Source organism: Raphanus sativus, chromosome 6 (assembly GCF_000801105.2).
Source record: "Raphanus sativus cultivar WK10039 chromosome 6, ASM80110v3, whole genome shotgun sequence".
Lineage (NCBI taxonomy): Eukaryota > Viridiplantae > Streptophyta > Magnoliopsida > Brassicales > Brassicaceae > Raphanus > Raphanus sativus.
The window spans coordinates 39,436,105-39,508,193 of record NC_079516.1 but is presented as its reverse complement, the minus strand read 5'-3'; the positions used below and the strand labels follow the sequence as shown (position 1 = coordinate 39,508,193).

The following is a 72,089-nucleotide window of genomic DNA, read 5'->3' as shown; positions in this document are numbered from 1 at the left end:
TAGGGTCCTTCATTATCCTATGAGGGCCTTTTATATCGAGGGCCTTAACCTCATGGCACACAATCTCTGTTCTGGAACGGACAGCATCTACAAGAAGCTGTACACATCGGTAATATCTGATATTATGTGATTTCAATTTATCTATGTTTTTTCTAACTTACTTTTTTTTTTTCAGATTCCCGGAAATGTAGAATATCACTCGAAACAAATTGTTTACAGTCGTAAAAGGCACCTCTTTCTGGTTGTCTATGAATTCAGTGGTGCTACAAATGAAGTTGTGCTTTACTGGGAAAATACAGGTTCTCAGCTGCCTAACAGTAAAGGAAGCACTGCTAAAGGTTCGTCTGATTATTGGATCCCCTTGCTATCTGTCTGTAGAGAACTAATTTTCCCGTCTCGGATTTTTATTTATTTTTTGAGAACATTAAATGGTATCATCTGCATCCGATCAGCTAACTATACCAGGTGTACAATGTATCCTATAGACCAGTTGGTGCTCATTCCGCTGGGAAATTGATGATAGCGTTTAATGCCATTTACCCTACGGAAATGATCTGTTAACTTGAAAAGAATGCTAGGTTACAATTAGGCGTTCATCCTTTTTTTCTTCCGATGTTTCTAAGGACTGTCTTAAAGCTATATTTTTTTCTCTGCAGGTTGTGATGCTGCCTTTGTCGGCCCAAATGATGATCAGTTTGTAATTCTCGACGAGGATAAGACAGGGCTGTCTATGTACATCCTCCCAAAACTTACCACAATCGAAGAGAATGAGAAGAATTTGTTATCTGAAGAGAACCAAACCAAGGAGGAGAATCCTTCTGCAATTCAGGGTCCTCAACAATTTTTGTTTGAGACAGAAGTTGATCGTGTTTTTTCCACACCGATAGGTGTTGCATCAGAAAATCTCACACTTGAAAATTACTTATCATTTGGAGTATGGCCGCGCTAACTGATGCCAGTTTTAATTACAGAGTCCACTCTGATGTTTGCTTGTAATGGAACCCAAATTGGGCTGGCAAAGCTGTTTCAAGGCTACCGTCTCTCAGCTTCAGATGGTCATTATATTTCAACACAAGGCGAAGGACGAAAATCAATCAGGTTGAAGAAACATGAAATTGCTCTTCAGGTATGGAATTCCCTACAAAACATGAATGACATGCTGATATCTGGTACAGGCGCTACTGCAACATCTTTTATAACTCAGTACTGTTTACCGATATTTTGGAGGAGAATTTCTGTTTCTGTGATCAGCTCAATTAGTGCAGTCGTTTTTCTCCTTTACCTCTTCATGTGGTTTGCAACTAGCCTGTTCTCTCTTGAAATGAAAATGAGTCGTGATGTTTGGTGTTAGCTGTTCGGTACTGTTATAAATTGATTTACTCTTCAACGATCAGTGATATACTTGTTTCTGAAATTATGGTCAATCAACTTTTGTATTTATGTAGAATTTTTTTTAAATTACAGGTTCAATGGCAAGAAACACCCAGAGGATATGTCGCAGGGGTATTAACAACCCAAAGGGTGCTGATGGTGTCTGCGGATTTTGATATATTGGCAAGCAGTTCGACAAAATATGATAGAGGCCTACCATCAATATCCTGATTAAACTAGTTACCTTTCTTTTATTTGAATGACGTGCATTATGTTTAACACTATTTGAATATGTGCTCATTGATTGTTGAGAAAAACCTTAACTTCAACGAACTTTAGATCTCTTCTATGGATCGGGCCTGCCCTACTCTTTTCGACAACAACTTCTGTGTGTATGCTTGGCTGGGATGGGAAAGTGAGGACCATTCTTTCTATAAGTACACCATACTCAGGTAAGCAGATCTTGTTTCATTAAAGGCTTACTGTAAACTTACTGTATTTCATTCTCGTACATTTATTCTCTTCACCGCAGCCCTGGTTGGTGCTCTGAATGACCGCCTTTTGCTCGCTAATCCCACTGATATAAGTCCGAAGCAGAAAAAAGGGATTGAAATCAAGAGCTGTCTTGTTGGGCTACTTGAACCACTTTTAATTGGATTTTCGACAATGCAACAGACGTTTCAGCAGAAACTGGACCTCTCTGAAATATTGTATCAAATAACAACAAGGTTTTCTTGCTGTCCTTTTTCTTTCTCTTACACGTTTGAATTTTTGTTATAGGTATGCAGGATGCATCCTCCTAACTATATTAGTTTTCTTATTTTGTTTGATATATTGATTGCAGATTTGATAGTTTGCGAATTACTCCAAGATCTCTTGATATTCTTGCTAGTAGCCCTCCAGTATGTGGAGATCTTGCTGTGTCACTAGCTCAAGCAGGCCCGCAGTTCAACCAGGTGAGTCGAATTTATTGAAAACTGTGACGGAATCCTCTTCTGGAAGTTATCTCGTTTACTAAATGGTTTCGAACAAAATTTAGGTATTACGTTGTACATATGCAATCAAGGCTCTTCGGTTCTCCACCGCTTTGTCAGTATTAAAGGACGAGTTCTTGCGTTCAAGAGACTATCCAAAATGTCCTCCAACATCTCTTTTATTCCAGAGATTCCGGCAGCTTGGATATGCCTGTATCAAGTAAGTAAACTTGGTTGCAGGGCATATATAACATCTGAGTCTCTGATTACATATATAGTTAGTTATTGTTGTACGGTTTGTTTATTTAATCCTATTTGTTTTAGAACTAATATGTGAGGAGGGAGTTTTCATGCATCTTGAACTGGACCTTGAAAAGTTGATCTCAGTAGTTACTATCTATAGTTAGTTGGAACTTGGATAAAATACTTCTTGATCCTAATCAGTAAATTACTACTCTGCTCTAGTTTCTTATAGAAATGTTTTTGGCAAGGTTCAAGCATCTAACTGCTTCCGACATTTTGTACTGTAGATATGGTCAGTTTGATTATGCAAAGGAAACTTTCGAAGTAATAGGTGACTACGAGAGCCTGCTAGATCTTTTCATATGCCACCTGAACCCCAGTGCTATGCGGCGTCTTGCCCAGAAATTGGAAGAAGAAAGCGGAGATCCTGAGCTGAGGCGATATTGTGAAAGGATTTTACGAGTACGGTCTACAGGATGGACCCAGGGGATTTTTGCTAATTTCGCAGCTGAGAGTATGGTTCCAAAAGGACCAGAATGGGGTGGTGGCAACTGGGATATAAAGACTCCAACCGACATGAAGAGCATACCTCAATGGGAGCTAGCTGGGGAAGTAATGCCATACATGAAGAGTGATGATGGAACCATACCCTCAATAGTAGCTGATCATATCGGTGTCTATTTGGGTTGCGTCAAAGGCAGAGTTAATGTGGTGGAGATTAAAGAAGACAGCTTAGTTTCTAAACCTGGAGGGCTTCTTAGTTCCTTGGGTAAACCTCTATCGGATAAACCGTTGGCACTTCCTGCTGGTGAGTCCAGTTCCTTAATGGGTCTGGAATCTCTCGGGAAACAAAATGTGGCTGATGAACAGGCAAAGGCTGCTGAGGAATTCAAGAAAACAATGTACGGGGCTGCTGGTGATGGCAGCAGCAGTGACGAGGAAGGTGTACCAAAAACTAAGAAGCTGCAAATTAGAATACGAGAAAAGCCAGCATCTACCACTGTGGACGTCAATAAGCTTAAAGAAGCTACTAGAACGTTTAAACTCGGAGATGGGCTAGGCCTACCAATGAATAGAACAAGATCAACTAGTGCTGGATCCCAAGATTTGGGTGAGATGTTAAGCCAGCCTTCTCCCTCAACAACTGCTCCGGTTTCTGCATCTGCTCCTGTTGATCCTTTCGCAATGAGCTCATGGACTCAGCCTCCTCAGCCAGTTTCCCAACCAGCTCCATCTGGTACTGGTATGGTAGCTGGACCCATACCTGAAGACTTTTTCCAAAACACAATCCCATCTGTTGAGGTTGCCAAGACATTGCTCCCTGCTGGCACTTATCTTTCGAAAATGGACCAAATCGCTCAAGCTGCAAAGAATGCTCCAAATCAAGCGAACAATACTACTCAGCCTGATATTGGTCTTCCCGGAGGTGGCGTTCCTCCGACAACTCAACAACCTGGTCCTCCGTACCAGAACGTTGGACTCCCTGACGGTGGTGTTCCTCCACAGTTTCCTGGTCAGACTCAGGGGACACCACAGCTTCCTGGGCAGACTCAGGGAGCACCACAGGTTCCAGCTTATTCGCAACCTCTTGATCTTAGCGTTCTTGGAGTTCCAAATACAGATTCTGGAAAGCCTCCTGGGCAGCCTACGTCTCCTCCTGCTTCAGTTCGTCCTGGACAGGTGAGTCTGCTATATTATTTCCTCCTATGTTTGCATGCCAATTGAACTTCCAATATAAAAGTGCATAAAATCTCACTTTTGCTTGTCCCCATCTATGATCATTACTCTCCTCAGGTTCCACGTGGAGCAGCAGCTCCGATTTGTTTCAAGACTGGTCTTGCTCATCTTGAACAAAACCAGCTTCCAGATGCACTGTCTTGCTTCGACGAAGCATTCTTGGCTCTTGCTAAGGATCAATCACGTGGGGCTGATATCAAAGCTCAAGCCACAATCTGTGCTCAGTACAAGATAGCCGTTACTCTCCTCCGGGTAACTAATTATTCGTATATATATATTCTCTCTTTGTTAGTTTTTTTAACCAAATATGACAATGCTTCTCTCCCACGTGCAGGAAATCTTGAGGCTACAAAGAGTCCAAGGCGCGAGTGCATTAAGCGCAAAGGACGAAATGGCAAGACTCTCAAGGCATCTAGCTTCACTGCCACTACTTGCAAAGCACCGCATAAACTGCATACGCACTGCAATCAAACGAAACATGGAAGTTCAAAACTATGGCTACTCCAAGCAGATGTTGGAACTGCTTCTCTCAAAGGCACCAGCGAGCAAGCAAGAAGAATTGAGAGGACTAGTTGATCTCTGTGTCCAAAGAGGCACATCGAACAAATCCATCGACCCGCTTGAAGATCCTTCTCAGTTATGCTCAGCTACCCTCAGCAGGTTGTCGACCATTGGGTACGATGTTTGCGATCTCTGTGGCGCAAAGTTCGCTGCTCTTTCGTCGCCGGGTTGTATCATTTGCGGTATGGGAAGTATTAAACGTTCTGATGCACTCGCTGGACCTGCACCTGTATCCACACCGTTTGGCTAAATGTTATGGACGTGAATGATTTATGGTTGGTTTTAATTAACATTGTTTAAGTTTCAAACTGGTTATTATGCAACAACATTCGATTTTGTGGATTTAATTTCGTTTTGTTTGTCTGTATATTGATTCGATTTGTATCACTTCTTTTTTCTTGTACACTTTTTAACGTTACTATTAATTTGTCCACCAGGCATTTTTATTACCTTTTGTTTTTGGTTGAGCAAGTTAACTTCCTTTGGGTGTTCAAACTAGTGACTTTAGTGCACTTTTCTTTTGGTGGTCAACTAATACACCGGCTAAGCTACATGTAGCCGAGGATTAGAACGGCGATCAATCTTACTATCCAAAAATCAAGATATTGTCTCGTCCGACAAGATCAATGTCCGAGCATGTGTTGACGAGTAGTATTATGGACTTTGGAGATACAAGCAAAAACAAAGGCTGCATACAGAAAATTTTCGAACACAAATCTAATGTCGTTACCTAAAATGCAACTCATTGTTGACACTTCATTACATAAGTAAAACGGGAACAAATAGAGGATGTACAAAACTTTAACGCCAGTTGAGCAAAATGATGAAAAATGTTTAAAAGAATATTTTCTTGTTTAAGATACTCTAGTAGTTTTTTGAGAAACTGGTTTAGCACATGTCTTTTGTCTTTTTTTTTTTTTTTTGAAAAAGTCTTTTGTCTTTTTCTTGAGAAAGAGTAACTACAATATTCAACTTCATGTTTATTTTGATGTGATATGTAAAACTATATGCCTGAATTATTATTAACCAAAACCGAAATGAATTCGTATCTAGAATAGGTCTTAAAAAGTTATAAAAACTATCCATGGTTTAGCACATGTCACTCATCTATTGATTAATATTATAAAAAACATTCACAAATTGGTTGAAATTTTTAATAGAGCTGTCCTCTTTATCAAGATGGTTTTAATTTGTCAGATATTCATTCGAGTATCCGGAAATGATAGCCAAGTACGTATTTATTCAGAAAAAAAAGAGAAGAGAAATAACAACTAGGGCTGGGCATTTTATCCGTTAAATTTGATTCGATTCGTTATCCGTTGCTATTCGATTCGAAAATTCCGAATATCCGTAAGCTTTCGAAGCAAAGCAAATACTAAAATTCAATATCCGTCAAAATCGAAGCAAATCACAAATATTAAAATTTTGGGAAGCGAATATCCGATCCGATCCGTCAATATATAAATACATGTATATTTTGATTATATTTAAAGTTTTAAATGTATAAAATTATATAATTATTATTCTAATATATTATTTGATAGATTCTATTCATATTATTACTTATATAAAAGTATTACATAAAAGGAAGAGAAAATATTTACGATAATTATAATTTTTTTTTAAGTTTTGTGTTATTATAATTTTAACTAAGTTTAAAAATTTACAAAATATGAAGATTCATTGCTTTTTTTAATTTTTATCTTTTATATCATGCAAAAAAATATATTTTACAAAACAAATTTGTATCAAATTTTTAAGATTATTTGTATTAATCAAAATAAATGAGAGATCCGTAAGTATCCGCGAATATCCGCAAATATCTATTTATTTTCCGGATATCCGTTTTTCCGAATATCCGTATTTTTCCGAAGCAAAGCAAATCGAAAAATCAGATATCCGTAACATTCGAAGCAAATCACAAATACCTTCAAAAACCCGAATATCCGATCCGTGCCCAGGCCTAATAACAACAAACCATTTTTCAAGAAAAAAAAGAAGAGAAATAGAGAAAAGAAAAGAAAGTAGGTTAATTTGTTTATAGCATTCACTTGCCAAACGTCCATATGACAAAACACACGGCGTCATTATGTTTTTGTTGTTGTTACTCTTTGTCTTTAGCGACCAAATTAACAACAGCCGTCAAAATAAGAAGAATATTCGTATATGTGTACGAATCCTAATTAGGCTTCTTGGTGCACTACACGAACATGGTTTACAATAATGATATGCTACTTTAAATTTTTTGTTTTACATTATTATACTTATAGCCTTATAATTATGATACTTTTTCAAGATGTCTTTTATCAGATCTCCATAGTGAGGTTCCTGTACAAACACTTTAATAGACCACCAACTTGTTAAATAATGATTAAGCAAAAAAAAACTTGTTAAATAATGATTAATTTAAGAGTAAAATAAAACCCTGTGAGGTTGCATGGGGTCATTACTGATTAATCGTCTGATAATTTATTGACTCTAGTAAAAAAGTTCTTTTGTTGACACATTCACTCTTTGGCTAATGAAAAAAACTGATTATTTTCATAATTTCATTGTTTAGAAGATCACTAAATAAAAACAAAAATGTTTTATATGTACAAGTATTGATAGGATGCACCAACTTCTGAGCCACAGCAAACAAATTAACAAAACAACTGAAAGTTGTAGAAATTAGTTAGGCCTCAGCAGGGGCGGAGCTGTGTTATAGATAAGGAGGTCATGTGACATTTTTTATTTATTTAGCTGAATCTATCTTATTAAAACAGAAACATTCTGTTGGATCTAACATTTGTTTTGTAAGTTTTTAAATTAAATACACATTTATACTTTATAGTTAAACATACATTAAAGCACTAATGTTCTTTTCTTTATACTACTATTCATGTTTCCAAACAATATACTTATTTCTTTATACTACTATCAACGTTTCCAAATAATATACTTATTTCTTTATACTACTATTAGTGTTTCCAAACAATATATTTTTTATACTACTATCAATGTTTCCAAATAATACAATAATTAATCTTAATTATTTTATATCTATCATTTTTTCTTTAAATTTTTGTAGAAACGTCATAATTTCATAAATTGCAAAATAGTGAACTTTAAAATTTTGATTATAAGATTACAAATTATGAAACTATTACAATTTAAATCCAATTAGATTACATATCGGTCATCCATCAGTTCAATCGGTTAGTCTCGGGTTTTAGTGATTTTTTAATATGAATATTTTAGAAACATAAATTGAATTGTCAGATCTCCGGATTAACCGGTATAATCACAATCGGGTTGAATTTAAAAATACTGATTTAAATGCAAAAATATTTTAAATACACACTCTTTAAAAATTACCAAAATATTTGTTAAATTATTAGTGAAATTTTTCATCGTAAAATATCCTGCGCTTCAAAAGCGCGGGTCAGAATCTAGTGTTTAATTAAAATCTAATAATTTGGTTATATATTTTCATCATGTCCCCACTGGTTTTAGAGATAAAATTATATTTGCTCCCACTACAAAATTATATCCTGGCTCCGCCACTGGGCCTCAGTGTGTTGTTTTCTTAAAACCAAAAATGTTTAAATAATGATAGCTGCCTCACTGTATCAATATTATTAATTTTTCAATATATCCAATTGATATGTGGTTATGTCCAACAATTATTTTTTCCACAATAAAAAAATCATATATTCTATAACTGAATCTAAATAAATATTTTGTAACCACCTTTTAACTCCATAATGGTCGGGGCTTACTAAAAAAAACCAAATATTTTATAATTATTTTCCTTTAATTCCTATATTCTAGGATCCATAACTGCAACATTTATGAAAATGTACAAATAAATTATTGATATATGTTGATTTAAATATGTATAATGATTACAGCACTTTTTTTTGAAAATATATGCACATTTTGTTACCGAAAATATATGTTATTAATCAACAATAATACATTAATTAATCCAAATTAATAACCACCTTTATTCTTACTATTATGACTACTAATATTTAAAATCTAATTTTATGCTTTATATTTACTAACCCTGACCTTTTAATAAAATAAATAATTAATATAATATTATTTACCATTGAAAAAGTTAATATAAAATAAAAATAATTAGATTTTTATTTCAATTCATGAAATACAAATTTATTTAACTAATATATCTACAAAATTAGGATTTTTCCGATAAATAATAATTATCATGAAATTAAATAATTAAAAGATAATTAAATTTATCTCAATTTTTCGGGTCCACCATTACAAAATCACGGATAAATGAAAATTTGATGGATTTTTAATCGTATGAGATTTCTAAATAGAAATTTCATAATTTAATTCAAAATCTAAGCTGAATTCAATGTAGATCACTAGATTTACCACTGGTGCCGTGGATTCATATCATATATGAAAATATACTAAAACTATATCATAAATTAAATTTAGCAAAATTTGGATAAATATAATAAATTAATATTTTAATATATAGGTCCAATTTAATCAGATTCGAGGCCTAGACTTATGGGATAGATTCTATATTGGTTTTTCGAGTACGAATATTTAATTGCGTGAATAATTCAAAATGCTAATAAATACCACAATATTCTGATTTTATTTAAACCTGATTATATATTTCATCATCAAAATTATTTTTATTAAAACGTTAAACCTATTATAATATTCACATATATAATGCTTTCTTTGTAACATTTAAATGTAAATAAATAGTCAGAAATATAAATTTATATTCAATAAATTTAATTTGTTTCGGCAAATAAATTTGCACTTTGAAAACGTGGATCAAAAATAATATTACTTTGTTATTTAAGAAAAATAAAAATTTATAGCTGTTACAAATAAAGTACAATTAATATATGAAATGACTATGATAGAAGTATTTATAGTTATGAAAAATCACAAATTCAATATAACTATCAAAATTTTTTACTGAATTTTTTAAAAAGTAATATTTACACAAATATGATCACAGAAAACACAAATATGATTTACAAAGAATACACAAACATGAAATTAAAATTTCTATAAAAAATGTAAAACAAAAATATACCCACCCTTTGAAGGGAGGATCAAAATCTAGTTGTTTTCTTAAAACCAAAAATGTTTTAAATAATGAAAAGCGCCAAATAGCTCATAGCTGTTTGTTTCCCCAATTTGGAAATCTGTAGACCTTCCATTTATTCTAACTTTGTTTAACCCTATTGAAACAAATACGGACATACTAAATATCTTCTACAATTTAAATACTTCAGAATATCTTTGCAATCAGCAGTACTCGTTCTTACGTATTTCGGATTATATAAATACATGATCGGTATCTGATATGATATGTAAAAGTATCTTAACGGATCATCTAAAGAGGTATTTTAGGTTATGAGTTTTACTCAAATCTGAATTGAAGCGGCGGATACCCAAAAACCTGAAAAAAAATACAAACTCGGGAATATCCGAGCAGTAGCCAGAATAGTATCATAACGTCAATAAGTAACTACAATATTCAACTTCATGTTTCTTTTGATGTGATATGTTAAAATATATGACTGAACTATTATTAACCAAAACCAAATGAATTCGGATCTAGAATAGGTCTTAAAAATTTATAAAAACTATTCGAACCTGAATTATTATTAATCAAATTCGACCCAAACATATGTGTTCAAATGGAACCTACCAAAACTAAACCCAAAATGTGAACTCAAATTGGTCGAACGCCCAGCCCTAATGACAAATATTATTCCTTACCACCATTAAGATATAACAAGCACGATTAAACAGTCATACCAAATAATAATATCAACACCCAAACTCATACAACATCAAGAGCTTCAGATGTTACAAAACATTTTTTATTATTTATAAGTCGAAATAAAAATATCCCTAGTTTATTCATGATTTGGAATTATGAATCCATCATTAAATATTACAAATGTGTATATATTATAAAATAATTTCAAAAATGCATATTGTAGTGTAATGTATTAAATGAAACTAGCAGCTATTAAATTTTAGGCTCATCGTTCTTGACGGCATGACCAACTCCGGGGCTATGTCCTGGTGTCGTAGGCTTGAAGTCATCTCCTTTCTTATGACCCATGCCTGGACTGTTCCCCGGAGTAGTAGGTGCGAAGTCGTCCGTAGTTCCAGTTTTGAAATAATATTGACCGTCCGTTTTGGGCATTTCTCTTTCTTCCGTGGGCGCGAAGTTATCTTTGAGCCCTTTAACATTCGCATTCATTTTCTTGTGGCCCATCCCAGGACTGTGTCCGGGAGAAGTAGGTGCAAAATCGTCAGTCAATCCGGTTTTAAAATGATACTGACCTTTTGTTTTCTGCAGCATTCTTCCTTGCGTGGACTTGAAGTTATCTTTAACATTTGCATGTCCTTTCTTATGCCCTATCCCGGGACTGTTTCCTGGAGTGGTAGGTGCGAAATCGTCCGTAACTCCGGTTTTGAAATGATCTTGACCTATGGTTTTGTGAACTTTTCTTCCTTCCTTGGGCTTGAAGTCATCTTGGAGCCCTTCAACATTTGCATTACCTTTTTTATGTCCCATGCCAGGACTGTTTCCTGGAGAAGTAGGCACAAACTCATCTGTAGATCCAGCTTTGAAATGATCTTGGCCGGTTGTTTTCCTCAACTTTCTTGCTTCAGTGGTGATCGGTGCTTGATCAAATATTATCGAGATGATAATAGTTCTCAGAATGAGACCGAATAGCTTCATGTTTCCTTCTTTTTTTCAAAGGAATGTAGAGCTCAGGTTTATGAGTTTGTATATATGAGTAATACTTGTGTTTGAATCTGGAGTAAGACTGCCCCAAAGGTGCTGTATTTATAAGGCCACGAGATTGTTTATGTTGCCATTCGTTGAATTTAAAATGTGTGTTGATTGATTTTAGACCGTCTATTTATTAATTTAAGAATAGTGATTTACACTACAAAGTGTTCATATAATTATACCTAAATTTTTTGAAGGTTGCTGTTATAAAATTAAAAAACGTTCAAATATATTCAGTCACATGCAAATGTGGCTAGCTGTTATTAAAATAGTACTATTGGACAGTTTGAATGTTACAATCGAATCCTATCTCAAATTGTGAAAATGATATCACACTACCTATTCACCTCCATGATTCTTTTTCTACAAAAATGTAGTCAGTGCAGTCTCTAAAGAGAGGACAATAAGACAATAGATGCAATCGTTATGATGGTCAAATTAGAACTGTTCTGAGATTTTCAAAACTTTATTCAAAACAAAAGTATTTACGGATTATTTAATATTTTATAATTATTAATACAAAAAAAATATTTTTAAAATGATATATAATATTTTTATAATTATTAATACAAAAACTTTATTTTTAAAATGATATATTTTATTATATAAAATTATATTCATATTCAAGTCATAATAGTATAGAATCCATCTAATATTTTACCATCAATTCTATAAATAAAATTCTTTAATCATTTTTTATTTTACACAATATTTTTTCTATATAATCATATCAAAACATATATATGTATATATATAATTATTTAATATTTTTATAATTATTAATACAAAAACTTTATTTTTAAAATGAAATATTTATTATATAAAATTATATTCATATTCAAGTCATAATAGTATAGAATCCATCTAATATTTTACCATCAATTCTATAAATAAAATTCTTTAATCATTTTTTTATTTTACACAATATTTTGTACATCGTTTGAAAATACATAATTATATTTTGATATTTTCTTTGAACATATATTAAAAAGTTAATATTTTAATTTTGAAGTCTTTATTTTTTTGAATGATTATAAATTATTGAAACCACTAAACATCCTACTTTAAAAACAATTTGTTAGTGTAAAGTTTTGTTACACAAATATGCAATAATCATAAAATCATATGAGTAAATTATACTATATAATTAGGTTAATATCATTTAAATTTAATTATACATCATATACATAGATAAAATTGATTGTTTTGATATATTTACCGTAAAATGATTGCCAACAAACAAGAGTGATCTTTTAATTTATATGTGCATGCCAATTTATAACATAATAGTAATTAATTTCTTAGTTATTTAATATATAATTATTATTTTAATATGCAGAAAACATAAAATAAATAATAAATATAAAATATTTATTCTGTACAAGCCGCATATCTTAATCTAAGTATGTATCTCTTTAATAATTTTAAATCCTAAATATTTCTAAATATATTGAGCAATAACCAAATTTAAAATAATTACACGTGAACGTAAACTTCTTATAGCCATAACTAACTTTTAAATTGCTAAATCACGATATAAAACCGAGCTGACATAGTGTCATTGTAACCAAATAGTAAGTTTTAGATTGTTCGGCCTAAATGTTAGGTTCTTATGCGATACATGATTTTTTTATCTAAAATATTTTTAAAAATAGGATTAGCTCATCAGTAAATAAATCATGTAATTAACAAATAAAATTAAAAATTATTTAAGGGTCAAAATATTAATTCAATCAAGAACATAAATTTTATTTTTTATACATTATTTTTTAAATAATTTTCATATAAACCCACACTGCGCAAAGCGCATGTCTTATCCTAGTACTATATAATATAACATTTTCTAGTAATTTAATTTTGGACTAACAAAATTCCTAATTGATTTTCAAATCGCCAAGGTAAACAAAATTAATATTTCAATTACGTGACAACTCTGTAGAAAAATTAGTATAAACTGCAAGTTATAACCTTTTAAATGTTTTTCTATATATATATATATTAATAGGGGTTAGTAAAAATAACTGTTACGTTGAAACTTCATGACATCATCGGTTTACAAGGAATCACAGGTCACTATCTTAAATTTGTAACACCCCCCACAGGCTGTTTTCATCGACTTTTCAATCTTAAAGTTAGTCTGTCTCAGAATTTTAGCGGTTCAAAGGCATTCACTCTTGCTTTTCACCTTTCTTTTTGCTCTTTGCTATAAGCACTTTTTTATTTAATTATACCATTTCGAAGCTTCTTTTGTTTCTTCCTCTCCCAAAGTGCATCTTTCGAATGAAAGTAAAGATATTATTCTCTCTGATTGATTAATAGGCACAATCTTGATTAGTTTTCTTTTGAAGATATCTTTTTCACAAAAAATAAAGAAGACAACCATAATTACAGAATAAAGATCCTATTTTTATTATATGGTTATAATTACTATCGTCACCACCTCCCATGTGGGCGTTAAACAAGTTGTTAATAGATCATTAGGCTAAAATGGCAAAGAAAATGAAATGTAAGCATCTCCACCAATTGCTATTTTTATTTTTAAATGATATTATAGAGGATACTATACCAATTCATATATGTTTCTTTCTCGACAATAAAATTATTCTATACCATTAAGACATATTTTTATTTTTAAATTGATTCATTAACTTTTAAATTTTTTATTATAACTAAATAACTATTTTTAGAAGTGTAGTTTTATAAGAAAACAGCATGCAACATTTATTTACATTATAATACTTTAAGTACAATTTTTAGTTTAAATAACATCCTAATTAAGTAAATCTTGTAAAAAATTAAAATATATCAAGCTAATTTTTATCTTTCGTAAATTTAAAATGTATTAGTTGTAAATTAAAACAAAAATATATTAATAATTTTATAGAAAATAATAAAATATTTTGGTACACATTTTTATTATAGAATTTTTCTGTTTTAAGAAAACTAGAAAATTTATTTGGTATTTTAAACGGAACAGTTATGTTGGGGGGGGGGAGGTGTCACAAATACATTATGATAGTGACATGCAGAGCCGTACCTGATATTTGTCAAACTAGAAGCAAAAAAAAAAAATTGGCCATTAACTTAAGTATTACTCAGTGCTCGTTCCCTGGACGGCCCATGGTATATGTCTTCTTTGAACAATTTCTTCTAACTGATCATTTGGTAAACTGGCCCCAAAAATAGTTTTATAGTGATCGGCCCTCATGCCAATGCTTGATGGGCTTTTATAGTTTTATACAATTGCAACTTGACCATTTCTTCTAACTAGAAAATGTTTTCATGCCATTAATTATAAATGTTTTCATGCCATTAGACAATATGAATAATACCAGATGTATTTTCTAGTTTTCTTAAAATAAGAGAATAATATAATAAAAATGTGTACCACAAAAGAATAAAATATTTGTGGCACACTTTTTTATTATAGAATTCTCCTGTTTTAAGAAAACTAGAAATAAATGTCTCCAACATAATCTTTTTGTCGACGAGAAGAGGCCCAATATGAATAATATAAAGGCCACAAAATTAGCATCATAGAAAACAGGCCTATTTTCATGGCCCATTTCACCCATGAAAAGAACATTTTAAGAATAAGTTTTCACAGAGCAACTTAGTTGATGATCTCTAAAAGGGAGCAACTAACTCTAAAAGTAAACAACCCCTTCCAGTCCCCTATACAGCCAGTTGATAATAATATTGAAGTTTCAAAACAAGAAAGACCCAATTTTGCACTATGCAAAACCTTTAATTAAACGTAGAAGAAAGAGTCTTGGGATCGTTAAAAAAAAAGAAAAAAAAAACTAGTAATCTGCTCGTAGAAACTTCTCATACTCAGTCCCACTCAACGTCTTGTTTATATCTTCCCAGTTCTTGATGTGAACTGACAAATCTCCCCTGTGTATCTTCACCTGTCTGCTTGACAAATTCTTCACAGGAATGTTCAAAAACTCTTGAACTTGTTCCAGTCTCTGCATCAAACCCCCCAAAGAACTTAAGCAAAACATATATCAGTTTTAAATCTATGATTGTTATGAAAACCTCACCGTTGTATTCGTTATAAGATCTTCATAGAAGACAACCATATGACGAGTGGTATTAAAACATTCCAAAGCCTTTGCAGCTAAACTCTCTGTTTCTTGCAAATCATGGATCAACGATGTTGAGTTGATCACAGGCTTGTACCTAGAAAGTGCATCTGCCTGCAGTAAGTATCAAGAAACTATTCAAAAAATTCAAGAATCCAAAACAATTAGTATTATTAATACATTATTATTAATAATATATAAACCTCTTCAGGAGAATGAACATGAGACTTATGAGTTCCATTCAAAAGCTTAGCGTAACGATCATAAGCATTAGCCAGCAGAGAAACCATTCTCCTCAGAGGATTCCTTCTGAACAAGAATATAGCAGAGACGCCTCTCCGGTTAAAGTAATCAACAATCTCCTCGTGGTTATCCAACAATCCCTGGTTAAGCATCCATTTGAATCCAATCGCAGCAGAGCATTCGTTCTTCGAAGCGCTCGTAAACCAATCAAGATTATAGACTCTGTCAAGCGTCTCAACGATGCAAGAAACGTTCCTTCTCCTGTCCAAAACCGAGAAGATCTCTCCGTTGGAGCTCACATTGTCGTGGCTGTTCAACAGCGTTTCGAACCAGCCGCTCCCTGATCTCTGCATCGAGAGTATCGCAAAGAACCTCACCGGATTGTGCCCGCATTCAGATCTGTTGAAAGTCTGTGGCTTTGGGTAATGAATCCGAGTAGTGATAGGGCTTGGAACGAGTTGTGAGGTTTGGAAACTAAACTGTTTTAAGCAGACGGAGCAAATGTAGAGACCACAGACCATTGCAAACACCAAAACTATCATTCTTGAGAACAGAGGCGATCTCTTCGGTTGTTTTATTACAATCGATGCACTGTCCTGTTTTTTACATCAAACATCAAAACTCTAATCAAACAGTTTCATAAAAAAAAAACATAACTTTAAATGTTTTGAAGGTTGATTCCATTGAAAAAACAAAACATGCAGAGAAACCCAGAAGCTAAAATGACAAAAGATGTAAGAGAGGTGGTAGAAAGAGAGGACCTTTCCGTATAAACAGATGAACTCCGCCATTGAAGCTTCTGAAACAGAGTAAACGATAGAAGAGAAGAAGAGGGAGCTTATTAGATAGGGGGAGGAGATGGAGTCATTGATTTTCTACAGAGAATCTGAGAAGAGAGAAGCGGAAAGAGATTAGCATTTTAGGGGTCTGAGCAGAGATTTTGTATAAAAATTATAAAGTTTTCTTTTCTTCCCCTCGTGGAAAGTCGAGCCACTGACATTAAAACATGGGGACTGTCTTTTTCTACTTCGCTAATTAATCTTAGAACTAGTATTAATTAACTTTTTTTTTTGTTGTTCTAATCAAGTTTTAGAAGAGATATTGGAAGATTCATTTGTATAGAGTTTGTAGATTTTCGCTTTCTCCGCATATTCAATATTAGCCAAGCTTTTGGATCAGGAAATTATTGTTATACTTTTACTATTTCGTTGTTAAAATATATATATGGGGTCATTTTAATCATGTGTTTTTATACTGGATTAATCTTTTTATAAAAAGTAATTTTGAGATGAATGTTAAAAACTTAATCCTACTGAACTATAGTTTAGTAAAAGGATTAGCAAAAGGAAATAGAGAAATATATTAAGTCCATAGCACTATAAGAAAACATATTTTTTTACAGGGCCGATTTCGTTGTAAATTCGTCGTAAACCGGGTTTTACGACGAATTAACTTCAAAACACATTTCGTTATTAAGAGTTTGTCGTAAAGTAAAATTTGTCGTAAACGCCATGTAATATTTACGAGTAAACAATTTCGTCGTAAAGCAGAAGAAAAGGATTCGTCGTAAACGTCACGTAAACACTCGTTGTAAAAACCTCGTAAATATTCAAAGTAAAGATGTTGTAAATACTTCGATGTAAAATACTCGTAAAGATTCGATGTAAATACGTTGTAACATCTACGAGGACTTTACATGTCTTTCGTTGTAAACTCGATGTAAATGTTTACAACGTATTTACGACTACTTCGATATAAAGTCTATGTAACATTTACAATGTATTTACATCTTTTATCATTATTTAAATATTATTTTTATTTATTATTTTATTATTATTTATAATTAATAAATTGGAATTTTTTTATAAAAAAAATCAAATATTAAACAAAAAAATGTTTAGAAAACTATATAAATATGTCATAAAAATATTTAAATTTTAAAATACAAAACAAAAATTATAAATTAAAAAAAGCTACGGGAGCGCCACATCGTCAAAGTAGTTGGTGGGGCTGCTCGATCCCGCAGAGCCTACTGGATCGGTAGATTTGGGATCCCGTTGTTGCATCCCGAGAGCTTCTCGTCTGGCCGCCAATGCTTTCTGCATATTTAGGTTTCCCACCGTCATAACATCTAACAGATCCTCAAAAGAGTCCAAACGGACCTGCTGGGTATTCAATCGAGCCTGCATCCGAAAAGTCTCTGGTCCCGTCTCGAAGAGTATGACGAAATTGCCCTTGCGACTTCGTTACATAACCTATTCTCACTGTCTGTCTCTTCTTTCTTGGAGCCACCTACAAAAGTTAATATTAATATAGTTAATTATGTTGAAATAGTCAAATTAATTTAAACAAACTTTTAAATTTTACCTTTTCGAAGATCCTAACGACTTCTTATGTCATCAATTTGACGGGTAATCCATCCGGAGACTGCTGGGTTAGTTGTGTCTCTCGCTCTTCAACCCGAGCAGCCACACTATTGAAGAGTTTCTTGGATGCATGATCGGCAAAAATTCTGTCTGGAGTGGCGTGAGTCATCTTGAAGAAATCAGACAGAGACGACAAAACTCCGGTCTTCTCAAACTACAAAACATGAATAATAAAAAATTAAATATTGAAATTAAAATTTATTAATAAAATAAAACTTACAACTTCTAGACGGATCCCGACATGAGGTTTTTGCCTGGTTCTATGAACCAGAGGCAAATGACCATCTTTATTCTTGGTCCTATGGGAAATGGAGCAGGAGTTGGCCTTCCAGGTCGAGTTGGGTAGCTTCCAATAGGCGATGAGGCCATCCCATACCTTCTTTGTGTCCTCAGTGGGCTTCCCATCATAACCGTAGATCTCCCAATTGTCCTTTCAATCTGAGACCATGTTGGTAAGGCGGGTCTTCGCTTTTGCCTGGAATTCCTTCTTCACCCTTTCGGTGATTCCTAAGGACCAGTGCCACCTTTGCTGAAATAAACAAAATTTTGAAAATATTAATAATTAATAACTAATAAAATTAAATATTAAAAAATAAAATATTGAAAAATTACCGCAAAACATTTAAATCAAGTGGTTTTGACGTGATCTGGAGTCACGCTCCAGTTCGAATAAGCCCCGTCGAAGTATCCCTTCATCGACTATAAACGTTCTTGAAAACACGGTTGTTGGCCCCAAATCTGCAAATTGAACCAATTTGTTAATTAAAAATATAAAACGGATTTGAATTTTAAGTTAAATTATAAATGTACTTACCAATAAGTATGCGGCAGTCTATCGGGGTCCAAAACGTCCAAACCCTCCCGTTCAAGCTGGACAAGCATTCTTCACCATATATCTTGCGTATGGTGCAGAAGGAGGCACCAGCAAGTCTGGATGAACAGCTCCCTCTGGAACTGGCTGATGTGGAGCTGCTGGTGGAGGAAGTGAAGGCATCTGTGAGGACATCTGAGGTGCGGAAGGAGGAGGGCTCCAAACTCTCTGAGATGTTTGAGAGTCTTGAACTGCATCGGAAGATGATGGGCTGTGGAAGAAGATGTCCCGACACCATCTGCAGATTTTCGCGTAGAAACCATCTAATTTTTTTTAAAAAATAATTTAATTAAAAATCACAACAGAATTAAATATTATTATGCTTCCTAAACTAACCGTCTAAACTAATTCCATAAACTAATTCCCTACACTAATTAACCACCTAAACTAATTATTTAAAAAAAACTAACTAAAGAGAGGAGAGAAGTTACCTTAGACGGATATGAATTTATACTTTAGAAGGATGTATTCAACTTAGAGTTTTAGGTGATCTATCTTATTAAAACAGAAGTACATATATAAAATATCCCTTAGTTTTCAGTGTTATTTACAATTGCATGCCACTGAAAATTAAATTGAATTTTCTATTTTAATGCTTGTCTTTTCAGTTATATTAATGTGTTTTTTTCTTTCCTATTTTAATGCTTGTCTTTTTCAGTTAGGTTAATGTGTTTTTTTCTTTCCTATTTTAATGTTTTTCTTTTTAGTTAGATTAATGTATTTTTTTTATTCTTCAACAATTAATGATATTTTAAAGTTGCTTTTTTATCAACTTAAAGTTGTCTAAATCATTTGAAAATATAAAAATAGTCAAAAGTAAACATATAAAGTAGATAAACAATAATCAAACACCAAAAATATTTAAAATATATATTTATTCTCCATCTAAATATTGAAGTTCAACCTGTTTTTTAATTTTTAATTTAGATATTTTGGTTTACATTACTGAAATTTATATGTTTTGAGAAATTTAAAGTATATATTAATTTTGAAAATTTTAAAATAATTTAAACGGGTTATCCGTATTCGAACCGAACCTGGAAATACCCGAATCAAACCGAAACCAAAATTTATAAATATTTGAATGTTGCTGAAATCTTTAAACTCGGGAATCTCAAACCCAAATAAATTTTAACCAAATCAGTGGGTATCCAAATACACATCCCTAACGTAGTCAATGCAAAACGATCAAGTATTACAAGTACATCACTGAATATAAATAAATAAAAACTAAAACAGAAAATTAAAATATGTGCGGTCGCACGGATCAAGATATAGTTTATATTAAAGTAAAAAATCTACTGTTATTCAAACATGAAATTTAAAAATTCATTTAAAATTCACTGTTATTGAACTTGACATTTCGTAAAGTACTCTGAAATCCGTTGTTATTGAAAATATTTTAAATTGTGGAATTTTAAAATTTTCAGACGATTTTAGAGTGTTTGGGTGGAGTTTCTTAGTTAAAAAAATTAAAACCAAAATCTCATTGTTTTAAGTGATATTCTAGAGTAATTTAACAAATATCACATAAATATCTGCAACTTATTGAAATTATTAAAAATATTATTAAAAATCAAATGACATTAAATGTTAAATTGAATACACCCTCCTTAGAGTTCATTTGAAAGCCTTAGAAAAAAGGTCATTCGCGGGTGATTTTCTTGTATTCAATTTGATTAAAACAAAAAAAAAAATCGAAAGAAAAACAATACAAACATGTTAAAATTCGAGCTACCGACACCGTACGTTGGAACTGATCGGCTTATAAAACAGAGTCAATTGTATATATTTGGTCTTTGCTAAATTTTATGTTACTCCTAATCACACGAAACAATGCTTCACCTTAGGGGGATGTATTGAACTTTAGATTTTAAAGGGTTTTAGGATTTTCTTAAAACTCCACGTTATTCAACTGGTGATTTTAAAAACAAAATCCAAATCATGTGTTATTGAACATATAACTTATCTGAAATCATCTCAAATCATTTGTAATCTCATGTTATTCAACTAATAATTTATAAAAGTGAAATCAAATCCAGTGTTATTCAAAGTTAAATAATATTCTGGAAGAAAAATTGTGAATGGGATTTTAGAATACTTTACATCCATTTTTAGTTATAATTTGTCGGTACAGAAAACTCACCTTTGCATATGTTATTTGAAGAGACTTCATAAGAAACAGTCAGGGAAACAAAATTGCAGAACTATTTTAGATCCATTTTTCTTACGCTGAAATCTGGATCAAACTCTTCTTCTCTGTATAATCAGTCATTCTCCATTATTTTCTCTCTCGATCTCTCTTATGGATCAGTGGCTTGCCTAAACTCTATCGCTGGTGAGCCATGAATCATGATTAATTGACACGGAAACTCTATCGCTGGTGAACCATGAATCATGATTAATTGACACGGAGAATCTGAAACTGGGTTTCTGTCAATGATAGTGTGAGAGCATTCAGAAAAGAAACTTGCAGTGATTCGAAGGTTAACGTTCGTCAACATTTAGCTTTAATGATGATGAACTCTAGACTATATTCGCATAACAGAGGCAAAATATTGGGGATTTCACTGTCTTGCATTGCAAACTCTGGGAAGTTTGGATTGTCTTGTTGCCACACCAGGAGGGCGTCTCATTATTCTGGTGTGAATTGTTGATCTATTAGAAATCATGTTTATGGTTTTGGATGAACTGCATGCACCAGATTCGAAAATAATATGATCCATCTGCTGCTGATTTGGGTGCCATAATTCCTTGATTGACATTCCAAAACTCTGTCTCTTTAAATCTATCTAATACCTCCAGCAGAGATTGAAGGAGAAAGATGAGGCCTTTTCCACTCAAAATTACCTTAAGAGGAGCTAGAGGGGGGTCACAGGTTCTTAGGAGAAGCATGTTATCCAGTTTCCTGAGAGCTGGGATTTTAAAATAAAGATCTTGATATTGGTCTGCAAGTCATTTATCTGCAACAATGGCACTAAAGAGCTGAGCCACTAATGCAAAGAATGTAGTGTTTTCTTCCTCAAACAGAGAACTAGAGAGAACAAGCGATCAACCTAACATATCCAACTCCACAATAAGCTATGTGTCATCTGTACCTCAAGTTTGGTTCCATATGAAAATGTTTAGTCATCTTTACAATTTGATCACTCACACAGAGAAGCTATTCCATTTCTGTTTTTTTTCTCGGTAGGCAGAGGTTCTAACTTCCATAGTTGCCCGAATAAGGTAGCTTTTTCAAGTAAAGACAAGCTTGTGGAGATCTGTTGTATAAATCTAAATAACAATTCAAATGGTGACTGCAGTTTTGCACTACTTGTAACTGCAGAGGCACTAACATGGCTGCAGTTTTATATAGTAGCTTTGAAGTTCTATGAGTCTTGTGAATTATTGTGGTTGCGGTTACTTAAAAACTTCTTGCTGAGACGAAATTCCTTATAATTTTCAATCACATAGATATTTATCAATATTGAGAACCAAACTGTTCTCATTTCAACAATCACCTAAAGAGCTCCGATGTTTTCAGAAAACATCTTTTACCAAATCACCTACAGAGTTGATTTTAATTTTAAACTTTAAATGAAATCACTCAAATAATTTTAAAACTCACCTAAATCCTACTAAAATTAAAACACTCTAAAACTCTTTTAAATCATCAGTCCAATACATCATCAGTCTAAACTGGGATTGTCGCAGTTTGAGACGGTTCATTGAGGATTACGCTTTATTTGAGCAACCCTGTTTATTTTAGCCCGAGGCTAGTGTGCTGGCATATATGCGTGGAAATTATTTTGTATATTTGTATAATTAGCGTAAACACAAAGGAACTGTTTACTTCGAATACACTAAGATTATCTTTTCTGGTCATCTTCGGAGATCCAACGCACCAGCTTTCCAAACAAATTAGTTATATCTAGCTACAAGCTGACCATAATTATTTTCATCTAAGAGCAACACAGGATATGTAGACTGTTGAGATTAGTTTTTTGAACACGATAGTAATATTATATGCATTTGAATGAAGTCATAGCAACGACATGCATATATATACATATCAAATGAATATATCATTACTAGAGAATCTCCAAAATACACTTTACAATTGCAAATATGAAGTTTTCTATTCTCCAAAAAAAATTTCAAAACTTCAAATTTACAATTATATATTACATTTATGGTTCTTAAATATATTATTGTTTATCATTTTAATACTCAGTTTTTATAATAAAAAGTAAAATAAAATTTAAAATATTTTTAAACCAGATTTAGATAACAAAAGTAAAAAACTTAAAAAATGCACTAACTGATTTTATCTCTTTCTTATTATTTGTAGATCATTAATATAAACTAACATTGTTTTCATGTATTATTAATCAAATTGTCATTTCCAATGTGGCAACACCACAATCTTATACTCTATAATTAAAAGCCCTCTTCTTACTAAACTAATTACATATACTGCCATTGGTCATTAAATTATAACTTCACATAACATATATTATACTTCATAAACTAAAAACGGTTTTTTATGAACATATTATTAGATAACATAGCCGGTATCATTGTTATAGATCAGACGGGCATAAACTTCTTTATTGTTTATTGTTTTGTGGAGTCAAGCTTTTTCTTAATATGTTTTCGTTATTGTAATAAACGGCATATATGTCTTCTACATATTATGATAAAACATATAAAATATTTACATGCTTTCTATTGGCATTATTTTCTAAAAGAATACATAAAAATCATGTGTTTCGTTTTCTTTGTTTTATGTTTTACTGCGTTTTAAATGAATTTAGATAAATTCGACACAAATATGATTTGTAATTCACGAAGAATCACATTCTTCACATTCTACATACTTTCAATCTTAGTCATAATACAATGGGATAATTGTCAATGTTTTATACTATAGAAACTTACACTATTAGTCGATAACGTCAATACCTTATTCAACTTTTAAATGCATGTGTAGGTTGTTCAAAAAATACATGTATATGTTGTTTCCGGTTTTTAAAATATCTATACGTCTATATCTATAGACCCTATATTACATATGAAAATTTATCATACATTTGGTTTAGTGGACTTATAATTGTGTCACAGGTTTAATGAAACCCAATATATATATATATATATATATATATATATATATATATATATATATATATATACTGTTTGTAATTCATAAACTTTTGTGATTGTTTTCTGGAGTTATAACTTTTTATTGATTATTGATTGATTCATTTTGGTAATCAATTTATAGTTTTGGTTTCCTTATATTTCAAAACGTGAATATAACGTTTAAATCAATTCGCAATTTTGGTATCAATTTTTGAATCAATTCATAATTTTCATTTATTTATGAATTTAAATGTATCAAGTTAATTATGTCAATTATGGGCATACAAAAAGAAAGTTAGGTTATATATCCAAATTTTAGTGCGTTTATTTATTAGCAAGAACTGTTAAGACAATTTTTAATTCTGAAAACACTTTACACATCAATTGTGACTTTCAGTTTTTTTTTTAATTTCCTTATTATAAGTTCTTTCAAATTTTATTATTCTATTGCATATGTTTCGTTTTATCTTGTATTCATAATTTATACTATGAAAGCAATAATTCTATTGTCTATGTTTATTTTTGTCTTAAATTAATAACTAATTTTATATAAGTCTTTGCTTATGCTTATAGATTCACTTCAAACAAACTATATTTCAAATACACACAAAATCATTAACAAAAGTTTAAATAGAAAAAAGAAGAAGTTTTCCTTCTTTAAACATGCACAATTTTGTCCAATCTTTAATTATATTTTTTTTTGAATTATACAGAGATATCCTGGCACCACAAAAGTGGTCCAGACTAGTCACGTGTTGCCAGATGTCGTTCCTCTATCCATGGCGATGCCGAAATGTTAATTCCCAAGTAGCCGGGATTCGAATCCAGGTGGCGGAACTCACAGCTGTAAACTCTTTACCAACTAAGCTAGAAGTCCCAGTTAATCTTTCATTATATGAAATACAATATTTGTGATTATGACTTTTACCTTGATGATACTTATAGATCAAAAGTTATTACCTAGTATAAGAGTATTATGGAAATAGTTTTATAGAATAACATACCTATAGAATCCCCTAGACATTATTTGCGAAGTGATTTGCCACATGTCCTCTCTACAATCACTTTTACAAAAAAATATGCCATGTCTACTAAGATTGATGACATGGTTTATGATTAAATATGTCATGAATAATTACATTTAGTGTTGATATATATTTCTGATAAACTTTGTAGAATATGGCAATAACTCATACATTACATTTAATGTTGATTTATACTTTTGTTAAACTTTTTAGAATATGCTAATTACTCATAAATTATCACTAAAATAAATATATTTAAATATGACGTTATCAATTTCGAAATATTAATGTTGCTGACAACAAAAATTTTGAAATATTATTTAACTTTATTTCTATAATTATACAGTTTTATTACTAAATTTTTCAAAATTTTCTATTTTTTTTAAGATTATATTTTTTATTATAATATCATTAGTTTCTTTTAGATATTTATAAATTTTATAAATATTTTTTTGTTTAAATTTTTGATAACTATAAAAAATTTATATGAATATTTTTAGTAATTTTGTACAAGTTTATTTAATATGTTTAACCAAAAAATAGATAAAAATATAAGTTTACAATTTTAAATATAAACATATATATTCTTAAATATAATTTAAAATAAAAAAAAAACTATTTTGTTCTTAATTTTGTGATTAATTTAATCAATTTTTTGAAAAAATTATCATTGCACATGATGCAGAAAACACCTAGTAATGTGGTATTTTACTAGTAATTTAATACTAAATTATGTATTACTATGTAAAGTTTTATATTTTAGTGTAACATTTATTATATTTATATGTATGTGCTAGTTATTTATATTTTATGGATTTAAATTAATTATGAAAATATAAAAGACCACAGTATAAAAAGAAATATGTTTCAAAGTTAGATTTGAAGTTTTGTTTTTGGAGAATAACATTTTTAAACTTTAAATATGAAGTTTTGTAAACTTTAAAATAAAGTTTTTTTTTGACATAGAAATATTATCCTTGTTAGAATTTGGCTGGCGATAATGATATATCATATCATTATTCATTATTGTTATTGGCATCAGGCATGCTGCATGCAAACGAATATATAAATGAAATGAAGTATATCTTAGAATTTGGCATGCGATATGAAGTAGTTTCCATACTCATCATGATGACTAGACAATAATGATTCAATTTTGCAACGTTTCCTGACAGCTATACATATACGGGAGAAAAGAAATCTGAATTTTGGGGAAAAGCAGTCTCAATTATCATTTACCCACCAAACTAGTATCATTCGATTTCAGATTTCTTATAGTGTTTTGAATAAATGTATTAGTTTACTTGTCCTAAAAAGGAGAAGAGAACTTTGTTTAATTTATTGCATTGTCCTGTCATTTGTTTAATATTCCTTACGAAACGAAAAGGATTTGGGTTGGTATCACATGTTTCAAGTCTTTGATCGTCTAAGTGCGATCCAACGTGTCTCTCATTGATGTATAAATCAAAATGGTGCGAATACTCGGAAGTCAATGGAATCGACCAAGGTGCAGACAAAGTATTTGTCTTCTAGGTATATGTGTGCATTTGCTATGGGAATTTTAGTTTTGTTAGTTTTTTTAGGGGAAAAAGATAGGTTTGTTGATTGTTGGGTTCAAGGGTCTTTTGTACCAACACCAATTCAGATTTGGTTGCTTACACAATTTTGGATCCGGAGGTACAATAAGGCCCAATTAGATGACCTTCAAAACCCATTTCAATTTCTTGATTCGGTCAAAGTAAGCTCCTTTATATTTAAAAGTCCAGTGTCTTTTGGGCAAAGGCCGTTTCTTAGTGTTATTTTACATTTTGAGAAAATCTGACACTCAATTGGGAGGTATTACTGGTATCTGAAAACCGAGTGATGATTTGATAAATATCTGAGTTCTTTTGCTGAGAATCGTGTAATCATCTGAATTTATAATAGAAAATGCTAAAATACGAATTAAAAAAATAGAAAGAGAGGAGAAGACTGAAGTTAGAGAACTAAGAAGTTTATAGTAAGCTAAATGGGCTCTTAACTTAAAATCAACTAGTGAATTGGATTGGTCTATATGTTTTATATATTGTTTATGATCTATCCGATTTATGATGTGGGATATTTGTTTCTAATACGGCTCTTCAAAATGATGGTTTTGAGCCTCAATCTTTTGATGTTTGAGCAAGAATCTATGGACCGACTTTGGATTAGATCGATAATGAATCGAGATTGTTTGGATCAGGTTCTGATATTATGTTAAGGTAGATATGACTGCAACCTAGAAAATAGAAGTCCATCTAATTTAACATGGTATCAGAACCCGATCCGTACAGTTCAACTTGATACACATCGATTTGGTCTAAAGTCTATATATCGATTCTTGCCCGAACATTCCAAGATGGACACTCAAAGAACCATCATTTCGAGGAAGCGTATTAGATATAAAATATTTCACATTGGTAGTTAGAAGAGATCCTAAATAATATATAAAATAGATGAACCAATCTAATTATCACCAATTGGTTTTAAATTGAAAACCCATTTAACTTACTAATTTGTTCGTTCTTATTTTGTATTGCATAACTCTATCAAGAGAAGAATGATTCAAAGAATTTTGACGCTAATGAAACTATTTAAACTCTCTATAACTAATGTCATTATATTTCCAAACAATGTTTTTTCCAATGATCTGAATTTGTTAACATTACAGTCATGTGCAACACAGATATATTTGAGTTTGGGGCTCTAACTATTTGTATAATTTTTGCATATGATAAGTATTTGAGTTTGGGGCTCTATATATTAATAAGTACTATAAATCAATCAATAAATATTCTTGATTCCAAATCTTTAGATAGGTTTCAAAATATGACACATTTTTTTTTGTAACTGAAAATATGACACATTTTCATGGTTTCATTGTGAAGGCTATTGCATCACTTACTATCTCTTGGGTAGTTCTCCGCAAGAGTTCTGGCTGGTCAAAAAGTTCAGAGGTTTTATATCTATTCTCATTCTCAACGAGATGTAATTGTGAAGATTAATCTACCGATCATAGTAGTTTTTGTAAGTTATCTATTGTTTGGGGTTTGTGATTCCCTCTTGTGTGGACTATGTTTCGGAGATTTTAAGTTGTTTTGCCTGTTATTTGCAAAAAGAAAAAAGTTGTTTTTGCCTGCTCATGGATTTTACCGCGTATGTTTCTCAATTTCATCAATCAAAATCGTACCCAAAAAAACAAGGTAAAAAATAACAAAAAAAAAAGAAGTTAAAAAGTAAGAAACAAAATTTAAACTACGTAAACTATTCAATCAATGCCACTGCTTTAGATGGGGAGTTGTCGAAAATTACAAATTATGATCATGATAGACTTCATGTCAAGCGAACTACTCCCTCTGTTTCATAATATGTGTCACTCTGAGCTCATTTTTTTGTTACACAAAGAATGTCACTTTACAATTCCAATGTAAATTATACTAATTTTTAGCTGAAAATTAATTGCAAACTGCATTGATTTTATAAATAATTTTATTTATTTAAAATACTATTGGTCAAAGAGGTATAATTAATTACAACTTACATATATTTCAATAACTTTCTTAATCTGTGAAAAATATCACAACAACACTCTTTAAGAAACGGAGGGAGTAACATTTAAAATTCGTTATGAATTTTCGTGCTCACACTATATATATCACTAAAGATCCCATGTGCCATTGTCTGCAATCACTTAGTCTTTTTTTATTGGATATCTTTTTTTGGTAATCAAATTGGATATCTTTTTACTCTTAGAAAATAGTAATAATATGGAGAGTCGAAAATTCACTTTTCATGAGTAGCACAGTCTTTAAACTCTCTTGTGTAGTTTTTGAAGGGGTCGAAATTATGTTGAATATTACGATTATATCGTAGAATGTATGTGTTTAAAACTAGAATCCAAAAGAAATATATAAAATATAGGAAGAGAAATTGCCAAAAATACTATTTTCATAGTACCATTTTTCATGTTTACATTAGCCACTTTTACCACTATTTTCAAAGAAATGATTTAGATTTGAAGGATTATAATTTAGAATTTAGATTTGATCTTTTAATTTTAACTTTTTAACAAATAAAGTATTTTTTAAAATGTATCTTTAGTGGTGGTAAAAATAAATAATGATACCTTCAAAGTAGTATTTTTGAAAATTCTCCATAGAGGAAAATGAAATAATTTGGGACCGCCCGTGATGGTTCGTTAGATGTTTTTGTTAGTTCTCTCTATAAACTAGTGATGTTATTGTCCTTTTCATATAAATTGACAATTATTACCACTAACAAACAATATCTTATAACCACAAGAAAGCTATTGTCTCCTTGCTTCCATTGATTCCATTAAACCGAATATTCCATTTTCTTTATGTTGCCAACCAATAATCCCAATATTCAAATTCGACCTCACTTTTCCACTAAAAAATTCGTTATAAAAAAAAAAATGCACCGATACTGTAACGTTTGCTGCCGTTAAATGTAAGAACGTATATCATCTATACTCTATTAATGTGTAAAATCGTATAATTGGTATGTAGATAACGGCGCCGTCAAAATTCCCGTTACAAATTCGTCGTGGTCTCTCGAATGGTGTCAGCCACATACCACCAATAGTCCAATACCACTCCCTTCATCGTTCTGTCGTCACACGAGTTTCACTTTTCCCTCAGTGAAAATGACAATAACACTGAAATATTTTGGTTAATTATTACTCATCGTCAGTATAACAGAACAAACCAATCGTACAAAGAGGAAACACGGAGTGAGAGAAAGAGAGAGAGAGAGAGAACTAGAAGAAGGTGACGTCCGAGATCGATGGCGGCGGGAGAGGTAGGTAGGAGAAGAGAAAGGGAGACGGCGGAAGAGAATAATGAAACTACAAATTTGAAACAAAGGAAGCTAGAGGAGGTAGAAACTAGGATCTTATCTCCGTGTGTACAAGAAACGAATCGTGGTGGAATCGTGTCTGATACTAGCGCCGTAGAAGAACAGTGTCATCAGATTCCAAACAGAGAGTGTGATTTGTTAGAAAGCGCTTCGTCGTCGTCGGTTTCTTGCTGCTCGAGTAATTATAGATCCGACCATGACGCTTGTGAATTTGATCTGACAGAAAACGTTGGTTCTGCGGCTATGGAGATGGAAGAGGTAGAGTCTTGCGGGATGAAGAAGCAGAAGAAGAGGTGAGAGACGGTGAAAGAAGCCGAGGTAGAAGATTTTTTCAAGGCGGCGGAGAAAGATGTCCGAAATGAGATGTTGGAATGTTCAAGCAAGTAAGTTTTTTTTTTCTTTTTCTTTTCTTTAATTTCAAACACCTTCAGCTAATGAAGGATTTTTAAAAACCAACTAATCAGTACAGGTATAATTTCGATTTCGAGAAAGATGAGCCACTCGATGGACGATACAAGTGGCTAAAATTCAATCCTTGAAGCATAAACAGCATTCAACCTAGACGATGATCATATATCACTCCTTCCAGTACTTATATTCTCTTCTGTATATTATGTGAAAAATGCAATCTATTAACTGTTATTACCCTAAGAAAATTGTATATATATCTTTCAATAATCGAGAAACTCCAACTTTTTTTTGTCTTTGTAGTAGTTAATTAAACTATTTTGTTTCCCCATTAATCATAAGAACATACAAACGTTAATCAACTTTAATTCAATTCGGATGGAGAATGTTTTTGTTGTCTATATTCAAATTATATTTTGAAATTAATAGTTTTAATGCCGTAATGGTCATTTATAAGTTTTAATGGCACTATTAAAAGTGGTTAAAACATTATCTACTTAGGAGTTTTACTTGATGAATTTGTATCTGGAGCAATTTCAGTTGAGTTTCATTATAATCTCTTAATGTACAAAACTGTGCTGTTTTGTTTTAAATCCCCGATTTTGATTTTTACAACATTATAAACGGATAAATTAAAATATTGACGAATAATTGTTTATTAGATTTTTTATTAATATTTCTAGCTAATAGATGTTGGTAATTTATCTTGCTTTTATCTCGATTCAGTTCTTAGGATATTCAAGTTATCTGTCGATTCGTTTCGTTTACTCGTTTGTAGGTGATCAAAGCGAAAAGTAAATGCACAACAAGATTGTTCACCCGGACTTCGTTTCCTACTGTCCGGGGAGGGAATCGGAATCCCTCAAGCTTCACTATAATCAGAATCAAGTTCCGGTAACAATGATACAACTCGATCTACGTCACAATGGAGAAGACGAGTTGATGTTACCTCCGAAATACACCCCAGGTAATCGGATCCTGCTGTGGCGACGTCACCGGAGACACTCCGACTCCGTTCCCGATCGATCGCCTCAGGTAGATCTTGCTCTCTCTGATTATTTCTTCGCGAAGCTCTCTCTGTGCTCTGATCTCTCTGTTTTGATCAGATCACCGTGAAGAAGACGTAGTGGCCGTTACGGTTGTTATAACAACCTGACTTTGCCATTTGCGTGTATGGGCTTAAGTGAAGCGAAGCCCATCTTGACACTTTCTCTTCTCCGCAAGTCTGAAGTCGAAACCCACAACGAGGAGGCCCAACTTACGAATGCTGAAGACCAAAGCCCACAAATCTCCACCTCTTTGGTTTTCAGATCTGTCGAGAAAGCCCTAGACAATCCTTGTCGCTTTCTCTGTCTCTTGTTCTGTCTGGTGCGATTTCGTCGCCTCCGTCGAAATCGAAACCCCTTTTTTTTTCTTTCTTGCAAATCAGTGAAACCCATCTCTGTTTCCCCAGTAGACCACTCTCCCTTTCTCCTGTATCATCAATCCAGCTGAGAACCTGATTTACATCTCCCAAGCTTCATCGAAGACTCCACCAAAACCTCAAAACCACTCTTGCATGTAACACACACAAACAACGAACCTCAACAGAAGCATGAAACATCTACTCGAGTCAACTGATACAGCCTCAGACTTTACTCCATACGCGAACTCAGATAAGATCCCTGACCTTTCTCCTTTCCGATGAATACTGAACCTGACTCCTCAGCTAACCTCTCTTGTTGAACTGCAAACCAAAACTCATCATCCTTTCGTTTTTACAGATCCCAAAGACGACTCCACCTGAAAATGCGTAACCTCGAGGTCTCCTTGTTATGACCTCTGCGTCTCAACAGGTAACTCCTACTTCGCATCTTTATGATTCTTCAAATAACAGACTGAAGAACTAACTCAACCTCTCCTTTTTTTTATTGTTTTGCGAGATCACCACGGAGCTACCTGGAGATGAGTCGTGCTTCTCAGCACACGTTCAGAACCCCACAGCAGAAGTCGAACTTAGTGCCAGGTACACACTTAGTTAGGAAATCTGCCGGGTTCTTAGAAGTATGAATCTTCGCTAGGTTGACGATCTTCTTAGCAACAATGTCTCTGATGAAATTGAACTGAGTGTCCATATGCTTTGTCCTTTCGTGATGCACTGCATTCTTAGATAGAGAAATTGCGCTTTGTGAATCACAGTGTATCCTTACATTGTCTTGCTTGTATCCCAACTCAGACACAAAACCCCTTAGCCAAATAGCTTCTTTAACTGCTAAGGTCAGAGCCATATACTCAGCTTCGGTGGTTGAGAGCGCCACTACTGACTGTAAACCTGACTTCCAGGACACAGTGTTGCCTCCCACTTGAAACACAATTCCCGAAACTGATCTTCGTTTGTCTAGATCTGTAGCATAGTCTGAATCCGAGAAACCCTCCACCTTAAACTCTGTAGATTTCTTGAACGTAAGACACTTTTCATAAGCTCCTGCTACATACCTCAACACCCACTTCACTGCTTCCCAATGCTCTCTGCTAGGATGTGTCATGAAACGACTGATCAATCCTACTGCAAACCCGAGATCAGGTCGTGACCCAACCATAGCATACATCAAGCTGCCAACTGCGCTTGCGTATGGCACATCCTTCATCAACTCAAACTCATCAGCTCTTTCCTTAGGATGTAGACTTTTTAACTTGAAATGAGATGCCGTAGGAGTAATCACTGACTTCGCTTCAAACATACCAAATGTTTTCAAAACCTTCTCGAGATACTTGGATTGCGATAGCTTTAGAATCCCATTCTTCCTATCACGAGTAATATCCATCCCAAGAATCCTTGAAGCTTTTCCCAAATCCTTCATTTCAAACTTTCCACTCAAACTATTTTTTAGAGCTTTGATCGTAGGTTTATCCCCTGAAGCAATCAACATGTCATCTACATACAATAGTAGATAGATAGCCTTAGGTGTATCCACGTCTTTCATGTACACACACGAATCATACTCGCTTCTGACAAACTTTAGCTCCATCATGAATCCATGAAACTTTAAATTCCACTGCCTTGGTGATTGCTTTAGTCCATATAGGGATTTCCTCAACAAACACACCTTGTTCTCATCTCCTTTCTTGATAAACCCTTCTGGCTGTTCCATGAGAATTCTCTCATCGAGATCTCCATGTAAAAAAGCTGTTTTCACATCCATCTGCTCTAACTCATAGTCAAAATTCACCACTAGAGATAGAATCATTCTGATAGAGACATGCTTCACAACGGGTGAGAAAATCTCATTATAATCTACACCTTCTTTCTGTGAATAGCCTTTAGCAACAACTCTGCCCTTGTAGCGTGGGTCTTCAACTCCTGGGATACCAGGTTTTAACTTGAAGATCCATCTACACCCGATCAGCTTCTGATCCTTAGGTCTCTCAATCAGATCCCACGTCCTATTCTTCTCAAGTGATACCATTTCTTCCATAGCTGCATTATGCCAGAACTTTCTTTCTTTAGTTCTCATAGCCTCCGCATAAGTTCTAGGTTCCTCGATCTCAAGCTCTTCAGCAGCACTTAATGCGTATGCTACTAAATTAGCATCATCAAACCTCGACGGTGCCCTGACATTCTGTCTCCTGCTCCTGTCTCTAGCCAGTACATAGCCATCCAAAGAAGTATCCCCTGAACTGACCATGATACCCGTGCCAAGTTCTGAATCTGAACCCCCATCTGAACTCACTGTACCCTGAGAACTTTCACTGTCTGAATCATCTGAATAGTCTGACACTGCTCCACCTGAAGTAGAATCCCCTTCTTCATTTCCCTTAGGAGTAGGACCAAGAATCAATTCATCACTGAATGAAACTTTCTTTTTCATCTTCCTATCTCCCTTTGTTTCTTCAAGTGTAGATTCAGCGTTAGCCTTTTTTGCTTCTAAAGTATCCTTGTATACTTCCTCCTCATGAAACACCACGTTTCTGCTTGTAGTACACTGTCCATCATCTTCTATCCAAACCCTGTAGCCTTTTACTCCAAAAGGATAACCAACAAACACACCTTTTACAGCTCTAGGACTTGTCTTCTCTTGTATCTTGTGTACAAACGCAGAACACCCAAACCTTCTGAGATTTGACAAGTCAACCTTTCCACCTGTCCACCTCTCTTCTGGAATGTCAAACCCAATACTAGACCCTGGAGTTCGGTTTATCACATATACTGCGGTTGATGTAGCCTCTGCCCAAAACTCAGATCCCAGACCTGTTTCTGAAAGCATGCTCCTTACCTTATCCATTATAGTCCGATTCATGCGCTCAGAAACTCCATTCTGCTGCGGCGTGTAGGTGCACGTACGATGGCGCTTAACTCCTGAATCTTTACATAACTTGTCAAACTTGTAGTTGCAGAACTCTAAGCCATTGTCTGTTCTAAGACACTTGATCTTCTTTCCTGTTTGATTCTCAACCGCTGTTTTCCACTCTTTGAAACAATCAAATGCCCCATCTTTAGTCTTTAGGAAATAAACCCAAACCTTCTTAGAGTAGTCATCGATGAAACTCACGAAATACTTGCAACCACCCAGACTCTCTGGAGTAGACGGTGAACCCCACAAATCTGAATGGACGTAGTCTAAAATTCCCTTCGTTGTGTGTTTAGCTTCCTTGAAACTTTGTTTATGAGACTTTCCAAGCACACAACTCTCACAGAATTTTAAATCGTTTACTTCCTTGATTTGCAGATAGCCTCTCTTTATCAAGATGTTCATATTTGCGACGCTCATGTGCCCAAGCCTGGAGTGCCAAATGTCTACCATGTTGGGCTCTGCCTTTCCAAGATTAACCTCAGCTTTGTTCACAGTACCTTGAAGGTAATACAAACCATCTTGATAGTTGCCTGATATTACTTTTTCACCATCTTTAAAGAAATTAACTCTGTAATCTCCACCTTCGTAGGTACACCCAGCCTTCTCAAGCATACCGTATGATATCAAATTTCTGCTCATCTGCGGCATGTATCTGACATCAGTAAGTATGACCTCTACTCCGTCTGCATTTCTGATTTTAATATTCCCCATTCCTTTTACTTCACATTGAGTATTGTTAGCCATTAGAACCTTTCCACCATCCATGTCCTTATAGTCGTATAGGACATCACGTTGTGGCGTAATGTGGAATGAGCATCCTGAGTCTAGAACCCACTCCTTCTTAGAATCATTAATGCTTACAGTTAGAACTAGTGGCTGTCTCCGTTCAGAAACTGAATTTGCTGAGTCATTAGAGTCTTGAGACTTATTTTGTCTCTGAGGACACTCACGCTTCCAATGACCCTCTTTCTTGCAGATGAAGCAAGCCGTTTTACCATCTTTGTTTGCTCTTGGCTTGGACTGTGACCGTGGACCTCGAGACTTTGACCTGCCTCTACCAGACTGACCATTCCCATTTCCTCGATCATTCCTTCGACTAGATCTTCCCCGCGACTCAACATACAACCCTTCATTCGACTTACCAGTCTTCCCCACAAGACCCTTCTGTTTCAGCTCTATCTCCTTGGCATATGCTGAAGAGACGACTTCTCTCACTGTGAGTGTGTCTCTTCCTGTTCCATACTTCAGTGTATGGACTAGAGCCTCATATTGCGGTGGCAATCCTGTAAGTAACTGAATCGCTTGATCTTCATCACTTATGTTTATGTTGAGACTGGCTAAGTCGCTTATTAGCTTTAGAAAACCATCCATGTTTTCCTCAACACTTTTAGACTCATCCATTTTGAAACTTGCAAACTGTTGCTTCAAATAGATCCGATTAGGTAGAGTCTTTGTTTGATAATCGCGCTCTAATGCTTTCCACATTGCATAAGCTGTAGGCTCATGCATCACCTTTCGTAAGATCATATCGCTGAGACAGGTTCCCATAAGATTCTTAACTCTTGTATCTTTGGCAACCTTTGCAGGATCAAGAACTGGATCAGCACCTTCTTCCAGTTTCTCTGACGTCTTGAAGAGAGTAGCTCCTTCCTCAAGAACTGAACCAAGTCCCTGTATCTCAAGCTGGCCAAGGAGCTTATACTTCCACATCCCAAAGTCTCCCTTTCCGTCAAACTTATCCATCTGAAACCGACCCCGCGTAGGATCCATCTCAACCTTATCCTTATCCTTCTCCATACGATCCCTTCCTCAATCAACAGATCCACCTGAATCAAGAAGCCTCAAGCAAGCAAACCACAGCTCTGATACCACTTGTTGGTAATTTATCTTGCTTTTATCTCGATTCAGTTCTTAGGATATTCAAGTTATCTGTCGATTCGTTTCGTTTACTCGTTTGTAGGTGATCAAAGCGAAAAGTAAATGCACAACAAGATTGTTCACCCGGACTTCGTTTCCTACTGTCCGGGGAGGGAATCGGAATCCCTCAAGCTTCACTATAATCAGAATCAAGTTCCGGTAACAATGATACAACTCGATCTACGTCACAATGGAGAAGACGAGTTGATGTTACCTCCGAAATACACCCCAGGTAATCGGATCCTGCTGTGGCGACGTCACCGGAGACACTCCGACTCCGTTCCCGATCGATCGCCTCAGGTAGATCTTGCTCTCTCTGATTATTTCTTCGCGAAGCTCTCTCTGTGCTCTGATCTCTCTGTTTTGATCAGATCACCGTGAAGAAGACGTAGTGGCCGTTACGGTTGTTATAACAACCTGACTTTGCCATTTGCGTGTATGGGCTTAAGTGAAGCGAAGCCCATCTTGACACTTTCTCTTCTCCGCAAGTCTGAAGTCGAAACCCACAACGAGGAGGCCCAACTTACGAATGCTGAAGACCAAAGCCCACAATAGATTTCTACGATTCTTTCAAAATGTGACATTATAGTTATTGGAAATTTATTTGATTATTTAATAATAACGAAAAGCAGGAAAAAGGTGAGACTGAACTGGCTGACGTGAGAAAGGAATATTTACTGTTTATTCATCAGGCTTTCTCAGTGTAAAAGTTATCCTCACTTGGATTTACGTGCTACTCTAGTGATTCAACTACAAATTTGTACTTCACATGCTATTATCACAAAAATATAAGTATAACAATGTCCAAAATTAGTGTGTAATAAAATTCAAAACTTAGTTTAATACATCATAAATATCCATTCCATTTTTCCTATTTTCCCAACTATATAGCCATTTGAGAACATTAACTAGTTTTTTTTGTTTATTGAATATTTGAATCATGCAAGACTAGATTACTTATTACTCCACAAGAACATGGTCTTATAAGAGTTTTTTCATCTTCTCTCTTGTTTTCCATTAGAGTTTCTTCAATCTGATTGACGTTGGTGAGTTTCAATAGTCTTGACATCGGTCGAATTTTTGTTCCGACGATCTTTTTCCGGTTTAGGAGTTATCCAACCGGTTATGATTCCGACGTCGTACTTTACCTTTGATGGTCGTCCGGTTTTGATCTATTAAATTTTTGTCTTCTTCTCCAGCGATAAGCGTCCGACTCTATTTTTCCTAGTTTCGTATGTGTGAAAGTTTTGATGTTTGGTCGATTGAAGCTCACCAAGAATCTTTGAAAATCGGTGGATTGATGTAGTGGATGAGACCTCATCTCTGGTTGATGGAGGTTCTCCGATGGATGGTGGTCCGATCTGTGTGACGACTCTTCTAGCTATGTTTGTGGCTTAGGGTGTGAGATGAGACTTCAAATTGTCGATTGGTGCTTTTAGATGCTTGCTTTTTTATGCTTGGAACATAGGAGATGAAGATGCATGTTTTGAAGATGGTGGGTTCGTTGACCTTGTTTCTGGAAGGTTTTCGGTGGTTGTTGGTTAGTTCCATTGAAGTTTTAATCGGTGAAGATGGCTGAGAGTTCCAGCGTAAATTTTGGTCGATTAAAGCATGGAAGAGGTGTTGTGCGTTCGACGTGTGCCCCTTCATTTTTTACTTCGTGCATGTGGTGTTTACGTGTCTTTTCCTCATGTGTGGGTTTTGTTTTTGGGCATGTTGTTTACGTTTCGTCTGTGTTGGTTTTTTATTGTTTATTTTACTAGTTTGTGACAAAAAAAATTACTAGTTTGTGTATTTTCTAGACTTTTTGTAAGTTTTTTCTTTGTTTAATATTAATACTATCAGATGGGAAAAAAAAGTTAGTTTCTTTTCATTATTACGCATTCTTTCGTGGAATTGATCCCAAATGATTGGTGTATATTTCCGTGTCGTTTTCTACAAGCTAAAGAAATGGTCAATCACAAATCTTTTCGTACCAATCTCTGCCTTAATATATAAAAACGCTTTAATTTCCTAAAACCAAGAATGACTTTATTAGTAACTTTTCGTCTTTTTGTTGTGGTCTCTCCTTTTCTGTTCTGTTCTTCGTTCTTGTCATTATTATTATAATTTAATATACTAAACTCAAGATTCAGTTCAACGATTCAATGAAAGAAAAATCAGAGAATATGATGAAGATGTGTAATCGTCGTACTTGTACTGATTGATAAAAGAAACTGACACCAACACAAAGATGCCGGAATGTACACTAAAACCCACGAGGCAAATATTTGCTTACCAATCATTTAACAAAAGAAAATAGAATATTTTACTTTTTTGTTTCTTTTTTTTTACTCTTGTGAAGAAAAGAGCCCAAGAGAGGTTGGTATTTTACATAAGCTGGGCTTTACGACCCAATATAGAGCTTTTTCTGTTCTTTCATAACCCATTGTAGAGATACACATATGCACAAAACGTTTTAGTAATTGTTTTGAGAAATTCATATGTTTAGGCCTAGATTCAGAATTTCGGTGAATCGGGTGGTGGCTGAGTCTAAACTTTAGACGCCTTCCTTAACGAATACATCATGATAAGTTTTCCAAAAATAGAACTGTGTTAGAACAGGGGCAGAGTCAACAGTATAACAAGTTTCATTCGGTTTTACAATCGACAATTTTTATTGAAAGAATCAAAAATGTTGGTTACATTTTTTTTTCTAAACTTGCTACACACATTTCTCCTCCTGTTACTGTTCTAGCTAGTATATAAGAGTCTGAAAGTAAAAAAAAAAATCTAGTTCGGTAAGTTCGATAGTTTTACAAGTTATTAACCAACATTGTCTCAGAAAAAAAAGTCCAATGTGAAATATGAACAAGTTTCAGCCGGTGTAGACCATTTGAACAATCCATGTGAATATGTAATAAGCAGGGACCATAAACGATAATGCATTAATAGATGTATTCCGGTTTGCAAATTTAACTATGTAAGGACTAAGGTGGAGAGACGTGAGAGTGAGACAGATGCATGCATACACCTCATATTTAAAAGTGACAGTACTCTTTCTTTTCCTTTTTGCTACACACAAATCGTCACTTGCATTTCTAAAGAAAAACGGATGTTCCCAAAAAGATAGATTTCAGAACAAAACAAGACAAAACTTACAAGCAACATAACGTATTTAGTAAAAGAAAAAAAGAACAACAAAAGATGTGAGCCGAAAAGAGTTGTTGGAACCATACGAACATGGGGATACAATACAGTTAATCTAGATTATAAATAATCTAAATTAATTTCTAGAAATCAAAGTGAGATCTCTACAATCCATCATTATGTATCTCCAACTTAACACTCCCTCGTCGCAGCATTTCCTAAAAATCCAAGAGATCCATCAGCTCAAATTAACCCTAAGATAGTTACGCGTTTTTGACAAACCTAATTGAAGAAAAAAGTGTGTTGGTGTACCTGAGATTGTTTTGTCATCAATTTTATCGGTCGTCTTAGATCTAGCATGGGCTCTCTTGAGCCCAAATAGCTCCTTCCACGTACCCTGTGAGGAAATGGACGAAGAAGGCAAAAATTGTGGCCTGATGGAAAAGATGTTGCCATAGACAGGACCCTCTTCATCGACAAGAAGCTCTTCTCTTAAGGTCCTACGAACATGACTGGTCTCCTTGAACGGTAATATCTTTCCTTTGAGGAAGATCTCATCAGCGGGAATCATGGAGTAATCGGTGACAGAGAACTCAAAATCATCAGGGATTTTGGAGAAAGAGCTTCTAGTGTTGACGTTGTTGCTCTTAGTGCTATTCTTTTCCGATCTGATTTCAACGAATTCATTAGAGAATGAGATCCTAGCTGCACCATTTATGGAGTTATGCATGTCCATGCATGCCATTGTGGCTTGACGTTTACAAAGAAAGACTTATTGAGAAAGAATTAAGAGATAGAGACTCAACTGCAGATAGAAATAGAGAGGCCTAAGTCATTAACCTTTATAATATATATAGAGAGAGTTGCGATGAGATGCTTAGTGTCCAACTCATAGATCCATCAATTAAGTTCGATTTTTATATATATATGTCAAGAACATGCATTATGCAGGCTTGAGCCATCTCTTGGTCTAGATGATAATGCTAACATAATCAAGTAGACTACATGTTTTGTCTTGTCCATTACACTCGATCTATATATTCCGGAGAGGGTAGTAAAAAAAAGTGTTGTATAATATCATTCATTGGCAAGATATTGATATTCGTATCTTGGTGGAGTTCAAGATCACATGTAGGCACGTGAGAACCATCCACTCTCCTGTGTTATTTCTTGTTTTCTTGATTACCATCATATTAATAACTAGGATTCAATAATGATTGGGATAATACGTTCTAATTAATATCCACGTAACATATAATTGTAACGTGCAGTCAAAGCACCAGGGTTGTCAATTTGTCATTTCACGTGCTCAAAAATTCAATGGAACCCTCTTTCTGCCATGTGTTGAGCTGGGACATGCCCACATATCACTACACTCATGATTGGTCAAAGTGCAATTTCATATCATTATAGGAAAATATCAAAACATCATTAGTTTAACAAATAAACCATGTCGACATGTCGTTCACGATTCTGTAAAACGAACAACAAAACATGTGAAAAACTGACAAACATGATCTACCTTTCACTTTTCCATATTTCTCTTCAAGTTTCTTACATTGTAGATCTCTTGACAAGGTGACAAAAATGGAAGCAATTCGTAGCAGAAGATTATGTGCGAAAGCGAAAAGCAATTAAAAAGAAATGCTAGTTTAATGAACAGAGTTTAGGTCCGGTTTATTTGGGCCGAGAGAAAATTTATAAACACAATGGGCTTTAGTCGGAAGGCAACTTCGTTAGATATAGGAAGGTTCAACTACAAGAAGGTTTAGCGTGTGACATCGAGAAAGAGGCTTGGGATGTAGGGACCAAAAGACCACTATTCCAGATCTCTAGTTAAGCTGACAGATGAATTGTATTTCGTACAGTTTAATATGTGGTTTTACCTTTTCTTGTAGTATTCATTTCCATGAAGTCAGAAACTCTCTGACACCTGCTTCTGCTAAATATATTTTTTTATCAATATTTCAATAATATAATATTTTATAAAATCAAGGTAGGCTTGCATTTACGAAAAAATAGTGAAAATGTTAGATGCAATATTACAAATGAAGAAAAAGACCAAACATCACATCAGTCCAAATACAAAAAGGTTATCTAAAAGGTGAAAATAGCTTAGAGTAATTATACAACTTTGCTAATTCAGAGAAAACCCCAACTAGCTATCCCTCAAACAATTCAACTCCAAAACTAACTCAAAAGACAACTACACAAAAAAAAAAGATATGGTTGGTTTGGTTTGGGTTGATTGGATCAGATGGTCAATGCCAAGAGGAAACAGTGAGGAGAGGCACATTGTTCCAGGCCAAGGAGATGAACCCTGGCTCCGATTCCACAAGTGAATACAATGTACTGTAGTGGTAGTTCCACAGAAGTAAGTTCGCTTGACTAACCGCGTAATTGCTCGGTTTAACCGGCTCGAAACCGGCTTTCTCCATCAACACTCTCCATTGCTCTTTCTCTTCCATTCTCCCTGACCGGGTTCCTGGTTTATCATTATTTCCGGGTCGGACCAAATCCAATATTCGCCGACCGAACAGAACTCTCTCCACTCTCAGCCTTTCCATCGAGTCTCGCTTCAAATTCGGTTCGAGTGATTCAAAAACCGCGGAATAGAACCGAAGAGCGTTCTTAACCCGGTTCGCGAATCCAACCGGGTTCAAACTCACCTCGTATTCACCAAGAGTCACAATCCTCGGCTTAAGCGATCTGGCGAGCCTGAGAGCAGTATCAACCGTCGTAGCCGTTTCATCAAGACGCTTGTAAAGCTCGAGCATGAAATTCACGGCGAGAACCTCATCCGGGTCGACCCGGAAAGTAGACCCGTTAAGCAATTGAACCGGAGTGAGAACCGGATAAAACTCGAAATTCAAACCCAAAAGCCTCGCGAAGTCGCTCAGGCGGTTTCCCGTAGCGACCAGAGACGGTCCCGGAGCTTCACCGAGAGACGGAGCGGGTATACCCGAGATCCGAACCCGTTCGGGTTTTCCAGAAGCTCGGGTCGCCAGATCTTGCAACAGAGCGGCCCACTGGATGCCTTGGAAGATCCCGAAGTCGACGACGTGGATGTTTCTTGATTCTTGCGTGGCTTCAAGAATCGCCTGGTTCGCCGTCAGGTGAGCGAACTTGGAGTAAGGGCAAGCGTCGTTCAACGTCTTGTACGAGAAGATGAAGTCCTCCGGAGACGGAGGCGCCGGAGGAAGTTTGTCGGACAGAGCTTCGGCGAAGTAGAACCCGACTCGCTCTGTCGGGTCGCCCGTTTCCGAGACGGATTCTCGGATCCTAATCAGCGTCTCCGGTTTGGTATCCGATAACCGGGCACAGTCGTGGATAGCTTTCAAAACCGGCCGGTTTAGATCGAAGTCCGGCTCCTCGGACACTAGCTGCGGCGGAGCGGTGGAAACCGGCGGGTTAAGATCCGAGGGAAGAGTGAGTCGACTCGGGAACTCGAGGAATGGATCATGGCCGCCGTTGAGTAGGCTTTCCATCCACTCGTCTGAGTCGAACTCTACATCAGATGAAAACCTAAAGCCCTTGGAACAAGTGGCGTTCTGAGGCTCCAGTAGGGGGAAGTGAAAATCCGGGTCTCCGGTTATCTGAAACGGGTCTGATAGACCCGAATCTGTTAAGGGGTAACCTAATGGTTGATTCGGCCATGGGTTGTGTTGTTCTTGTTGTGATTGCTGTTTCTGCTTCTGTTTGATGAGCTGTTGGGCTATGGCCATTAAGTTGCCACTGTCGGTGCACATATAAGCCATTACTCCGCCTTCAAACTCGCTGGAAGAAGCTTTTTTTTTGTTTGAGAGTCTTCGGGTATGAGAGGAAACAAAAAGCTTCCTTACCCCTATATCTCCAAACCCAAAGCTCCGATACCCTCCTTCTATTTTACTGATTTTTTTTTCTAATAACGTTGTAAAATACGAAACTACCCTTAAACCTAATGAACAAAATCTTGATCATTCGATTTCATTTTATTTTGTTTTCAACTTGGGTAATTGTGTGATGTCAAAAAAAAAAAACGAATTGTGTAGTTGTGTTGCTAGTAATTTAATTATATTTTTAATTAGTTGCCATGTTAAGTTACAACTTTTTAATGTTTTGTTTCAGATTATTATCATATGCAAACTTCAAAGTATTATTAGAATATAACTTTAGAATAACTCAGTCGTATATTTATAAACTAGGTGATTAACCCGCATATGGACATAAATATTTTGTAGTTACTTATTAATATATATTAATATATATATATATATATTACTAAGAAAAAAATTGTAGTTCTTATTAATGTTTTCGTCGGAAATTTTGAATTATTATATATTTTTAAAATTTATTTGTACATTATATTCGTTATTTTAAAAAATCACTCAGTATTCTCTTTTTAGTTATACAAAATAAATTTTTACTTGATTTATATTTAGTTATGTGTTTTCTGATTTTGAATTTTTAACTTTTTTGTTAAAATATACTTTCGGATAACAATGCAATATATATAAAAATATATTTTTATTTTAAATATTTATTTTAATTTTTGGATAATTCTTATTATTATTAATTTTAATCGGTTATCAAATCATATAGATTTTATATTCATTTTTACTTTGACTAATTTATATACTTTTTATTAAAGATATAAAAGATATTAACCACTCTATTTAACGTGAAAGATCCGTCGCAAAAAATCATTTCGAAAATAATATATATATATATATATATATATTCTTAAGAAAAATTATAATTCTCATTAATGTTTTAGTTTGGAATTTTGAAGTACTATATCTTTTTGAAATTTATTTGTACATTATTCATAATTTTAAAAGTCATTCATATTCTCATTTAATTTGTTTTTTTTACTTGATTAATATTTAATTATGTCTTATCTGTTTTTGAATTTTTAACTTATTTGTTAAAATATACTTTCATATAACAACGTAATATATATATATATATATATATATATATATATAAATATGTATATATATAAATTATCGTTTTATTTTAAAATATTTATTTTAGATTTTGGATATTTCTTATTATTATTAATTTTAATCACTTATCTAATCAAATATATTTTAAATTTATTTTTATTTTGACTAATTTATATAAGTTTTTTATTAAGGATATAAACAATATTAACCATTCTAATTTTTAATGTAAGAGTTCCGTAACAAAAAATCACTTTACAAATAATAGTATAGATCACATAATCAGATAACATAAGAATAAAAAAATAAATATTATCAATCATAGTTTTTATTGGGAAAATCGCATAAAAACCATGAAAGTGTCACTTACTAGCACTTTAAACCTTGAAGTTTTTTTACTAACACTTTTAACCTTCAAAGTGACATTTGTATCATAAAAAACCTCCAAAACAACAAGTTGATCGGTTCAGCAGGTAATTTTTCAAAAATAATTATTTAATTAATAAAATAAACAAAATAAATAAATAAAAAATCCAAAAAAATAAATAAAAATCGAAACTTTTAATAAAATTTACAAAAATGAAAAAAATATTTAAATTTTAAATATTTTTAAATTAAATAATTTTCTAAAATATTAATAAAATAAAAATAAATAAAAATAAATAAAAATAATAATAAATAAGATTAAAATGTAAATAGAGAAGAACTAAATAAAAAGTTCACATTTTTTTAAAAATTGGAAAATAGAAAATTCAAAATTAACTAGTGACGATGATGGTTTCTCACATAACCATTAACAATGACAAAAATTGCCATATCTCCAATGATAGTTTCCAACAACATCGTTGAAAATGAAAAAAAAAAAATCTTTTTTCAAACTTTTGAATTTTTATTTCTTTTTTTGAAATATATGAATTTTTTATTTTTCTGTTTTTAATTTGATCTCATTTATTTTTGAATTTAGTTTTATAAATATTAATTAACTTTCTGATTTTTCTAATTTTCTGATTTTATTTAATTTATGAATTTTTATTAAATTTTACCATGGTCAGAAAAAAAAATCAGAAAATTAAACAAAAATCGTAAAACTTATAAATAAAAATCAGAAACCATCATTGTCACTAGTGATATATTTAAAATTGTTATTTTTCACCATGGTATGATATATTTTTTGAAAAATATTATAATTGAAAAAAACTATTTTGAACTTTGAGTTTTCTATTTTTTTTTTAAAAAATTGAACTTTTTATTTAGTTCTTCTCTATTTATATTTAATCTTATTTATTATTAAAATTTTAGTTATTTTTATTTTTTTAAAATTTTAGAAAATTATTTAATTTTCTAAAATTTTAGTTTAATTTTATTATGTTTTCATTTTTGTGAATTTTATTAAAATTTTCGATTTTTATTTATTATTTTATTTATTTATTTTGTTTGTTTTATTAATTAAATAGTTATTTTTGAAAAATTACCTGCTGAACAGGTCAAATTTTTGTTTTGGAGGTTTTTTATGATACAAAAGTCACTTTGAATGTTAAAAGTGTTAGTGAAAAAACTTCAAAGTTTAAAGTGCTAGTAAGTGACAATTTGAGGGGTTTTTATGCTATTTCCCGTTTTTTATTTATTATTTATGTAAATTACGGACTGTAGCACAAAACTCTTTTATCTCTATAATATTATTTGAGAAGTCAGTTTCCTACGTATCGCGCTCACGTTAACTCTCACGGTGGTTGATTACAATGATACCCTTAATGAATCAAATATATCTAATTATTATTTAATATTTATTTTATCTTATTTTTCCTTTTTTATTTAGGGTTTCCTTTTACTTTTTTTTCAAATACCTTATATAAAAGAAAAATTTAAATTTTAAAAACAAAAAAATATATAGTGTAATCCATAATAAGAAAATTTTACAAAATAATCTTGATTTTAAATGAAAGAAACAAATTCCCCTTTTAAAACATAACCTTAAACAACATAATATATATTTTAAAAGTATGAAGCATTTTATCTAAATCAATCTATATCTCAAATTATTAAAAAATAATTTAAATAACATAAATAATGATATTAAGATATCTTTAGTGAACAAAATTTAATGTAATTTTCTTTTTGTGTTCCCTTTTATAATCTTCAAATAACATATATGATAAAGTGAATATTTATAAAACTTAAAACAAAAATATTTTTAAATATAATGTGATTTTATGAAAAAGGAAAACTTTAGAAAATAATCTTGATATGATAGTAAATAATTAATCTTTCTTTTTAGAATGTATCATTTATGTTTTTATGAAATTTTGTACATATAATTACTTTATTTTGTTAATTTTATTTTTGAAAATTAACATATATTAAATTACTAATTCCTATAAAATTAAATTTTCTTGGAGCTATTTACAACTAGAAAATTATAAATATATATACACATCTAAGATGAAAACCAAACAAATGCAATGAATACAATTAATATGATTTGGTTGAAATAGATTAGAAATAATTATACTTGAATTTGATTCATATGTAACTCGAAATACCAATAAATGAGTAATTAAACCAATCCAATTTTTTTACAAAAAGTCAAACAGTAAACAAAAAATAATATATTTTCACTTATAGTGATATTTTTATATATATAAATTATAGAACGACTCGACATATTACTAAATAAATATGAAATTCTCAAATAATTTTATAAATATATTGACCAACTATTGCAATTAAGTATCATTGTTATATTTATTTATGTAACTTTGAATTGATCGACACTTTCAGTTTATTTTTACTATTTAATTATCAAAACAACATATACATTAAATTATACATAATCTTAGTAAATATATATATATATATATCTAAGATAAGAATCAAACTACATGAAAATTAAAAAAAAATTAATCAAAATTTTAATTTGTATTACAAAAATATCTTAGTTGAATTGAAACAGTAAATGTTATATGATATATCCAAATAATAACCAAACAATCGAGATATTATATATCTAAAACTATACATTTAATTAAAATAACATAATGTTACATAAAATAAACCATGCATATTGATTATAATATAAATAACAAAATAGTTAAAAATTTTAAAATTAATAAATTATAATAATGTAAATAAATTATTATAATATATTTACTTTATAAGTATTTATATCCGTGTATGAGCACGGGAAAATCACCTAGTAATACTGAAAAAAACGTCGTTTATTGTTTCTGATATTTTATTTATCAAGAAACACACTTCTTGTTTGTAGCTATTCAATAATACAAAATAAGTATTTCATTCCAAATAAATAATTTTGTATTTCATTATTAAATGAGTAAAACCATTTATCCAGCTTGAAAAAAATGAGTTGCGTCGACAAAAACATGGCTTGCTGAATGAACGTCATCGATCTGGTTACGTATTAAAGACTGTGACGTCATCTGCACCGTTTGATTTAAAGAATCAGATCAATGGCTTTGCTGAATGAACGTGACACGTAGACAACCAGGGCCGTCTCAAACTTTTCACAGATCCGGTTCAGAAAAGAAAATAAGATCTCTTTTAATAATCTGAAATAATTTTGCTTTTTTTACAAAATATCATTATAATATAAAATAAATACATTAATTTAATTATTTAAAATCTAAATAACACCAATTTTTTTTGTTATTAATACAAAATCATTGATCAAATCACTGAATTTGATTATTTAGCATTTCTCAATGCAAAATCATTGATCAAATTATCAAATTTGATCATTTTCTAACTTTTTCAGTTTTTTACGTTTATTATATCTACGATCAGAAATCATAATCTATAAATATAATAAATTAAAAGATAGTAAACTATATACTTTTGATTGGACAAGTCACTCTTTTTTCTTGTCAAGTTAGCTTTTGTTTTCTTCGTGTTTGCTATTTTTAATTCAAAATGGTGAAAAATATATATTGTGTTATCCGTATTTATAGTCACTAATTGATAATTGTTTCCTAAACATAATCAATTAGAATACTAACTTTTTATACTACCATTGAATATTCTAACACACATCAACAACTATTTATTACTTTCCAAAATATATAATTGATATAAATACTAATTACTTTCTAATTTATTGACTTTTTAGTTGGTTATATAAACAAAATAAAAATTGTAATTTACATTTATTGGTTATAAATACGAAAACTAAATTAAAATATAGTCATTCTGATTTTTATAAAAATATGATTTTAAATTTATAACTATTAGTAAAAACAAAAAAAAATTGGACCCTCTAAAATTTTGGACCCTGTTCGACCGCTCCAATTGCACGTGCTAAAAGACAGCCCTGTAGACAACTGTCTGCTGGTACTTGTCACCTGCATGACTTTTCTGTAAAACGTAAACACTGACAAAGAAAGAAGTAAAAGATTTGATAAGCAAGAAAGTAAAAGTAAAAGTAAATGTTAATTTCTTATAATAGTGAACGCTTTTAAGCCGCAAAGGTCTAGTTTTTACTATGAAAAGCAGTTTCTTATCAACCAAGAATTTTGAATTGAGATTGGTTAATCAAACCGGTCAACACTGACTTGGTATAAAATTTAGTTACTTTGGGGAGACCCTTCAACAGTTAAAGCTCAAGCTAAAACATCTTTGAATAAAAACACTTACCAGAAAGCAAAAATAATATACTGAGTGGATAGAACATGCTTAAAGGAACCAAACAAGTAGACTTATTTCATTTTGTATACGAGGACGGTTGGTGGGTCGTAAGGAGGGCCCATATACAGAACCCTATACGGAGAAAAGTCGATAGGCAGAGGGGCCATAAGTATTTGTTGGATTGATTAGAGTGTACATTCGGATATCCATTCGGTTCGGTTCTGATTTATTCGAGATTCAAATTTTCGATGTCAAAATATCAATTTTATTTAAGTATCTTTAAATTCGGTTCGGAGTCAGATCTTTGCGGATTTGGTTCGGGTTCAGATAAACTATTTAAATTATTTTAAAACTTTTAAAATTCATTTTATATTTTAATTTTCACAAAATCTATAAAAAATATAATATATTACAGATAAATAAATTTAAATAACACATGTCAACATATCTAAACTTAACATAGAATATTGGTTTAGTTTGAATATTTGGATAGATGATCAATATATTATAAGCATTTTTGGTGTTTTAAGTATACATTAGTTTTTTTTTTAACTCGAAGAAAGTTGAGATACGTAGTGTCGATAAGAAACCAAAGACAAAGAACATAAACCAAGAAAAATAAAACAAAGACATAAATAGAGCCTAAAACCCATATATGTCTACAAGTCTATTCCTTCCACTTTTCCAGAAGAATTCGATATCAATGGAGCTGACCTAAAGAACAAATGTCTTGAGCAGTCCCAACCCTGAAGGGAATATCACCAAGCCATACTAGAACCAGCAACATCAGAAACAATCGAGAGGTCAAATCTACACCAACTCCAGAAGCTGCTATCCATGTGAAACTTGCATGACCAAAAACTACCACTAAAACTAAGATACAAGGACAAAAGACCTTGAAACGCTATTTGGAAAAACGTCAAAGAAGACCACCAGCTCTTACACGCGGACACTCGCAAGGCAGCCAAGTGACCTACAGAACAAAGACTGTCCACCTCATCGCAAGAGAAAAACTGAAGGTCAAGTTAACTGCTTCGTCTAGAAACCATCTCCCAAAACCCACAAAGGTCCAAGATAAGGTCTAGTAGATACCTTCACAACAAACATAAATCACAAAAAACGAACCCAAAAGCCAACTTAGGATGCGACGAAGTGACTGAAACATCAAAAACCAAACAAAAGCAGTATTCCCACGACTTCAAGCTAATACTAATTCACCACACAAGAACATAAGTTCCGGTGATCGAGATGCTAGAAAAACCATTCTTTCTAGAGACACAAAGCCGGCGATAGAGATGCTAGAGGAACCATCCCCTTCCGGAGATAGAAAGCCGGCGGTGAAGAGCTTTGAGAGCCTCTTTCCCCAGAGTCTTAGCCGCTCCCGGTGGCGGTGAGAACCACCAACCACCGGAGCAAAAAAGAGATGACCGACAGCTGCTTTTCTAACTCAAGTATACATTAGTTATTTTAGACATTTATTTTTAACTATTTTAAAGTATTTTGGACAACTTAAAAGTATCTTAACATATTTTGAATATTTTAATATACATTAAATCGAAAAGTAATTAATATATTTAGGTATATAAATTTATTCCGGATTCATTTGAATATCTAAAATACTTCTGTTTGGGTCGGACTCGATTCTTTAAATACGAAAATTTTGAATCTGTTCGGATATTTAATTAATTTTGATTCGGAATTAATATTATTTTTTGGATCGGGTTCAGTTCAGTTTTTCGGATTCAGATTTTTTTGTCCAGTCCTAGGACTGATGGTTGACGGAGAAAATACAGCAACCGGGTAAGTTAACATACCCCAAAAAGTACTAAGCAATACGAAAAAGGACCAAAGCAATAAAATAACAAGAAAAGGGTTAAAAGAGGCTTATAGATCTTACATTGTCTTTCAATTGCATATTCCAGTTTTTCATAAGCAAGATTCTGTTATTACAAAAGCACATCAGAGTTGAATATCAGAACCTCAAAATATCAGAGTTTTCATAAACATCAATTTATAATCTACAATAATTTGTATATTTGAGGGTTGAACCCTAAACTTCTTGGTGTGAAAGCTTTTCCCTTTAACCATTTAGTCAGTTGTTAGACCAAAAACGTTTTCATGTTTATAGATTTCACTTTGCAATATTTGTTTCAAAGGTATATAGGAAAGAGACAATATGGTGAATGAAAAGCAGATGGGAACGACATTAGACTCTTGAGACATCATTCTTTTTCATTTCATCGTTGTATCCGCGTCAAAAGGCCAGTCCTCTACTTTCACTATACTTTATTTATAACACCATGTGCAGTAATTTTTTTTAAAAATATTTTCTAACAGATAAACATAAATTATATTTATATCTTTATTAATATTATAATTTTTTTTTCTTATTAATATTTTAATATAAATTTGATTTAACTGAACATTAAAATTAAGATAAAAACAATTTTGTTTATTTTGAAATATATTTAAGAATGTGCATGTATATATTTAAAATTATAATCTTAGGTAGATTTTTCTATCTATTTATTTTAATTAAATATATTACATAAATATGTAAAATTTCATAATTGTCAAAAATTAAAATTAAACTATATTTAAAAAATATGTAGATATATATATAAGAAACTAATGATTTTACTATTTAATTTTGATTTTATGATTTAATTTTTATAATTTTCTAAAAATATGTATATATTTTTGAAATATTTTTAATTTAAATGAAATTTCAAAATTTGAAATGTCATAATTGAATATATTTATTTTAATGATGATTTATGAGTTATTACCATATTTTTAAAAAGTCCAAAAATATAAATCGACAATAAATGTATTAATGTAATACATGAGTTATTACCATATTTAAAAAGTTTACCAAAAAAGATAAATTAATATTAAATATAATTTTCCATGTCATATTAATCTATAAGACATATCAATTTTAGTAGCCATGCCATATTACTTTTGTGAAAATGATTGTAGAATACATTTGGTAAAATCACTTCTCAAATATAATCTAGGGGATGAAAATTTCATAATTGTCAAAAATTAAAATTAAAAAATATTTATAAAACTTGTAGATATATATAAGAAACTAATGATTTTACGATTTAATTTGATTTTATGATTTAATTTTTGTAATTTTCTAAAAATATGTATGTATTTTTGAAATATTTTTAATTTAAAATGATATTTCGAAATTTGAAATGTCATAATTGAATATATTTATTTTAATGATGATTTATATGAGTTATTACCATATTTTTAAAAAGTCCAAAAATATAAATCGAAAATAAATGTAATATATGAGTTATTACCATATTTTAAAAAGTTTACCAAAAATATAAATTAACATTAAGTATAATTTTCCATGTCATATTAACCTATAAGACATGTTATCATTTTATTAGCCATGTCATATTATTTTTGTGAGAATGATTGTAGAGAAGACATGTGGTAAAATTGTCCATGTCATATTAATTTATAAGACTTATCATCAATTTTAGTAGCCATGTCATATTATTTTTGTGAGAATGATTGTAGAGAAGACATGTGGCAAAATCACTTCTCAAATATAGTCTAGGGGATAGCTAAAATATCTAAATTATATTACTAAATAAACATGGTGTTTGGCCTCCGGTCCTTATCTAGTTTTTTCTTTTCAGTTTTGAAATTATTACTACTTAGTGACAAATAGTGTTCTAATTCCGTAATGATTTCAAGAATTGATCACATTGGCATACATAGAAGGAGAATAGAAGAAGGTGAGATTTTTGAAAAGGACTTTTCTTTAGAATGGCAATTCCACTCTCTAGTGTTTCTCCGTTGCAACTATCTAAAAGTGGAGAGAGAGAGAGAGAGAGAGAGAGAGAGAGAGAGAGAGAGAGAGAGAGAGAGAGAGAGAGAGAGAGAGAGAGAGAGAGAGAGAGAGAGAGAGAGAGAGAGAGAGAGAGAGAGAGAGAGTGGTGTGTAAAAGGGACAGTAGTAAGAGTGAAAGGGTTTGCTTTGCCTTTTCTTTCCCTCCAAGTCATCGGTGGGGTTTCGTATGTATGACCAAAGAGTGGCATTGAGTCATCACCAAGAAAGTGTCACTCTATTTTGGCTCTTTACTTATCTCTCTTGTGTTTACCCATTTTTGTCACCTCTATTGCCATTTCTACACTTATTTTCATTTTGCACTTACTTACCAAAATTTACGCTTTTCTCTCCTTTTTTCGCTTTGCCCTAGTTATCGTTTCAAGTTCAACCCTACAAAATATATTTATTTGATCTCTTCTGATTATCACTTTGCTCTAATGCTCTGCAAATTAAGCTAAATCCTAGTTTTTACATCAATATTCTGTCGTGATATATCATGTTGATTATCACATGAAAACTTTGAATATCAATATTAATATCTAACAACAAATTTAACATAAAGAATTTAGGGTATATTAATTAGTGATTAGGGTTAGGTTAGGTTAGGATAAGGTTTAATATCTAGATTGTAGAGATTTAGATAGATTTAGTATCATATACTATTTTGGTGATATTAAATAAAACATTTAAACCTTCTATGCGGTAATATTGTATTGTATCCACACATCTACTGGAGAAATACTTGGGTTCACCCCTAAAGTGAACCTAAAAATTTACCCAACCAATAAGATTATATTATTTCATATTCATTATCTTTAAAAAAAAGAAACAAAATATTGTCAAGTTTTATTATGTTTTTAAAATAAAAAATAAATAAAAAATAATAGTAGTGCAAAAAAAAGTTTTATATTTAAAATACCGTCACCAAAATACTAAACCATAAATCATAAACTCTAAATCCTAAATCTTTAGATTTTTTTAAGAAAAGTATTTTTAACACAGTCAACAAAACACAAAACCCTAGATCCTAAATACTAAACCTTAAACCCTAAATACTAAACCTTTGGGTAAACTCTAAACCCGTGGATAAATCCTAAACCCTAAGCATTTAGAATTTATCCAAGTGATTGAGATTTACCAAAGGTTTAGGATTTATCCAAGAATTTAGGGTTTAGGATTTAGAGTTTAGGATTTAGTGTTTGGCTGACGGTACTAAAAATATTTTTTGTAAATGTATTTATGTTTGCAATTAATATTATTTTTTATTTATTTCTATTTTTAGTTTTAAAATAGAATATAACTTGATAATAATTTATTTCCTTCTTAAAAATTATTGAATATGAAATAACGAAATTCTATTGGTCGCTAGGGGTGAACCCAAGAATTTCCCCATCTACTGCCTATAGTCAAAAACGTATGCGGTGAAACATAAATGGCGTGGATGTCCTTCTTAACTTTTATTGTGAACAGTTACATGATAAAGGTGTCCACACTCTAAAATGTCGATATTATCTTGTATAAATCAAGAGTAAAACCGGCATAAATCAAACATAATTGTTAAATAATGCATTACTGCTCTATACTTGATTTTTCTTCCAAACTTGGTCATTTCGAAAAAAATTCCTTATCAAAAGAGAAACTTTTTTCTTTTGCAATTTGTGTTTTTATTTGTAGTTTGTATGACAACACAGCCGTCACTGGGGATACTTCCTTTCCTGCTTAACTCGTTTCTTTCGTTTAAAAAGTCTGAAAGTATGATAAAAAGCGAATCAGGTTCCTTGAGTGATTGTTGTTTCTCAAAAGGTTAAATATTTTTTTCAAGAATATTTCTTGGAGAGGTACTTAGAAGTAACAAATTTTTAGTCCATAATCCTTGATAAGTGAACCCTATATCCAAATATAAACCATAAACGCAATTTTAAACTTTAAACGTAAATAGAAAGAACAAAAAAATATAAAAAAAATCGCATAAAAAAACTTCAAAGTGACATTTACTAACACTTTAGCTTTAAAAATATTTCGCTACCACAAAGAACTTTCAACATAGCTTATTTGTTTATCAAGTCAAAAATGTCACTGGTTGACCTGTAAAGAAAGTGACGTGTCAATTTTGTTTTTTTCTAAATATTTTTTGTTTACATAATTAATATGATCAATTAATAAGAAATAAAATAGGAAACATAAATAAAATTAGAAAACTACAAAATATTTATAAAGTTTGGACATGCCCATCAGGAAATAAAATATTTATTCATAAAAATTGACTACCAAATCAATTTGATAAGGGCTACCAATATTTTGTGTGCTCAAATATAAAATATATATTTTAATAAAATATTCAGTAAATATTGTTTATATAAATATATAAATTATCATGCGCAGAGCGCACGTCTCATCCTAATAAAGTGTTAAAAAATCTATCTTATTAAAACAGAAACATTCTGTTGGACTTAACATTTATTTTGTAAGTTTTTAAATTAAATACAGCTTTATACTTTATAGTTAAACCTACATTAAATCACTAATTATATTTTCTTTATACCATGTTTCCAAACAATATACTTATTTCTTTATACTATTATCAATGTTTCCAAACAATATATTTTTATACTACTATCAATGTTTCCAAACAATACAATAATTAATCTTAGTTATTTATATCTATCATTTTCTCTTTAAAATTTTGTAGAAACGTCATAATTTCATAAATTGCAAAATAATGAACTTAAAATTTGGATTATAAGATTACATATCGGTCATCCATCAGTCATCCATCAGTTCAATCGGTTAGTCTCGAGGTTTAGTGATTTTTTTTAATATGAATATTTTAAAAACCAAAATTGAATTGTCAGATCTCCGGATTAACGGATATAATCACAATCGGGTTGAATTTAAAAACATTATTTAAATGCAAAAATATTTTAAATACACACTCTTTAAAAATTACCAAAATATTTGTTAAGTTATTAGTGAAATTTTTTATCGTAAAATATTCCGCGCTTCTAAAGCGCGGATCAAAATCTAGTATTGTATTAACCATTGAACTGAACTACAATCATTTTACTGCATTTAGGGTTATGGGCTAGCAGTGCTTAAAAGCAAAGTGTATGACAAGTGTAAAGGCCAGGCCCATAGTTTTCACTCGTTGAATCGTAACATCATTGGGATATAAAGCCTCACTACATTTTAATTTGATTTTTTCATTTATTAATCCAAAACTGATTTATAAATACTATTGTTTTTGTTTCACATTAAATCTGGGACTCATTATCCGGGACCGGATTCGATCCGAGATCCGGTCCAAAAATAGAATATCCAGACGCCCGAATCCGAATCTAGATAGTAAAATCAAGGATTCCTCAAAACTGAATTCAGGTCCGGATATCTTAATATCCAGATATTTTATTATCTAGATTTAAAGCGATTTATAGTAATTCGTATGATTGTTTTGAAACTCTGTCAACCGCTACCAACCGCAAAAGCTACGTTTGCGGGTGGTAGCAGGAAACTAGTCAAACCCTAAGACAAAATTACTTCGCTTAACCACTCTGAACGTTTGTTCTTATTCGCCACAAAACCGATCGTGGTTAGAACATGGATTAATTTATGGCTTTGATTGATGATATGGGTTACCTTTTATTTTGTTTGAGTTAGGGTTGTAATTCAAAAATGTTATTAATCATGCATTAAATTTAATTTTCTGAGTTTAGATTTGATTTAAGATGTATTGTACTTGAGTTAGAATTTTGACTTACACCCTTTATAAAACTGTTAACTCAAATCATAAGCTTACATCAACCAAAATCTCATGTTTTAAAAGTTGCATTACAAATTTGATTTTTTTTTTGTTTAAAAAAAATAAAAACGTGAACAGTACTTCAATGTCATGAAAAATATACTCCTACCTAAATCTATGCTAGTCAAAGATTTTATAGTCTTTTTGTTCCTAATTTTTTGAATTGTTCAAATGTTTAACCAAATATTATAACAAAATCCTAATCCTAAATTCTATTTTACAAAAAAAAAAATTCTATTTGACAATTAAAAGAAAAACACGTCACAAAATTCTATATATGACCCTAAGTTAGTGTGGTATCACGCATTTTCAAAACCCAAAAACTTAAGGCCTGTTTTCTATTATTTGGAATGAACATTTATTATTTTCTGCTACTTTTAAAAATTTAAAGTTCATGTTATTATTACTACTTCATTTAATTTAACTTATTATTGATATTAGAATAAATAGTATTAGCAGTTATTTTAATACTTAGAAAATTATATATACAGAAAATGATTTTTCAAACTTTTTATACTTATTAAAAATATTTATTTAAAAATAGCTTAATGGTTTATTTATTTAATAAAAAAAAATATTTTTACATATTTATATATTCAATGATTTTATTCAGAATTCATACTGCAATTTTATACATCAAAAATGTTACCAGTCATAAATTTTTTTATTTTTACTGCAAATTTACCACATAAACTTACAGTTTTTATCACATATTTTTTACTATAAGTTACATCCAACCACAAATCATAATGTAATTCAACTATAATACTATACTAGGTGATACCCGCGCCATGCGCGGAGCGAATGGTTTAATAAAAATTATAACTTTTACTCTAAAGATATTAGAAAACTAAAAATCATAATAACAAATATTACATATTATATAATAAAGATTGGACGAAATTATGCATGTTTATATAAGGTGAACTTTGATTTTTTAAAAACTTGTGTAATTGATTAGATGTAACATTGGAATATTTTTGTGGAAGTAAATCTATAAGAGTAAAAGAAAGATTTATATATAATTAGTTATGAATTTAAGATAAAACAAAACACATGCAATTTGATTTCATAATATAAATTATGAATATAAAGTAAAACGAAACATATACAATAGAATAATAAAATATGAAAAGAACAAATTATAAAATATATATATATATATCTTTAGAATTCTTTGTTTGCAATCCTATAAAGAAAATAAGAAAAATGTATCAGCTTACCAAACTCACTAAACGAAATTGTATACTTCTTTCTGAAAGCATCAATAGCATTCATTGTCTTTGTGTGTTTTAAGTTTGTAGATTGTGATACAGTAGAAAAAAGTTTAGTATGATATATTGTAATAATTAACAAGATTTATGTCATGATAATTGTATCAACCAAATATATTACATGGCGAGAATAATGGCAAACAAATCCCTACAATTTCGTTTAAAATGTTTAATTGGTCTCATTAATTTCAATATATTAGTAATAACTTTCATATATTAACTTAAATCAGAATGCGTATTGATCAATATTACATTAGTTTTCTAATTTTTTCAATAGCATTAATTACGATTAAAAGTAAAATTAGCAAAGAAAAATCAAGTAAATATAGAAACAAAACATTATTGGATTTGATATTAAAAGATGTCACTAAATCTCCTCTTTATTTAAATTATAAGGTAGATTCTCTATCTATTTACTTAAATTCTAATTTTTTCAATAGAATAATTATGATAAAACGTAAAATTAACAAAAGAAATCAAGTAAATATAGAAATAAAACATTATTGGATTTGATATTAAAAGATGACTTCAGATCTCCTATTTATTTAAATTATAAAGTTGATTCCCTAGTTTTTGGAATAACATTAATTATGATTAAACATAAAATTAGCAAAAAATAAAGTAAATATAGAAACAAAATATTATTAGATTTGATATTAAAAACGTCACCAAATATCCTATTTATTTAAATTATAAGGTCGATTTCCTGTTTATTTACTTAAATTATATAACTTAGTCATATATATATATTATATAAATTATATGACACATAAGAAATGACAATTGTGTTAATCACACATGAGAATGAGGTTAAATAATAAAAGTGCTCCTTACAATGCTTCAAATTTATATGCAGGGCGCAAGTAGCTATTAAATCTGCTATTAAATTGAATATTCATATCAATCTTCGAATTTCTTTTAAAAATTGACTACATTAATAAGGTGAAAAAACACAAATTACGGGTACTAAATATAAATGATGGAAATCATTTCAAATGCGGCACAATTTTTGCGATCTTATCATTTGGAAAAATGGGAAGAAAATATGACTTTCTTTAAATAGAACTCTATAATTACAGAGCAAAAGCAGATTAGGCATACTCCATTATTAGTCCATTATTAGTCAATCAATTCACTTTAATACTAATTAAATTGATTTATTAAGATCAATCAGAAGACATTGATTTTGATATGTTTTTGCATTAATTTCAATTACAGCAGTCAAGGCAAACTCTTGCCACTTTCCGTTTATGAACCTAGACTTGAAAAATGTAACATCTGTTTTCAAGAAATATAATATGAGCATTATATTCTATAATCACGTCCTTTTAATTTTTACTACACCCCAAAAACCCAAAAATGCAAAAAGGTAACCTAGTATAATTTTAACTTTTAAATACAACCGAGTATAAATTTTTCATCTTTAACATGTTGTTAATCTCGGAGCAAAATATGAAAATTTACGAATTGTAAATGAAAACTAAAACATTCACTTTATATCTTAATATTTTAAAAAATATAATTTTGAATATATAGATATAATTTTGTAAAGTAAAATTTACATCATTTCTCCCACCATGTAAAGTATAATTTGAGCAACACAAATATATGAACTTTACATATTCATTGTATACGTGCAAAGTAAAATATTGAAATCTAAACTATGAATACTCATTACTTAAGTAGTTTTTATGACATATATTTTTTTTATCTAGATACAACTATATATGTATCTAGATTATATAACATGAAAAGTAAAACAGTGAGTTATACGTATAGTTTTCTTCAAAATCAAACTTTATATATGATTGTTAAATTGTTAATATGGAATGTGGATTGTATGTCACAGCCATCTTCTATATTTAAACTATCTCGTGATTGTCAAACCATTAACTTTTATTTCCATATTTGGCTATACGAAACTATCTATATAAAGCATATAATATATGTAATGGCATAAAAAGTAAATACTCTAGGCAACAAAGGTGTTTTTTGAAAAGGGTCTAAGGTGAAATGTGGTGATGCCAAGTAAGTAATGGCAAATTGGTTATAAACACATGAACTAAAGGTTGTTTTTAAAATGGTCTCCTCAAATAATAGAAAGGAGATTTCACCAGCCAGAGCCAATATCAATAATCAATAACATCCAAGGGTTCCAACCAGTATACAATAGAAATGTTTAATATCTCCCACTAATATACAAAATATATTTGTCCCATTGGAAGAAAGTTTTGTAACAAAACCCTAACCAAAAGTTGATTTCCAATTATTATTTATCCAATCTTTTCCCATCGGGTAAAAATGATTAAAACTATATTTAAAAAAAAGAGTAAAATACTCTACTTTTTATCCTTTTTACAGAATACGAGAAACTCTAATTGGCAAACCGTTAGGAAAATCAACGAAAGGAAAAGCAAATGGTTGATCATCTTCTGCTAATTCCCAGTTAAAATTAAGAACAAGATGATGAATAAACACCGCCATTTCTAGCTTCGCTAACTCCGAACCAGCACATAGCCTTGGCCCTCCTCCAAACGGCATGAAGTTGTTCCCCCACGTCGAAAAACTACCACATCCTGACGAAGACGACGTCCCGGAGTTTTGCTGCTCGTTAAAACGACATACTGTTTTAGAGAGCAAGTAGCGAAAAAAAGTGAAGAAGAACACGTGCATGTTGGCACCACACAACGTGGGTCATTAATCATACATTCCCCACTCACCTCACAACATAACTCCCATTATTATTATATTTTACAAAAATTGACTATCCGACAACATAATTGTTTTTTATAATTCGCCTATTTGATAAATTAATACTAGTACAGAATGTGATACTGGTCTACGTGTCAGAACCTAATACTACACGTACAAGTCGTCGGGCGTGTGAGATCCGTCAATACCGTGGTACCATCGTAGGTCAAATCTAATCTACCAAAACCTGAGTCTAAATCAGCGGTCACGATTAAAATCTTATTGTGGGTGGGCCCTAGGGTTTTATGAGATTTAAGAGGCATTTAGGCAGGTTCCCACGTCATTAAAGACATGCCATCCTACTAATTAATTATCTTCACGTACAACTACAACAACGTATCCTCTCTCTCTACTTTACTTTTCACATGATATTTTATATGCTTCATGTGATAAATGATCGATGACGTGTTAAGATCTAACTTTGAAGGACAATAAAAGAAGGTTTCTGCCAGATTGATGGTTCCCGGATAGTATCTATAGATAGGTTAAGTCAAATGCACATGCACGTATGACATAGATGAAACTATATATTATACACTTAACTATTAGTTATTTACCTGTTGCCATCTCCAAGGATTAAAGAGATTAGGTTCGTCGTAACGGGAATTATCCAAATGTACGGCTGAGATCACTGGTAACACTTTCCACCCTCTCGGGATATCGCATCCTATTTCTCCAACATTAAAATGGAAAATTATTTAATACTTTTCAACCAATAAGATTTATTAACATATTCAGGAATCAGGATTTTCATTATTATTTCTTGTATATAAAGTTTACCTTTATACCGAACGTTTTTGAGTGCTTTACGATGCAAAAACCTTACTACATTTCCCAGTCGAAGTGTCTCATTTATAACCTACAAACAAATATTTTAAAAATACTAATAACTTAATTTCCATAATAAACAAAGAAATAATAATATACAGTACAGAATAATAAAAATAACTTACACACTGAGTAAAGTCCATCTTCTTGTAATCATCCCAATTCAATTCCGACTCTCCAAGTTCCTTCTTCACCCTCGCGATCTCAAGATGCTCTTCCTTCAAAAAATTTAAACCAAGAAAAATATATAAGCGTCCAAATTTTAGCAAAAAAATAAAATAAAGAAAAATATAAGCGCAAAAAAAAAAACATAAGTAACGACATAAATTACTTACTTTATATCATACGCGATAGGTTAATAAATAATAATCAACTCGTAGTGTTTAAATTATCTTACCCTAACTTCTTGAACGGCTTTAGGACAAGCTTGTAAGAAGTAGATAGCGAGAGCAATGGAGACAGATGATGTCTCATGTCCGGCAAATAACAAACTGAGGATAAGATCGAGAATCTGCTCGGTTGATAGGTTCGAATGTTTTAGAACCCATCCCAAAAGATCATCATCTGCTCTATGTTTTCTCTCATAATGATCATTTCTACTAATCTCTGATTCATCATCTCTGTTAACTTCTTCCTTAATCTCTGATTTTCTCTCTTCCATTTTCTTCTCAATAAACTTCAGTATCGTCCCTCGTGACTGCACAATTATTTTCATTTAAAACAATATATAAAAATATTAACAAAAACATCACTTTACAGCAAAAAGTGTTAAAAATTCTTTTCCAAAAAGTTAAAAGTTCAATGTTACCTGAAGAGCTTTACGATAAGCAGTTCCTGGGAGATTGAGAGGAGCAGAGACAACACCTTTCATGAAAGTCACATACTCTTTCTTTAACTGTTCTGTCTCTTCTTCTCCAGGATCCATACTCATTATATGCTTCGCCATTAGATTAAACGTAAACTGCTCAATTCAAACTATAACAATTAGATTAAAGAGTTTCAGAAAAAAACAAAAACCACCCAACTCAAACAAAAAAGAAGTAAACCTTTTTGGCCTCATCTTGAGCAGAGAAAACAGAATGTTGTTGCCAAGAATCAAGAACGAATAAAGTGTGCTTCTCAACGTCTTTAAGAAGAATCGTTCTGAGACGAGCATGACTTAGAAAGTTTAGCGAGATACTTCTCATGTCTCTATGCATGTCTCCAACAAGAACAAGCATCGACCACTTCCCAAGAATCCCACCAATACTCCGAGGATAACTACATTCAAAGAGTCTTCCTTCGTTTTGTAATATGAACCTGTTGAGTCCTGCATCAGCTGATACGATCGTTGGTTCTCCAAACAAATTCGATCTGTATATCTTCCCGTACCTATTATCAGAACCCCTCAAACATAAGTCCAGACAAAAAACATACATGATGATGTTTTGAAGATTTGTTTGTTTACTTGGAGATATGTTGTTGCATGAAGTCACCGAGAGTTTTGGCAGAGTAAGGTTTGAGATAACCGATGGTTTCGCCTAGAAATGGCCAACCGGATTTTCCAGGAGGGAGATTGAAACTGTGTCGACTTCTTCTCTTCAAGAGAATTAAGAAGAGGAGAAGAGATAAAAGTGATGGGAGAAGAAGAAGAGGTACGAGACGAGTATGCTCTGTTTCGAACATGGAGTCTCTCTTTCTCTTTACTTCTCTTTCTGTATGTTTGTTTTTGCTTTATCTGAGAGATTGGGAGTCGGACCTCTACTGCAAAAGTGAGCTTCTGTTTGTAAGAAGGTGCTTTAAAGAAGTCGGAAAATTTTATTTTAATTATAAGTTTTATCATCGTCATTAATTTAATAAATCGCCGATTAAGCTAACCTAACCAATGAGCTTCCTAGCTTTTGTTTTCCGTATTCTTCACTTTTGTTGCCTCGTTATGCTTTGAATCCTTTATTTATTAAATTAAAAATAAGTTGCAGAAAGCTGCGATGCGGAAATAGTTTAATAGTTTAACAGCTATTTTATACTAAGAATATAGGGAGTATTTGATTATAAATTTATAATCATCTTACGTATAATGATCTCATATACACTAGCGTACGGATCATGATTTCACCGTCGTAGAAATGAGAGATCTACTTGTCTAAATCCAAAGAACTGAAGGTCACCGTACATACACAATTAAAAATTTGTTGATAGTTTCATTATAAAGTGCACTTAATGTATTACCAAAAAAAGTGCACTTAAGTGCTGTTCGTTTGGTCGCCGCAGATTTCGGCGTCGGCGTCTGTTCGTGCGGTCAATTCTTGTTTGTTTAGTTGACGCAAGTAGCTGCGTCTGACGCCGCGTCTGTGCGTCGGCCGCTGAAAAAACCTGCGTCGGCGTCAAAAATTCAGCGTCTAAGATATGTTTTTACACTTTTATCCTTATTGTATTTGATTATTTACAAAAAAACCTAACCCTAAATCTCTATTGACGCTGTTTCTTCTCCATTAGACGCTCCATTTTGACGCAGCCCTCTCCATCTCTCTCTGTCGTCTCAGCCTCTCCATTGCAGCTCTTCTCACTCTCGAGTCTCGCCATAGCTCTCTTTTCTCAGCCTCTCTCCATCTCTCTCCGTCGATCTCTCTTGTCTCAGCTTCTCCATCGCTCTCCGTAGATCTATCTCGTCTCAGCCTCTCCCTCTCGATGTTCCTCTCAAGTTCAGACCCTTCAGGCTCTCACTCTCTCGACGACGCTCAGACCCTCTCAAGCTCTCGACGACCATCTTACGCACTCTCTCAAGGTCATCACTCTCAAGGTCATCACCTCTCTTTGAGCTTCGACCAAACCCATATCAAGCTTTCTCTTCTCCTCCACAGACGACGCCTCTCGAGCTCCCTCGTCTCATCCACAGACGACGCCGTACATGTTAAAGTCTTGAGCTTGTTTTTTCGTTGTTGTTGTCAGATTCAAATTAAATTGGATCGTTGTGTTTTATGCTGCTGTGTGTTAATGATGACTCTCCTGTTTCTTTTAGTTTATACACTTTGGTTAGAGAGACAGCTTATGCCTTTATTTGGAGTGGACTTTACTTTTGTAATGACACTTTGGTTTGTATGTGCAGTACATTCATGGTTTAGCTGCTAAAGGAGTACATTATATTCATTGCCATGCTCCTACTCTCCAGGATCTTGGCTTCTTTCTTCTTCCGGTCTGCCTTTTTTCAGCTACATATACAAATACATCGGATGATGAGAATACATGTCTCAACTTGCTTTTTGTTTTACATTGTGTGTAGGAGCTTGGTCAAGAGAGAAGCTACATAAATGAGACCCTCTTCACTACTGTTTTTCTTTCTTTTTTCCTGGTGAGTCTTGTCACATGTTTTCAGTATATAATAGCTGAAACCTTTACATTCACTGCAAAGGTCTTGTTTTAGCAATATTCATAGCTTGAATGAGGCTTTGCTACTATTTTCGTTTCCATACTCAGTGTCTGTCTTCCTCTCTCTGTCTTTTTTGCAGGCTCACTCTTTACTGCTGTTCCTCACTTTTGAAGATGGCTAAAGATGTAAGGCTCTCTCATTTGCTTTACTCTTACTTCTTATACTTATGGAACTGTCTGGTTGTATGCTTTAGGTTGTATGGAACTGTTTTTAGACTGATTGTGGTTTTCTGTCTAATGAAATAAGCATGTAAATTTGTCAGAAGACTTATGCTGCTTTTTTATTTGTCAAAAGGATTAGTTGAAGCTGTCAGTGGGCATTCAAGGGAGTCAGTTGCTGATAAAATAATAGAGGAAGAGAGTTCCCTGAAAGAAGATGAGGAGGATAACCAAGAACCTGAAGTAGATGAGGAGGATAACCAAGTGAGTCAGTTGTTTAGCTTTTGTAAATTGATATTTTATGTTGTTTAAAATTATTACGATGATGGGGACCTTTTCTACCTATGTTATTATTGTAAAACTTTTATATAATTTGGTGAAAGAATTAATAAAAATTTGTCAAAATTACTCATTTATTTACTTATTTAGCTATAATATTAGAAAAACATGCACTGAACATATTTTTACAATATTTATAATTTCTTAAGATGTTAAACATAGTATAGATAATTGAATACTTGGTACAACTCATACAATTATATATATTTTTGATACAACTGAGAAATTTAATTTAGCTTATAATTTATGATAAAAATGACTTGTTAAATTTGTAAATTTGACAAAAAAATTATTACCAATAAATTATAATATTTTGATGGATGTAAATATATTTAAACTACATTTTATTTATTTAAAATACAATTTTATAAATTTAAACCATATTTCATAAAATAAATAAAAATAGCTGCAGCGTCTATCAAACAAACAGTACTTAATTCTGCTTCCTGTGTTGGCGTCAGAGTCAACTTTCTACGTTTTCGAAACGGACAACAATCAGTATCGGCGTCAGCGTCAGCATTGACGTCTATGAAACAAACATCAGATAAACGAATTTGATGCAGTTGATGTTGCCGACGCCGACGCCGATGCTAACACTGAAATCGACGGCAACCAAACGAACATGGCTTTAATGAATTATCTGATCAAGTGTGAGATTTTTTTATCGAGACGAGAACCAACCATTCGTGCTAAATAGGAAAACAGTTTTGATAAATGTTCCAGCAGAATCTCAGGAAGTCCCGTTCGGTCTCAATCGGTTAGAATTCCAGAAATACCCTCAGAAAATTTTGAACAGAAGGTCTTCACGAGCAGGGGTAGAACAGTGAAAATGTCAGAGGGACCTATACACGAGCGTGCGGTCAAAGACGTGTTATTAGATTATCACCGAACTGCAGTCAAACCGTAGACTAATGACTTGTCTTTTTTTTCCTTAACAATCGCAAATCCTCACTTACTTCAATTCTTTGTGAAAAAACAAATTAGTTTAATTTGTTAGATATATTTGTTACTGACAAAATGGTGTTCAAAAAAGAAATTGTTACTGACAAAAGATTAACGCTTCGACTTCTCTCTAATTTTTTTTTCAAATCAACACAATAATAACACAAATCTTTCTCTAGAGATTGACACATCAGATTTTTAGAAGCATTTAAGAGTGACATGTCAATAAATGAAAAAGTTGAAAAACCAATCAAAACATTTTAAATTTACATATCAGCTTACACATCATTTTCAACAATTTGTTGTTTCGTCTATTGCGCCTGTGTAACTCTTGGACAACTCACGTTCTTGGAATTACAAATAATTCATTGGCCATGAATTAGACTTATCGAGTTCGCTTATACTATTTGCTCTTTAGTGGTTTTATTATCAACTATCGAGATACAAACATAAAAACTATAAGAAAGTTAACGTCAGACCAAAGTTGAGAAGAGATAATTTATCCACACATACTTTGCATTCAATGTCAGCCTAAGATAAACAGACTACGTAGTGGTTTAAATGAAACTATGTTATGAGTGATCGACAATATTTTAAACTAAGGCTAGCATACAAAGGTATAAAGATTAGAAAATAGAGGTGACAGACTTAGAAGAAAATAATGGATCCGAAGGACAAATATTTCGCATCGGTCTGATAGAACTTTGGAAAATGGTATTGAGCAAAAGAAATTTGGTGTTACAAAAAAGGTAGTGAGCAAAAGAGTACAATAGATATAAATCATATATCAATATTATAGTAAGTGTTAAATCCGAGTTTGGTTAGATCGATTGAAATGAAAGTAACTCGATTACGGATTCTTCAAAGATATTTTATTGAGATTAGTATGTGACTACAAGGAGGGTAAGGAAAAGAAAGAAGGTCAGAGTTTTGTTGAAAGCGCCAACGAAAATACAAAGAGGCTTAATTGGTAGTAAAACCTTAAATAAAATGTCAGAGTTTTGTATTTGTTTTCGGATCCCTTCTTCTTCTCCTTTGTTCTCCTTTTATACCTTGAGCCTAGAATCTTTCAGTCCGCCCCAAGCTTGTTTTCCCTAAGGGGCCAGGCATAAAATCGATCTTTAATGGAATTTTAGCCGAGCAAAGGCTTCATGAATCGAAGTCAGATCGATCGAGCCGGTACATGGTACTGCTAAGCCGCTCAAGCGACTTTTCAAGCTGATCCAAATCGACTCCTTTTGGGTTCGGTGGAGATGGGCTGAATCATGTTATTTGATGAGGCTTGTGGGGAATGTGTAATTCCTTTCCAACAGTAAGTTTGGCGTATATCGGTTTTTTATCCATTTAAAAAATTTAAAATGAACTATATCTATATTTTATTTAAATATATATATTTTATCTATTTTTATTTTATCGAAAGTATAATGTAACTTTTTTGAAAAATTGAAAGGTACAGAAGATTCCGCGACGTGGCGCGGGTTATTATCTAGTCGTTTTCAATAACTGGTGAGTAACTCACGACAAGTCGCAACCTCCTCTATTTTTGTTTTCTTTTATTTATGTTTATATTATATTATATCTATATTTTATTGTAAATACATTTTTTCAATGTATAAACTGATAGTATTTTCGATAGTCGATTTTACGGTGTTTCTCAAGTCAATAGGAGCTACGTCTTCTTATTCTCTTTTATTTCTCTTTTGGCCTAACTCCTAAGATCAATAAACTTCAGATGCTTTTTGGTCGGAGTTATGTTAAGCTTCATTTCTTTTTAAAAAATTGTTTTTATCCCAGTTTTTTTTATTTCTCATAATTGGTCATTCTTGATCTTTCCCTTAGATGATATCAATCTTTGTTTCCAAATTTTAAGCAAAGTAGTCAAAAGAGATAAATGATTGAGTTCGTCCGTCTTGCAATCTACTCAAGTTAAAAAAGAGTCAAAGCTTTCTTTGTGCGAGTGTTTTGATGAAAACTGGTTTAAATTGAGTGAGGCGGCTTGAATTTCATTTTGGGTAATATTTATTTTATCCTTTTTTCTTAGTTACCTATATTATTTATGTTTTACCATAATCTCTGTTGTATACAGAGTTGGATTATATTTATCAACATAGATTGAAGTCTCGTCGGATATGGTGTCAAAACTTTTGAGGGAATGCTGAAGAGCAGGACTTTTAAGGCCAAGTTAGTTCTTGAATAAAAAGTTCATGAAGTTGACTTCTGATTTGGATTACATCCATGGTAGCCAAAAATTTATTAGCTACACGATATTATTTACGTTTCACTAAATTTTCAAATTATTACCGTTTGGGATACATGTCTTGTTAAACATTACAAAGATATTGCTAATAACTGATAAACAGTTTGGAAGATATTACAAAATATTTATCGTTAACTGATGCATTGTTTGTTTCTGTTACATGCCTTTTAGTTATTCAATGGTTTTATATATAGTTTGTTAACTAATACCATGTTTTTTATTTGATATGTTGTTTATTAAATTATGTTTAATTTTTAGCTATTAGTCTATTACATATAAGGAAATTGGGCTTAATAACCTAAAAAAAAACATAATTCACAATGTAGCTAAAATCCCACCCTCTCTCCTCTTTTCTCTTCCTATCTCTCTCTTCTCTCTCTCTAAAAATCTAATTTCTATTTTTTTTTGTTATTCCCTAAAAAAACCCTTACGTATATGATGTCACTAATTTTTAAATGAATAGTAAGATATTGCAAATCCCCTTACTATTATTTGAGGAGACCACTAATCAAATTAACCTTTTACTCATGTGTTTATTACATGTGTGCCATTTCCTATGTGGCAACTCCACATTTCACCTCACACTATTTTTTCAAAAGCCCATCATTTCCTAGAATATTTACCTCTCATGCCATTCTAATGGACATATCTTATTAATGCATTTGTCATAATGTGCTTTACGTGATGTGCTTATTTTTAATGTCCAGTGCTTTACGTTCAAGCTAAACCATAAACTACATCGTATATGCCTCTTTTATATTTTATTTTTATACAGAAGTTATAATGCTCGCAGGAAATGGCACTTTTATTTGTCTCTTTTATATTTTATATTTATACAGACAAAAACATAATGTATACTTCTTTTATATTTTGGTGATGTATTCTTTCTGACAATAACATAATGTATACTTCTTTTAAATTACGATAAACATAAAATATAAAAATAATAAAATATATATATGTTTTAGCTTATAATATTTAATTTCTTTACGATTCATATGTTTGCTACATCTTATATATATTTTTGTTGCAAGAACATATATATATATATATATATAAAAGAAGTATATATTTATTATTTTTATATTTTATGTTTATCGTAATTTTTATATTTTTTTATTTCTATGATATAACCATAATCATATCCCAAAAAAATGCCAATATTGAATATGAAATCTCGCAAATCATTATATAAAATCTCCCAATTTGGTATGCGAGTCAAGGAATAATTATGGTTGTATCCTGAATATGAAATCTCGCAAAGCATGATTGATTTAGGATTCAATCCCCAATCAGATCGCAATTTTTCCGTATTAACTCAATCACCACCTAATTGTTAGGCTTAATTGATATGATTAGCGATATTTCTTACACTTTTTCATATTTGAGGCATATTTTAAGTTTTTAGTTACCATAATTATAAAAACTCTTTGTGACATCTCCTATATATTATTTTAGAAGCACATGTTATTTACACAATGTCATTTCCTAAGTGGCATCCTCATATTCACTCTCACCCCTGTTTTGATAAAACCCTTTCATTACTAGAATAATTACATTATTTTGTCATTGTCAAATCAGTCTAAATTTTGTTATAACACATGAATCATTGTTATGATCATTAAAGATAATAAAAGATGATTAATTTTTCAATCAATCATTTATGTGTTGACTTTGTTTTTTCATATATAACAAAGTCACGTAGTTTCCATATTAAACCATTCTGTAGAATGTTGTGAGAATTCGGGTTGACCAATTTTTTCATATACAGTTGCGTTTTTCATTTCTTATTCAAAACAGACAAATTTATTAGTAGGTTTGTTTTATAGTAATTGCGTTCTTCATTTCTAAAGTGCAATTATATAAGAAAATTTACTGATACTGTATGTATATAAAGTTCGGATACTCAACATTCTGTACCTCATTATCAAATACCTCATTATCAATATGAATAATGCTCATAAACAATATCTATTTTTTAACAATGTATAAAAACTAATATAGACCAAATAGTAAAATTCCTGTGATTTCAAAAGAGAAATATTTTTTAACAATGTATAAAAACTAATATGGACCAAATAATAAACTATATTTATATCATCAATCGTTATTATAGGAAAATGTCTCAGCGTATTTAGTTCTCGGATTGTCTATAAAGAGAAATATTTCAAGCTCAAACCACAACTTACACATAAACAAAACACTAATAACATAGTTTGTGATCCTTCACTATTACTAAAAAAAATTAACTATGACATATACTCTAACTTGGAAAATAACCTTAACAAAATGATATGAGCCATATTATTAGAGTATATGTGAATCCATAGTTAGCCAACTACAAACGATTAAAGTGTTATTGGTAGTGACACCTAATGAGTCCATAATGTGGGTTTTAACTAATTAGACTAATTTGTTCACATTATATGTTAGAATATTCGTGTGATAAATCTAGGTGACCACTAATTTCAAGACCAAGAAGCTAAATCGTGTGACCACTAATTTCAAGATCAAGAAGCTAAATCAATAATTCGTGTGACCACTAATTTCAAGACGAAGAAGCTAAATCAATTTAAAAAAAACATATTCATTTGTTTACTTTACTGTAACCCGAGACGTATATTTGCAAAACCAAGAAGCTAAATCAATTACAAAAGAAACTTATTCATTTTTTGACTTTGCATGATTAGAGCATGGTAATGTATTATTTTGCTATGTCAATGGGCGAATAAAAGGTAAGTAGATATGCAATGTTATAAATTGTAACCATG

General features: G+C 31.9%; 7 protein-coding genes and 1 long non-coding RNA gene across 9 annotated transcripts in view; 3 read left to right on the top strand and 5 right to left on the bottom strand.

The window, feature by feature from the left end:
- Nucleotides 1-5,337, top strand: part of LOC108808476 (uncharacterized) — an 8,293-nt gene extending 2,956 nt beyond the window's left edge. The window contains exons 14-25 of the mRNA XM_056986829.1: nucleotides 1-109; nucleotides 176-338; nucleotides 657-887; nucleotides 972-1,126; nucleotides 1,465-1,593; nucleotides 1,706-1,823; nucleotides 1,904-2,099; nucleotides 2,216-2,327; nucleotides 2,411-2,565; nucleotides 2,876-4,268; nucleotides 4,383-4,577; nucleotides 4,660-5,337. The exon at nucleotides 1-109 is cut by the window's left edge and continues 38 nt beyond it. Of these exons, the coding sequence (XP_056842809.1) occupies nucleotides 1-109; nucleotides 176-338; nucleotides 657-887; nucleotides 972-1,126; nucleotides 1,465-1,593; nucleotides 1,706-1,823; nucleotides 1,904-2,099; nucleotides 2,216-2,327; nucleotides 2,411-2,565; nucleotides 2,876-4,268; nucleotides 4,383-4,577; nucleotides 4,660-5,136 (3,433 nt within the window). The 3' untranslated portion in view covers nucleotides 5,137-5,337. The remainder of the gene's footprint in view (nucleotides 110-175; nucleotides 339-656; nucleotides 888-971; nucleotides 1,127-1,464; nucleotides 1,594-1,705; nucleotides 1,824-1,903; nucleotides 2,100-2,215; nucleotides 2,328-2,410; nucleotides 2,566-2,875; nucleotides 4,269-4,382; nucleotides 4,578-4,659) is intronic.
- Nucleotides 5,338-10,779: 5,442 nt separating this feature from the next.
- LOC108809845 (precursor of CEP9) lies at nucleotides 10,780-11,710 on the bottom strand. The gene has a single exon (XM_018581982.2). The coding sequence runs from the start codon at nucleotides 11,632-11,634 to the stop codon at nucleotides 10,912-10,914; it is 723 nt and encodes a 240-aa protein (XP_018437484.1). The 5' UTR covers nucleotides 11,635-11,710; the 3' UTR covers nucleotides 10,780-10,911.
- A 3,572-nt stretch (nucleotides 11,711-15,282) lies between these two features.
- Nucleotides 15,283-17,104, bottom strand: LOC108809113 (uncharacterized). Its single transcript, XM_018581244.2, has 4 exons — nucleotides 16,781-17,104; nucleotides 15,980-16,615; nucleotides 15,735-15,890; nucleotides 15,283-15,659 (listed from the first exon to the last, which is right to left on the bottom strand). Exons 1-4 carry the CDS (start codon nucleotides 16,808-16,810, stop codon nucleotides 15,492-15,494), a joined length of 990 nt encoding a protein of 329 aa, XP_018436746.1. The 5' UTR covers nucleotides 16,811-17,104; the 3' UTR covers nucleotides 15,283-15,491.
- A 12,962-nt stretch (nucleotides 17,105-30,066) lies between these two features.
- Nucleotides 30,067-31,065, top strand: LOC108813339 (cyclin-dependent kinase inhibitor 2). Its single transcript, XM_018585868.2, is given in 2 exon segments — nucleotides 30,067-30,744; nucleotides 30,831-31,065. Coding segments are annotated over 2 exon segments (525 nt in total). The 5' UTR covers nucleotides 30,067-30,289; the 3' UTR covers nucleotides 30,901-31,065.
- A 4,548-nt stretch (nucleotides 31,066-35,613) lies between these two features.
- Nucleotides 35,614-37,753, top strand: LOC108813340 (uncharacterized). Its single transcript, XR_001943554.2, has 5 exons — nucleotides 35,614-35,761; nucleotides 36,077-36,385; nucleotides 36,687-36,978; nucleotides 37,061-37,317; nucleotides 37,389-37,753. It is a non-coding gene; the product is annotated as an uncharacterized LOC108813340 (long non-coding RNA).
- A 2,585-nt stretch (nucleotides 37,754-40,338) lies between these two features.
- LOC108808474 (uncharacterized) lies at nucleotides 40,339-40,891 on the bottom strand. Its single transcript, XM_018580611.1, has 2 exons — nucleotides 40,459-40,891; nucleotides 40,339-40,364 (listed from the first exon to the last, which is right to left on the bottom strand). Exons 1-2 carry the CDS (start codon nucleotides 40,889-40,891, stop codon nucleotides 40,339-40,341), a joined length of 459 nt encoding a protein of 152 aa, XP_018436113.1.
- Nucleotides 40,892-42,163: 1,272 nt separating this feature from the next.
- Nucleotides 42,164-44,026, bottom strand: LOC108805693 (scarecrow-like protein 7). Its single transcript, XM_018577628.2, has one exon. It carries the CDS (start codon nucleotides 43,902-43,904, stop codon nucleotides 42,408-42,410), a length of 1,497 nt encoding a protein of 498 aa, XP_018433130.1. The 5' UTR covers nucleotides 43,905-44,026; the 3' UTR covers nucleotides 42,164-42,407.
- A 16,715-nt stretch (nucleotides 44,027-60,741) lies between these two features.
- Nucleotides 60,742-63,949, bottom strand: LOC108809973 (steroid (22S)-hydroxylase). Of its 2 annotated transcripts, none has more exons than XM_056988799.1 (8): nucleotides 63,664-63,949; nucleotides 63,263-63,587; nucleotides 63,025-63,177; nucleotides 62,614-62,913; nucleotides 62,342-62,434; nucleotides 62,169-62,247; nucleotides 61,946-62,061; nucleotides 60,742-61,241 (listed from the first exon to the last, which is right to left on the bottom strand). In XM_056988799.1, the coding sequence occupies exons 1-8, from the start codon at nucleotides 63,879-63,881 to the stop codon at nucleotides 60,993-60,995; spliced, it is 1,533 nt and encodes a 510-aa protein (XP_056844779.1). In that variant the 5' UTR covers nucleotides 63,882-63,949; the 3' UTR covers nucleotides 60,742-60,992. The 2 variants fall into 2 exon arrangements, with proteins under 2 accessions (XP_056844779.1, XP_018437608.1); XM_018582106.2 differs by having other exon boundaries at nucleotides 60,743-61,241; nucleotides 61,946-62,055.
- Between the last annotated feature and the right edge of the window lie 8,140 nt (nucleotides 63,950-72,089).

What these genes read in the sequence shown, in the direction of transcription:
- LOC108809845 (XM_018581982.2), bottom strand. Translation starts at nt 11,634, where the DNA reads ATGAAGCTATTCGGTCTCATTCTGAGAACTATTATCATCTCGATAATA.
- LOC108809113 (XM_018581244.2), bottom strand. Translation starts at nt 16,810, where the DNA reads ATGGCGGAGTTCATCTGTTTATACGGAAAG. An exon ending in ATGTTCATTCTCCTGAAGAG is followed by an intron (nt 15,891 to 15,979) that starts GTTTATATATTA and finishes TACTTACTGCAG; the next exon opens with GCAGATGCACTTTCTAGGTA. An exon ending in ATCTTATAACGAATACAACG is followed by an intron (nt 15,660 to 15,734) that starts GTGAGGTTTTCA and finishes GGTTTGATGCAG; the next exon opens with AGACTGGAACAAGTTCAAGA.
- LOC108808474 (XM_018580611.1), bottom strand. Translation starts at nt 40,891, where the DNA reads ATGGCATGCATGGACATGCATAACTCCATAAATGGTGCAGCTAGGATC. An exon ending in TGATGACAAAACAATCTCAG is followed by an intron (nt 40,365 to 40,458) that starts GTACACCAACAC and finishes TTGGATTTTTAG; the next exon opens with GAAATGCTGCGACGAGGGAG.
- LOC108805693 (XM_018577628.2), bottom strand. Translation starts at nt 43,904, where the DNA reads ATGGCTTATATGTGCACCGACAGTGGCAACTTAATGGCCATAGCCCAA.
- LOC108809973 (XM_056988799.1), bottom strand. Translation starts at nt 63,881, where the DNA reads ATGTTCGAAACAGAGCATACTCGTCTCGTACCTCTTCTTCTTCTCCCA. An exon ending in AGATGGACTTTACTCAGTGT is followed by an intron (nt 62,248 to 62,341) that starts GTAAGTTATTTT and finishes ATTTGTTTGTAG; the next exon opens with GTTATAAATGAGACACTTCG. An exon ending in CAAAAACGTTCGGTATAAAG is followed by an intron (nt 62,062 to 62,168) that starts GTAAACTTTATA and finishes TTAATGTTGGAG; the next exon opens with AAATAGGATGCGATATCCCG.